Genomic DNA, 72,089 nt, shown 5'->3' with positions numbered 1-72,089 from the left:
TCATGACCAAACCTTCAGCAGAGTGCAGGGAACCATGTGAAAGAAGGGCGCGTTAGTATGACCTAGAAAGGACAGGAGCTCCACAAGGACCTAATATATCTGGGCACAGGGGTTTTTTCTGAGACTGATTCTTCAACCAAGGACCATGTATGGATATAACCTAGAACTCCTGCTTGGATGTAGCCCATGGCAGCTCAGTATATAAGTGGGTTTCCTCATAAGGGGAACAGGGACTATTCTTGATATGAACTCAATGGCTGGTTGGTTCTTTGACCTTCCCCCGCTTCCCCGAGGGAGGAGCAGCCTTGCTAGGCCACAGAGGAGGACATTGCAGCCAGTCCTGATGAAACCTGACAATCTAGGGTCAGTGGACTTGGAAAAAGGCAGGGAGAAGATGAGTGAGGGAGGATGGGATTGGGAGGGAATGAGGGAGCGGGCTACAGCTGGGATACAAAGTTAATAAACTGTAACTAATATTAATAAAATAAAATAAAATAAAATAAAAAAAGAAAACATTCCTGTCACCTTGAAGTTATTGAAGCAATGTCTTACAGTTTGGGTATGAGATATCTTCAAAAATACTTTGTATTGAAAAGTTGATCTCCAACTGGAGGTGTTATTTTAAAAAGTTCTAGAAACTCTGGAAGGTTGGAGTAGGTGGAGAAAGTATCTCACTGGGGATGGATCCTTAGGATTATATCATTGCTGACCACTTTTTTTAGACTGTCTACATTTTGGCTGGCTATGCAGTGAATAGCAAACACATGTTCTTAACATCATGATGTTCTTTCTACCTAAGACCATAGAGTCAATCAGTCATGTCCTGAGCATGACTTCAGCAAAAACAAGTCTTCCTTCTTTGCTTAACATTGTTGCTGTTAAGAGTTTTGTCACAGTGGCAAGGAAAGTAACTAACATAATGCACAAGTCTTAGTTTAAGTTTCCAGTTACATGTCATCCTCTCTCAGGATCCAGAGATCAATAGAAGACCCTATACAAGATTAAATAAATAAATAAATAAATAAATAAATAAATAAATAAATAAATAAATAAAATTAATATCCTGAATCTGAAGTCAGAGATAATTATGTGTCCTAAAGAATGCTACACAGTTTGATAACTATAACTTTTCAATCAGGCTAAAACAGGATGATAAACATACTCTCACAACGTAAAGAAAGCAATAAAGTATTTTCATTCCTTAGCTACCCTGTGGAAGATCTGCAAAGTAGGCCTATAACCAAAGAATTAATATAGCTAAAAGTTAAAAAAAATGATGTATTTTAGTGAGAATTTCAATTTCTTTATGTTGTGTGAATATATTTTTATTTTAATCTCAGGTGTGAAATATGGGACTGTGCCAGATTGTTCACAGCTGCTAACTATGATTTGTCTCGTGCTTCAGGAGGGGCATGGCTTTGCTAGCTGAGGATGGTTTATATTCGGAATTCTGGGAATTCTTATAAATGGCAGAGCCTCAAAAGGAGCTGGTTAGGGGCACTCCGAAGAAGTCAGCTGATGCCCTCCTGCTGCTGTGGTTTGTTGCAATTTGTCAAGAGGTCATGTGCAAAAAGTTGAGTGGGAAAAATTGAATATTCTGGTTAAATTTGCTCGAAGGAACCCAACAATACTGATTACCAGAAAGTAGTCGAGAGCGGTCTATGGTCTCTTCTATGGTCTCTTTTTCACCTGCCTAGTTTTAGGAAGTTGGAAGGGATTGGGGTGGAGAAGGGTGGTAAATATAAGAACACAATAAAATAGTTAAAAATGTATGTCTACTGGTACAACCACTTTGGAAGTCAATCTGGTGCTTACTCAGACAATTAGAAATAACGCTTCCTCAAAACTCAGCTATACCACTGCTAGGTATATACCCAAAATTTGCTCAAGTACACAACAAGGACATTTGCTCAACCATGTTTATTTGTAATAGCCAGAACCTGGAAACAACCCAGATGTCCATCAACGGAGGAATGGATACAGAAATTGTGGTATTTTTACACAATGGAATACTACTCAGCAATCAAAAAGGAGGAAATCATGAAATTTGCAGGCAAATGGTGGGATCTAGAAAAGAACATTCTGAGTGAAGTATCCCAGAAGGAGAAAGACAAACATGGTATATACTCGCTTATATAGACCTACAAGGTATGATAAACATAATGAAGTCTATAAACCTAAAGAAGATAAACAAGAAAGCAGACACGGGGTAAGATGATCAATCCTCACTTAGAAAAACAAATGAGATGTACATTGGACGTATGACAGGAGTCTACCACAGAAGGCATCTGAAAGACTCTACCTAGCAGTGTTTCAAAGCAGATACTAAAACTCATAACCAAACCTTCAGCAAAAAGGGAGTTAGTATGACGTGGAAAGGATAGGAGCCCCACAAGGACCAAATATATCAGGACACAGGGATTTTTTTTCTGAAACTGTTTCTCCAACCAAGGACCATGTATGGATATAATCTAGACCCTTTGCTTGGACAAAGCTCGTGGTAGCTCAATAACCAATTGGTTTTCCATAGTAAGGAGAACAAGGAATATCTTTGACAGGAAGTCAATGGCAGGCTCTTTGATCTCCCCACCCCCCCCAAGGGAGGAGCAGTCCTGCTAAGCCACAGAAGAGGACTTTGCAGCCAGTCCTGAAGATACCTGATAAAACAGGGCCAGACGAAAGGGGAGGAGGTCCTCCCCAATCTGTGGACTTGGAAAGGGGCAGGGAGAAGCTGAGGGAGTGAGGGTGGGATTGGGAGGGAATAAGGGAGCAGGATACAGAGTTAATAAAATGTAAAAATAAAAAAAAATGTATGTCTACAATGGGTGATACAGGTTTTCTGTAATAGCATAAAACAGCCAAGGAAGAGGCATTTTATGTAGTGTATTAGAAAGACTCTTTCTACTGATGTCAATAAGGTTACATCAAGATTCACATTAATTTTCTAAAGCAAAATGCATTAGCCTAAAATTTCTCTTTTATATATGGTTCTAAGACATTAAGAGACTGGTGTATTGGATGTTAGTAGGCAAAGGTCAATAATCCATTGAGTTATTTCTACCTGACTGTATCATTGATGTCATGATTTCAATACTTTGAATCTAAAACATGTCATATTTACATTAGAAAAGTGATTTCCTCACTTTGGGGCTTTCTATGATTTGGATACACTTTAAGTGTGTTACTTAAGGATTTCAGTGTTGGAAGCTTGGTGTTAAAAGGTGGTAAAACTTTAAGAGGTGAAGCCCAATGTATCTCTTTGGCTCTTAATCAAGAAGTTCTATAACATGTGAATGTTATAAGAAATTTAAATTTCTCTGTTTATACATAGCATTTTACTAAAATAGGGATACTTAATTCTCTGTGGCTACCCCAACTACATTTGAATTTTGATAGAGATGATATAGCCTGCAGAGTCTAAAACATTTATCATTTGGAAATTAATAGGAAACCAACCTAACATTTATGAATTCCTTTTCTCAGAGTTTTTGTTTGTGTTTTAAATTCAAAGTAGAAAAAAAAACTAAGATGTGTATAATATTTTTGTTTGGCAAATATAAACTTTAGTCTATACAGAATTTTTTTTCTATATTTCTACTTAGAACTGAAAGTTGTTTTCTTTATTTGGGAAGTAATAATGGGTTAATGCTAATAAATAAAAATAGTGCTTAACTTTGAACAACTGTATTCATGTATTAGGTATACACCATAACAAAACACTATAGTATGGGTAGCTCAAGGCAATAGAAATTTATTTTATCACCCTCCTACAGACTTGAAATCTGCTACAGACGCAATGTGTATATGCTGAAACCCTAGCCTGCAGCACCATAATGTTTGGAGATGAGTTCTTTGGGAGGAATTGAAAGTTACCTTAGGTCATGTAGGAGGACCATTATGATGAAAGGGAATGAGGATATAAGAGATGTATGTCCACATGTGTAGGCATGTACATGTCAAAAAAGCCATGGAAGGACGCTCAGAAAAGGGTCCTCACCAAAAATCTGGCCATGTTAGTGCCTTGATTTTAGACTTCCAATGTCCCAAGTAGAGAAGTTGGTTCTCTGTTATGTTCTGTTTTAATTTGGTTTTAAGCCAACCTGTCACTGGCTTTCCTTTATAAAAGCCCAAAGTGACAAGTCGGAGTCCAAGATCAAGGTACAGTTAGTACGGTGTCTGTGGAGCTCTCTTCCCTTAGCTTGCAGATGGCTACTTGCTTTCTGGGTTCTAATGGTGTGTCTTCTGTTAACTGTCTGCTGTCTCTCTGTTTGTCCAGATTTTTTAATGAGGAACAGTCAGAGTGGATTAGAGCTCACTACTAGTCATCTCTTTAAATGCCCTGACTTAAAAAACAGTTACAAAGAGGTTAGGCTTTGACATATGAATATTAGGAGCTCACAGGTTAACTTATAGTTAGTGATAAAAAGGTGTTGTAGGTAGTTTTCTTTTTCTTTTTGTTTTAAAAGTCTGAAGGGAATTGTCTCCTGTGTCAATGTGTTCGAGGGTATTCCCTACTTTCTCTTCTATCATGTTTGGTTTACCTGGTTTCATGCAGAGGTCTTTGATTTACTTGGACCTGAGTTTTTTGCAGGGTGATAAATATGGATTTATTTGATTCTTCTACATGCTGACATCCAGGGAGGCCAGCACCATTTGTTGAAGATGCCTTTCTTTTTTCCTTTGAATAATTTTGGCTTCTTTGTCAAAAATCAAGTGTACATAGGTGTGTGGATTTACTTCTGGGTTTTCAATTTGATTCCACCTATCAACTTGTCTGTTTTTATGCCAATATCATGTGGCTTAAAAAAAAAAAAAGAACTACTATTCCGTAACACAACTTGAAATTAGAGATAGTGATACCTCTGGAAGTTCTTTTATTATACAAGGTTGTTTTAACTATCTTGGGTTTTCACTTTTAGATATGAAGGTGAGTATTAGTCTCTCAAGGTCTGTAAAGAACTGTGTTGGAATTTTGATGGGAATTATATTGAACTGTAGATTGCTTTTGGTAAGATGGCAATTAATCTTACTGTTAATCTTACAGATAAATGAGCACGGGACATCTTTCCATCTTCTGATATCTTCTTCAGTTTCTTTCTTCAAAATCTTGAAGTTCTTGTCATACAAGTCTTTCACTTGCTTGCTTAGAGTTATACCAAGATATTTTATATTATTTGTAGCTATTGTGAAGGATGTTGTTTCCTCAATATCTTTTTAGCTTATTTATTTTGGTGTATTGAAGGTCCATTGAGTTGTTTGTTTTGTTTTTAGTTAATTTTGTACCCAACCACTTCACTGAAGATGTTTGTCAGCTGTAGAGCTTCCTGGTAGAATTTTTGGGGAACTGAAAAAGGAAAAAAAAAGGAGATAGAAAATGTCTCTATAAGATCAGGATGTAGGCAAGCCTGTGGAACATTTTCTTAGTGATTGATAAAGGGAGGGCCCAGGCTATTGTAGGTGGTACCATCCCTGGGCTGGTGGTCCTGAATTTTATAAGAAATTAGGCTGAGCAAGCCATGACAAACAAGCCAGTAAACAGCATCCACCATGGTCTCTGAGTCAGCATCCGCCTCCAGGTTCCTGCTCTGTTTGAGTTCCTCTGCTGACTTCCTTAGGTGATAAACAGTGCTGTGGAAGTATAAGACAATTAATTTGGTTTTAAGCCAACCTGTCACTGGCTTGCCTTTATAAAAGCCCAAAGTGACAAGTCAGAGTCCAAGATCAAGGTACAGTCATTTTGGGGGACCGCCCACCCCCAGTCCTTCAAAATGTATGAAGGTGAATTAAAGTCCACTTGCTAGAGTCCAGACCTTTCAAAGTAGCAGGAAAGATGTAGGAGCCCAAATGAGTTCCATAGTGTCTTCTAAAGTGTATCGTGTATTTCCTTCTTTCCTTTCCTTCCTCATTTCCTCCATCTTTTGCTTCCACTCTTCTTCTTTTATTCCTTCATGCTATACCCTCTCCCCAAGATGCTATTGACAGAATAATTTTGCATTTATGGCATTATTTTACCTTCTAGTACCCCCCTCCATTTTAGTTTATACATTTTTATATGTCCTCTATAGCAAAGTATCCAAAGTTTGGAAAATTTTAAAGTTAAATTAAAATTAAAAGTCCTAGAAGCTCTGCTCTTTGATAGAAATGCTAAAAGGAAGCTAATATTTCTAATTGTTATAATGGGCTTTATAGTCCCCATCTGTCCCTCATGCTGCCTTGTAAGAAAATGCAATATGTTTGGGATAACTTGAGAAATACTTCTGATTCAAAGGGAAAATCAGGCTTCATGTGTTTTCCATAAAACAGAGGTTTAAGTTCTATTCCAAGAGCATAAAAATATTTGTGAAAGAAAAATGTAATTTTAATTACTGAAATCAAAGAAATCGCACAGCAGAGAGATTGTTTTTCCTAAAAGTGGATATTAGAAGTGGGTGAGTATTTTTTTTCCTGCTGATTTCCCAATTTCTAAAAGTCATTTAGTGATTGTTCACAAATGGGAACCACACATGGCTGACTGGTGTTCTAGGTCAGACACGCTTCTTTCTAAAGCCCTCAGATCATTCCCAAACGGTAGATGCTTATCGCATATGTAGACTCATGAGGTAGGTGGGCGAAATGAGGCATTTTCTTACAAAGCCTCCCAGAGAGTGATCTTGAAAGCATACCTAAGATTCTTCAGATAACGGAGACGCACACGGTGCCTCTTAAAAGGGGTTATGGTGACCCAGATTTTGTGGAAGACTTTTTTTTTTTTTGTCTATACAAATGTCCAGGAGCCACTCCAGGGCTTTGAATTCATTAAACAGGTTGGGCAAGGTGTACTTTAAATGCTAATGTTAACTGACTGATTTCCTCATATGTGTATTCAAACAATCTAGCAATACTTGAATTCTTGGTGTGTCTTTCTTCTACTAGAATCTCTGCTCGACTTTTGAGTCTATTCTCTGAACTCCTTGTATGGATGGCATAAATTTTGAGAGTTGATGATAATTATGGAATGTTTTAAAAACAGTTTAATTAGATTTACAGTAATAGCTGGAATTCTGATGTTTCCCCCCCTCCCCATCTTAGAAATAATGACTTCATATTGGGCTTTGGCTTTTACATTTTTCACCTTCATTTGTACTATCCTATTTTTTTCTGAAGGATTTGCAGTTAGTCATCTGAAAAACTGGCAAAGGAATATTTCACTGACTTTCAGAGAAGACCCAACCAAAGCAGGAGATAGGAGAGTAGCAGAAGCCTAACTGTGTAAGTCAAGGCAACGTTCTAAGCCACAAGCTATAAAGAACTTGGTTTACATGAACTTGAAGCCAGGTCCATTTTTCATCTTATTCCTCGTGAATATCCATGTTAGGACATAAAGGTTAAGATATATTTCTGTCAGTGCACATTTTGTTGCTGGTACAGAATACCTAAAACAATAAGTCTTATTTGGGCTCCTAATTCTGGCGCATTTGGTGCCTGCACGGCTGGCCCTGTTGCTTTTGGGCCTGTGGTAAGAAAGAATGTAATAGCTGGAGCACTTGGTGGAGTGAACTCTTCAAAGACGTGAAAAAGAAAAGGGTAGGCTACCACTGTGCCCCTCAAGATCATGTCCTCGGGTTCCGAAGTACACTAAAGCTCTACACCCTCCAGCAGTGCCAGTTTGGAAACCAAGACGAGCATCTGGGTGTTCAGAGGGACATTTCACATAAACTGTAAGGACTGACAAGCTTTCAAAGAGAATGCAGCTCTAAGTCTCTTCGGAGAAAAAGCAAAAGTTCTCATTATTCTCTTACCTTTCTAATAGAAGTTTCTATTTCCTTCTGTCTGAAATTTTTAATCCATAATAAATACCCATTGGATAGGTTGAATTTAGGTATTGTCCTGTCTCAAAAGGTCATGGTTCATTCAGATGGGATTCATAATTTTATTTTCTTGATAATGATTCTCCAGCATCCCAGATCCTCAGTACTTTCTGTCAGTGTGCTTTGAAGTGTAAAGAGAATCACAAGCTTGTTGCTATGAATTGGACAGGAATATCAGCTCACCCAACTTTTGGTTTTTTTTGAGGGTTTTGTACATGAGCACTGCCCTTAAATCATTTTCACTCCTGCCTCTCCTCCCATATTCCCCTGACCTGGTGTTATAGTCTATGATTTGAACTCAGTGAGCAACTTTCATTACAACTGATCTTGTTTTCCTCTTTCAGGGACAGTAAAACTCTTGAAAGCCATAAAACACTCCAAAATTTCTTTCTGCCAACCCCAAACTACTACATAGGTCCAGTTTTAAGAAATGGCAGTAACTTTTCTCACTTCTTTTTATTCTTTTTCTTTTTCTCTGGTCTCCTTTCTCTGCCTTTCCCCTTTCTTTTTTCCCCCTCTTTTCAAGTGGATACTCATTATTATTACAGCTTTAAAAGCTATTATTTATAATAGCTAAGTAAGAATATTTCCCTAGTAGGAATTTAAGCAATTTAAGAAAAGTACTTTAGGTTTTGATCATTTACTTTTCAGTACAAGGTATGTTAGAGCAAAATATGTCAGAAAATTAGTATAAAATATGTCAAAAGACAGGATAATCCACAGGAAATTGAGGGGTACAAGTGAAAAGTATTTGCTGTTGAGGAGGCAATACGTGAATAAGGTTTTCACTTACAGCAGTTCTTGATTTATGACAGACATTGGCAACAACTACAAAGAACATGACTCTTCCCATTCACTCAAAAATGTTCTATGGGGGAAATGTTATAAATTGAGGTCCTCCAAGGGAACACAGGAGAAACTCTGATACAAAACTGTCTATAAGAGACTTAGTTAAAGGAACAAGCTCTTTTTGTGGGAGGTTGGACCTGTAGGCTGGGAACGGATGGATGGTCTGGAGCCAATGCTTCAGACTTTATACAGACTTGCCTCATTTTCAATGAGAATTCCTATTATCATCTAAGATCTCTGAACTAAAAAGGCAGCTCCACTGTCATTATGGAGAGTCTCCTTTGCCCAAAATTGCAGACCAACACAGCTACATAATCATAGCAATGCCTGGATTACTGTTTGAATGACTAGGTACTCTATTTAATCTACCTACGGTGGCACAGAAAAGCAGCTATTGAAGAAAAAGAAATGCATATCTACTTTAAAGGCCCTTGAGGCAACCAGGCCAGATGACCACCCTCACCCCAAGTTTGATCCCTAGGACAAACATGGCAGAAGGAGAGAATAGAATCCTCCATGTTGTCCACACATGCATCATGACACACACACACACGCACATTTGTGTACACAAACAAGTAAACAAACAAATCCAATAAAAACTCAAGTTATATTGCTTCTTGGTCTTTTGGCTAAGATCAAGTGTAGAAAGGTTAAGTTATCAGAATCTCTTTCTTTTAAAAGCAGCCACTGAGAAATTATAAACTGAGCTGGCCATGTAGTTTTTACAAATTATAGTAATCATGAGCTTTCAAAGCAAGATAGGAGACAAATACTTCTAAAATCATTCATCTGAAGCACATGATAGTTTCAATGTCAAAGAACTGAATTTTCTTTTTTCTAAATTAGCATCTTGGTTTGAGACTCAACACTGGCTCTAAAATGTCTTCTGTCTTAGGAGATTCTCAGCTCTTAGCACTGAAACCCTTTATTTCTGCAAATAAAATAAGCAGTGTCATACTCCAGGAAGAAGAAAATTGGAGTATGACCATTCCCCATGGGTTCCACTATCTTTTCCCTTTGTGTGGTGCTGTCTCTAGATTATAGCAAGCTGTGTTTTAACTTTAACCCAAAACTCCTCTTTGACACAAGTGCCCATGGCTCAAATTTATTGTGCACATAATAATAAACATGTTTAAAATGAGAAGAATATAATAAAGGTCTAGGGTACCTAGGGATTCCATTTCCTTCCCTTTATTTTACATAAGAACCCATTTACCTAATGTAAATCTTCCCGAATTAAAGCAACCATCCCGTTAGGTCTGGAAGACCTAGTGTCATGTGCCTGGGGAAACAGTGTGAATCTTCACTCCAGATATGCAAATTGCCTATCTCAGAGCCATGTTAACACAGCCTCCAAAACAATGTTTTTATCTTTACCAAGAATTCCATTAATGACAAAAATCAGGCATCATCATTGACTCAGCTACATTCAATTACATCCTTGGCTACCTGCCTTTCTAATAGGCTGCCAAGAGATACTAAAAGAGTCCAGAAGTTCACTTAATGGTGTCTCTGAACCAACTGAAACCCAGCTAAAATTTTGGCTTTTCCAACAATATTGCTACCTGTGCTCAACTACAAACAGATTTATATAGTTTATATTTATATATTTTGTATTTATATTTGAAAAGCCAACACATGAGAATTTGGTTTAGTAATTGTTCCATCTAGCTTTATGTTGAATTGAAATAAACTTCAGTTGAGAAATTGCCTCTATAAGATCTGGCTGTAAGGCATTTTCTTAATTAATGATTGATGGGGAAGGACTCAGAGGGAGTCCCTTTTGTGGATGGTACTATTCCTGGGCTGATGGCCCTGGGTTCTATAAAAAGCAAGCTGAGCAAGTCATGATGAGCAAGTCAGTAAACAACACCACTCCATGGACTCTGCAACAGCTTCTGCCTCCAGGTTTCTGCACAGTTTGAGTTCCTAGCCTAATGCACTTTAATGAAGCACTGTGGCTATAGAAGCCAACTAAACTCTTTCCTCCTCGACTTGCTTTTGGTCATTGTGGTTCATCACAGCAATAGTAACAAGGGGACAATAACCATGTTTAGAAAACTGTGTATAATTGTGGATGAAAAGTGAGAATATTTATATTCTCCAAAAAAAAAAAAGTCATTTTATTGGCTATTAAGAGAATGCTGGGAATGTCTCTGGCCTCTGTTGTATTGTCATTGACATGACATTGAAGAAGGTATTAAAATCTTTGTACCTTAATTTTTCTTTCTTCAAAATAGAGATGGTCTAAAGCGGTGGCACCAAGAATTGTATTGTTCACAGATCAGTAAAATAATGGAAGGTCATGCAGCAGTATTTTTTCTTATTAGTGACATTTTAAAGCTTTATTTTTCTACCTGCTATCCTTATCACTTAGTTTAAGGTCTTTGAATACAAATAACAGAAATAAACTCTATTAGAATATTAGCCTTTAAATGAGAGTCATGGAGATTAATGAAAACAACAGCAAAACTATGTCACTGCCACTCCTCACATTTTCCTGAATATGTATTTTTTTAAAAAAAATTAATAAAAAACAAGCATCTGCTCTCCTACAGGGCTTTGACATCACTAGGGAATGACCTCTGTAAGTTTTACTCACCTGGGTACTGAAATTGAAACTTATAATTTTAAAATCATTTCATTGATTTATTTATTTTGAGATTCATTCTCTGTAGCTCAGGCTAGCTTCAAACTTGCTGTGTAGCCTGGATAACCTTGAACTCCTGATCCTCTTGCCTCTGCTTCCCAATTGTTGGGACAACAAGCATGCACTACCATATTTGGCCCTTCCCTTGTTGATTAATGCCTTCCTGTAGGAGCTATTCTTTAAACTATTTTATTTGGTGCTCCTTAAAACTATACCTCCCATCCAACCCCCCAACCCTCGGTAGCAGAGAAAGATGGTTAGAAGGGAAATGGGACATAGACCTCTTTAAGGTATGGTTAGGGTCGTCGGGTTCTTTGGGAAAATACCAATCTCAGTAGTCAGGATATCTAGCAGTCCAGCAATTACAGCAAGATGAACAAGCAGCCTTCTTTCTCCTCATCCATCTCCTCGGAGCCCCTTCCTCTCTCTGGCTTCTGGCATTTAGACTCTCTCGAGTCCTCAGAGTCCCACTAACTCCAGCTGACAATTACTATGTCCCTCTCCAAGCTGTATGAGGCTGTTGTTAGCTGTGGACGAACTAAGGCAGTCCCATATCCCACACTTGGGATTAAACAAAAACCTGTTTACATAACATGACTGAGTTTTCAAACACACCAAAATTTTCCACTACACCTTCCAAAAAGATAAAAAATTAAAACCTATTTCAATCCATTTTTGAATGGATACTTTTAAATACTTAAATTTCTACTTAAGGATGTTTACAATAACTATACCAAGATGTAGACCTATTTGAAATTAGTTATTCTGCCTAGCATAATTTCTTTTTTAAGAAAGCAAGACCAATTGAAATAATTTGCATAAACAGTGAGGGAGAGGAGCCATTCCTGAACTCAGATTTGCTGTCTCAGACTCCATGTGACTGCTTATCTGCCCTCACTCTCTGTGGTTCTGTTTTTCTGTTGAAATTCCCTTTGTCTCATTTGTCATATCATTTATCATTTTAACAATACCATGCCTGTACATAATTAAGTAATTTATAGCTTGTAATACATAGATGGTCCTAAACTATAAAACCAAAAATTTTGAGTAGGGATTTTAAAAGGGAAAAAGATTGAGTGAGTCTGGAGAAGTCATTCTTCACGAATAATTTGAAAACTTGATTTCCTTTTTCCTGTGTCTTCTTAGAGATCTAGATTTAGCTTCTCATTCATTAAGAATGTTAAAATGATGTGGTATTTCATATGGCATCGATTTATTCAAGCTATCCATTTTATTGTCTGATTTTTGTGTACCTTTTACACACCTAGCTTTACTCCATAGTTTCATAGCACTACATTATTTCATTTATAAAACAAGTCAAGTGTTTAGTATGATCACGCCATGATTAGTCTGTTCCTTCTAACCTCAATACTTAGCGTATTCTCAAACAAAATTAATGGCAATAATGATAATTAGAAGCCAAGCTACATTTCATAAAATTAGTTTTGATTTATTAAGGGCCACAGGCCAGGTTATGGTATGTATCGAAAATGTCTTCTACAAGCCCACTTTGACCCCAGTCAATGTAACTTTAATTTTTGAAAGTTATGGGCTCACTGGGGTGTGAGTCATGACATGGAGGTTATAGCTTAATCCCATTTTTAGTTGTCAATTTTCTGATCGTTGCCATGTGCTAACTCACCTGCTATAAGTTGCCATGATCCCTTTGAACTGATAAACCTCTCATCCCTTAAATTTCTGCTGTCAAATATTTTGTCACAGAACCAAGAGTGACTAATATAGTTTTGAAAGAAGTTCTGAGATAAAAATTTGTCGACTGATGTTTTGGGTGTGACAGCTTTCTGTTCCTGTACTTAAAATATAAGAGCAATGGGATAGTTCAAGAAAGTGGATTTGCTATGGTGTGAGGTAGAAACTTTCCATTTTAAACACTCATCTTTAAAAAGTGATGGTTTTCTTCTGCGGGTGCCCTGGGGTTAAGGGAATCTGGAAATAGAAAATGTTCAAGTACATTGACCCACATCTCCTCATATCAGCTTCAATATCCTACTCCCAAGTTATTTATAAGACAGACTGGAGAACTTGCACCATTTTTTAAATCCTTGAGTAAAGATAGCACCTGATCTTCAGCCTTCTGTCCTCTGACTACAGGGATGAGTCATTTCATCTATAGTCAATGGCTTAGGATTTCACTTGAATTAGTAATTAATCACCCCTTACATTTATTGACATTCCCAAATATCACCAGAGTTTCTAGCAACACCCACACAATCCCATAATCTTTATGATTGCAGCTTTTTCTAAACCTCTAAAGCACCCAGGACAACTTCCATTATTAACATATTCTCTTCCAGTTATATCCCATTCCAATTGGCACCAGTGGATGTTTTACATACTGCAGACTGTACTTTTCTGTCAAGGACTTCCTAAACTCCATCTAATGGTCACAGGGCAAATTCAAATACAACATTTCACTTTCCACACTGATTCCTAGATAACTTTCCAAGGAATAGACTTTCATAGATACTTAAAGGCAAGAAAAACATCTCTAGGAAGATGTCTCATGTACTTGTGTACAATCCCACACTGAAGCAGGGCATTTCTGACTTACCCTACACCATATGTGAGTACAGTTTCCTTGGGAGAGGCAGCTCCCTTGGGCAGGGAGGGTAATTCTTGAAGTCTTGGGTAGAAGAAATCAGCTAGGAGCCATCAGTAGACAGTGATCTCAATTATAGACAAGGTATTGAATATTTTAGACTAAAATTAGAGTTATAGATTGCTCTTCCAATTTTATCTTTGGAAGAAAATTGCTCATCACCTTCCCTTCAAACAGACTACAAAATTACAAAGTTTCTCACTGTTGTTCTTACAGTATCAATTATGAAAAGGGATGACCATGGCTTGGAAATACATCTATTTTCTTCTTTTCTAAATTTAATTTAATTTGATTAATTATACTTTATTCACTTTGTATCCCCCTATAAGCCCCTCCCTTTTCCCCTCCCCATTCCACCCTCCCTCCCTCTTCTTCACACATGCCCCTCCCCAAGTCCACTGATAGGGGAGGTCCTCCTCTCCTTCCTTCTGATCTTAGTCTATCAGATCACATCAGGAGTGGCTGCATTGTCATCTTCTGTGGCCTGGTAAGGCTGCTCCCTCCTCAGGGGAAGGTGATCAAAGAGCAGGCCAATCAGATTATGTCAGAGACAGTCCCTCTTCCCATCACTATGTAAGCCACTTGGACACTGAACTGCCCTGGGCTACATCTGTGCAGGGGTTCTAGGTTATCTCATGCCTGGTACTTGGTTGGAGTATACTTTTCTTGAACTCAGTATATATAAAATTAATGATTACCCATTAAACATTGGGCTGTGTGATTCACATATAACAGTGTGTGTGGCATCAAGGCACCAAGAGAAGTCAAAATTTGTTCTTCATGGGAGGTACATATTTGTGAGGAAGACAGCAGTAATATTTGTACTGAGCATTTAGTGTTTTGACAGACTCTTCCTGAAGTACTTTATATGACACAATGAATTGTACAAAGAATATGCTCCCTCTTATTAGTAGAAGAAACAAGAAATACAAGCAAGCAAAAGATAATTTCAGATACTGATAAGAGTGCTACAGACAAAATATCAAAAGATAGTAGGATCTGATAGTGATGGGGGAGAGACCTCTCAAAGAGGGAAGCTCTAAGCAGGTGGCATTTGAGATTAGAGTTTCACTGAGAAAGAACGAGTCATAGAAAGCCAGTGAGATGTGGTCAAGTGAAGTTAACAACCGAGAGCTCCCGGGAACGAGGAGGCTTATGGATGGGTGATAGGTACAGTGAGGAGAGAGAGCAGATGGTTACATTAATGGGAAGCCTGTGTAGGCCACTATAAAAAGGTTGACTTTTTTTCTAAGTGCTGGAAAACCACTAGAACATTTTAAGTAGGTATATACTAAATCTGATTTAAATCTTTAAGAATGATCATTAAATTTATAATGAAGAAATGAATATGTGGTGAATCAGTTCTTCTTGGGTTACTAGCACTGTAATAAAAAACCGCCCCCCCCCCCTTTTTTATTTTTGGTTCATAAGGGCGATATCCTGTCTTTTTGCTTTCAGAGTCATGAAGCAGTCATCTATTATGTAGTAAGAATAAGACTGGGAACTTGTGTGTGTGCACATGCGCACATAATGTCTTCTGATTCTACAGCTCTATGCTATCAGTATTCAATCATGATCTTTATCATAAGACCTTATCAATCCTGGTCACCTGCCAAAGGCTCCAAGTCTAGATACCGTCATCAATTTATGTTTCCATCGTCCTTATTTCACACAATGGGGATTGAACTCCATCATGAATGTGGGATAGACAAGTTGTTTTAAAACCATAACATGCGGGGAATCTCCATAGAGGCATGCGCTCTAATTAAAGAGTTAGTGTAGTAGTCTAAGGCAGAGATGATTATGACCAGGCAGCATTATGAGAGTAGAGATCGAGGCCAATGCACATTTACTGAATACATTTTAGAGTTAGAGGTGATTGATAGATAGGCAAGGAGTAGGGGAACTACTAGACAAATAAAGGATATCATGGTGAGTGGCAGTTGTTCTGAGATGATGTGTTCAGCAGTAATGGGAACCATTACTGTGTGCATGTAGAGACTGCGGTCGCACAAGGCTCTTGGTGAAGGTCACATTTGAGCAAATTCCTAAGAACTATCCAGTCCTGTAAAGATACAGGATCCCATGTATACTTCAAAGAGTAAGTTCTTGACACCAAGAAAAATGCCTGCCAAGAATAAGAGGCTATTAGGCTACAGGACAGCTCTGAGATTGGTTGGATTAGCAAAACAGGAACCATAAAATTGCTACTAACTACTTTGTTCCCAAACCTCTGTTTATATCAGCAAACGCATTGATTAGATAAAAGGGTCTAAATGAGAGCTGGAAGAAGGACCAGCTCAGTTGGGGGCAAAGTGGGGATTTTCAGTGTTTCCATATCTGGCAGAGCTCATCTGCTTTATTACTTATTTCCTGAGGCCAGTTAGAAATCTTTTAATTGTGCATCTAGACTCCATATGACTGCGTAAATGAAAAATTCATTTGTGGCTTACAGTTTTAAGTTTAGAACTAAGTTTTGGCAGGTTTGCTAACCCTAATAATATAGAACATATGTCCTATTCAAAACATCCTCTATTTTCAATGTTGTTATAAGGTAACATAAACAGAATTATACTCATCGGTGAGTTAAAATGAGTTATGGCGTGAAGCCCACTCCAAAGACTCAAAAAAAAAAAAAAAAACAAACAAACAAAAAAAAAAAAACCAAAGACTCATACTAAATACATGCTTTATAGTAAGACTTGCTAGATGGTTTAGTGAAACTTGGCCAAAATGAATTCTTAAGTCTCCAAGTAATTTGGATTAGAATGCAGGCCCCTTCTTTCTTAGTCTAGATTCTTCTGATGTGTGAGTCTTCATGGAGAGCAACCCTTGAAAGGACAGTTTTGAACTCTTACCTGGTATGAACAAGACTAAAGAGAAGCTATAACAGCTGGCATCTTGCATAAAGAAGCATTATCCCCCTCTTTCTCATCCTCTTCCTCCTCCTGCTCTACCTCCTTATCTTTGACCTCATTTTCCTCTTACTCCTCTTTTTTCTACTGTTCCTCCTTCTTCCCCTTCTTCTCCTCCTTTTCTTCCTCTTCCTCCTCTCCCTCTTGCTCTCCCTCCTGCTCTCCCTTATCCTTCCCTTCCTCCTTCCCTCACTCTTCTTCCTACTTCTTTTTCTTTTCTTCCTCTTTTTCCTCATCTTTGTTTTCTTCCTCTCCTTCCTCTTCCCCCTTTTTTCTTCATCTCACTACTTTTCCTTCTATTTCTCTTTATTTTTCTTCCCTTCCTCCTTCTTCTCCTTTCCCCCTCCTCTTCTCCTCATTTTCTTCTTTTTCTCTCCCTCCTCCTCTTCCTTCTACTTCTTTCTTCTTCCTTCTTGTTTTCTTCTTCCTCCTCTTCCTTCTCTCTCCTCTTCTCCCCCTCCTCTTTCTCCTACTTCTCCTTTCAATTTTTCTCCTTCTTTTTCAGTCCTCTTCCTCCTTCCCCTTCTCATCATCAAACAAAAGCTCAAAGTCAAACTGAGGAGGAAGAAGCAAGCTGGGAAAGTCACCAAAACTTAAGAAGAAAATTACTTAAGCTTGTCTTCTTTGCTTTCATTGTTAATCTTTTTCTTTCTGGAGAAATGTGTTTGTTTTCCTAAGATGAAGAAAAAAAAATTAATGAACTATTGCTGTCTTATATACTTTATTACTGGGAAAATTGACAATTTTACTGCCTCTTGGCTTTTGTATAATTCTATTTTAGGTAAAATTGGAAATTTTTTGTTAACATTTAGATTCTAAACATCTGGAGGACAAAAGCAATATTATCCTTACATTTTATAGAAGGTACAGAAAAACACCTCAGGTTTTACTTGACATGGCCACTTAGCTTTTTCATAGTAAAAGAACAATTATTAAATGCCAGTAATTATTAGCTAATATATGTTCACCAAAAGAGTTCTATTCAAAGTGAGTCTCAAGTATATTGTATCTTTTTATATTAATTGGCCCTGTTGAAGCAAAGGTGCTGTGTTATTTAGCTTTACATTACTGTAGCAAACTACTGGAGCTTACCAAGAAGAAACAATCCTTTTGGCTTCAGGCTTCAGGTGTATCCACTGACTTTGCCTGTAATGAGGCAAGTGTATGGTAGGATTTGTGATGGAGGAAGCTTCATCTCAAGGCAGTTTACAAGCAAAGAGAACAAAAAGAAGGACCACAGTCCCACTATGCTCTTCAATGCCATGTTGCCAATGATTAGATGACCTCACTGTAGGTCCCACCTCCTAAAGAGAGAAACACCTTCAAGGAGTCCCATAGGTTCAATAAAAAAAAAATCTTCAATACATGGGCTTTGTGGGGACTTTGTAGATTCAAAGAATAGCAACATTTACTTCAACATACTGTAGCTGAAATAGAAAAACAGTTGGATTCTTCCTAACTCTCTTCTTCTCTCTGGATGCTGTGTCTTTTGCATAAATTCCTGGGTCACAAGCGGGCAATAATAGAGTTCCCAGAAGGCCTTCATTTCTCCTAAGTGATAGGAAAGACTGTGGCCCTTTTCCATCTTTCTGATCAGTTAACTGTACCCATGAGGTAGAAGATCCTAGAAGCAATAACAAGACAAAAGAGGTCACCCAGAAGATTCCATTATGAGACTAGTAGCACTTTACTAGCATAGACAGGTGAATTTCAAACATGTTTATTCCCATAATTCTAAATAGTTCTAATAATAACATAATCATTATTAAACAACTTGTGATGATTTATTTTAAATGTCTTTTTGGTATGGTTGAAACAAACTCCAAGATGAAAGCCAGCCACCTCCGTTTCTTTTGTTCCACTACCAAACCTCACCAATTGATCACAGCTACTCACCTCACATTCACCTGGTGTCCTCAGTGGGAGTCCTCAAAAGACATGTTTGAAAGCGCCTCCTCTTTGAAGTCTACAGAACTTCCTACGCTATGCAGCATCATGCTTTCTTTCACTCTGACAAATGATGGGAATCATAGTGTATGCTCTGTTAGCCCAGACAAAAAACATTCATCTACTAAAACAAACATTTTTTTTTTTACCAAAAAAGAAGGGATTAAAGGTTGTTAAAATATAGAATTGACAGTATTTGAGAAACTGGAAATTCTAATTTCTCTTATTTGATTTTTATACGTTGACTATGTATATCAAAGCAGAATGCTGTACCTCATATGTAAGTACAGATGGTGTGTGTGTCAATTTTTAAAAAAGAAATAATATCTTTTTCAACCTGACTTTAGTATAGACTAAAAAGAAATAAAAATTTAATGTAAATATGCAAAGTAATAACAAAAACACAAACAGCTCTTTGCTCATATGTTTCTTCACATATTTAATGACACACACATTTATACTTCATCTTTCCTTACTTTGAAGACTGAACTATTTTTTTTATTTTTTAAATTTTTTATTTAACTTTTATTAATTACACTTTATTCATTTTGTATCCCCCCATAAGCCTCTCCCTCCTCCCCTCCCAGTCCCACCCTCCCCCCCGTTTCTGCATGCATGCCCCTCCCCAAGTCCACTGGTTGGGGAGGTTCTCCTCTCCTTCTTTCTGATCTTAGTCTATCAGTTCTCATCAGAAGTGGCTGCATTGTCAGGGTTCTAGGTTATCTCCACGGATAGTCCTTGGTTGGAGTATGAGTCTCTGGGAAGTTCCCTGTGTTCAAATTTTCTTGTTCTGTTGCTCTCCTTGTGGAGTTCCTGTTCTCTCCAGCTCTTACTATTTCCCACTTCTTACATAAAATTCCATTCACTCTGCCCAACAGTTTGCTATCAGGCTCAGCATCTGCTTTCTGTGGTACATCTATACAATGGAGTATTACTCTACAATGAAAAATAAGAAAATCATGAAATTTGCAGGTAAATGGTGGGACCTGGAAAGGATCATCCTGAGTGAGTTGTCCCAGAAGCAAAAAGACACACACGGTATATACTCACTCATATAAACATACAACGTAGAATAAACCCACTAAAATCTGTACATCTAAACAAACTAAGCAAAAGAGAGGACCCTAACTAAAATGTTCAATCCCCATCCTGAAAGGCAAAGAGGATGGACATCAGAAGAAAAAGAAAATAGGAAACAACCTCGGAACCTGCCACAGAGGGCCTTTGAAAGCCTTTGCCATGCAGACTGTCAAAGACTGAACTATTTATATATTATACACTTCATTATTATTTATAAATGACCTGAAGTCATGCATTATTAATTATCTGTCTCACAGGGACACTATAAAATCACAAACTTCAACAGACTGCAGTGAATCCAGGAGTCAGTCTTTAGGACCCCATTCAGAACAATGTCAGAGGTGGAGAGAATTTGATTTAGGGATAACATCAAACACCAAACTTTTGAACTTCTTGCAAAAACTTAAAACCAAACCATCATATAGCCTCTCTCTGTTTTGGACCCAATGTGTCTTTGTCTATTTGGGTAAAATCTTCCGGTGCATACTTTTTGGTGAGCTATCAACCTCAAAGCATAGAAACAGATGTGCTTCTGCTCTTTTCATTATTAGGGAGACAAGAGCAGCTGTGCTGGGATTGTATGAAAAAGACATTTCTCCGTGCTGCCTCTGGACTCAGAAACTTGGAAAGGCTGGCAGTTAGAAAGGTATTTTATCAGGAACCTCTCTAGACATGGTCACTGGGCACTTTTCTGAGTTATAGTTCCTTCTGGAACTGTTGATTCAGTTTCTTGAGGTGTAAAAAATCCTGTATCACTATTCATGCTAAACTGGGTAGAGCCTCTGTGGCCTTGATTTACACAAGAACAACTAGTGTGAAATCATGCACTGTCAAAATTTGAGAGCTTATCATTTAAAAGAGTGAATTCTGCTTGTCCTATTTGTGAGAGGCTAGGTGAAAGCCAAGAACAGAGCTTTGTGTAGTTCTTCTAAGACTATGTGGGCAACGAGGGCCAAATATGTGTTTTCTAGACACAATACACACAGTGGGGAAGAAACCCAGCATATTTGGTGAAAGAAAAATAAATCAAAGTATAAAAACAGCCTCCTTTTATGCACTTGCAAGACCTGACAATAACCAGATGGTGAGGGTTTGTGCATTGAATTGGTGTTTTATGTGCAGCAGTGCTATTTTGGGTCCAGTTTTGGAAATTTGTCACAAAAGTTCACTTGTCTTGAGATTTTGCTTCCTGTGGCAGGAGCCTGGTGTTCCTGTTTGTGCATGTTTTTGTACATGGAGGGCAGGTTCTTCTGTGCGCATCAGTGTTGAGGGCTGAATGTGCGTGGGGCCGGTGTCTTCTGCCTTTTGAAAAGTGGTCTTGGCATAGAGAATGGGAGAATTATGAAACTGAGTTTGTTTGAGCTACAAATATATAGACAGTTGGGGGAGGAAAAAGGGAACTAATAAGAGGTTGAAACAGGTATATATTCCTGTGGAAATTTTCAAACCACTGTGACGGAGAACATGTGGGGAAATTTTCTGAAGAGGAGGAAATTGAGTGGGCTATAACAAGAAATGCCCTCTGAGCAAGACCACACTTTCTGCTTTAAAATAAAGCTTCTCTATTTTCATTAGGTTGCCTTATGAGCAGCTCTTTGCCGTAGCCCTCCTCAGAATAGCCAGCTGCAGGTATTCCTAATAAGAAATAACATTTTAGAGTCCTAGCGTTCATTTTCGTAAGCTGCTTGTAAGTCTCACAAGCTCTTTCATTTGTTCTCTCTCTACAGAATTTACAAGACTGGTTTTTGATGGTGTTTTAACAGCATAATGAGGAAGAAGAGTACCTTTAGTTAGGTTTTACAAAGACCTTGGCATGACCACTGCTGATGCTACCACCCACCAGTGATGACAGCCAGATGCAAGGAGAGTATTCCTTGCCCGGCTGAGTAGCTTTGGTCCTGAAGGTTCTGTTCAAATGCTGTTTGCCCTGGTGTTCCTGTTCTTCCTCTCACATATCCCTCTCTTCCTTATGCACTCCTAACTTTAGAATGTGGTTACTGATAGCTGATTGACCAAATTCAGGGAAAATGGACTCTGCGTTCCCATCACAGAAAGGTTATTAAGAATGTTGGAATGAATATGCTGACCAACTCTCAAAGAGGGGTTAATTAAATTCCAGTTTGGATCAAATCTTATGATGTTTTAAAGCCAGATTCTCAAAAGTAAGTATTTCTACATTATTGCTACTGAGTATTCTATACTGACTGTGGGTTGAATGGAACTTGTAGCTCCACAGAGTAAAAGCAGAAGGCAACGCCTAATGTGGAAGAATAGCCCTAGCCCAGGCTCTCTTTTCTCTGGAAACCCCACAGAGCACAGTGATGGTCTGCAATCCCTATGGCAGGATCGGTGGGAATCACCTTCTACATCTGCATCTTGATCACTCTCTAACATCCTCACCCTTATGCAGGATGCCTGTACCTTTACTTTTGCTCAGGGCTTGGTGACTCTGTGCTTGATTTAAACTGCACAAATACAGAATGTGAAGGCAGAACTGCAGACTCCATATTGACTGCAGTTTCCTTACTCTTAGGTAAAACACCAAGGCCAGAAATGTGAAAATGGCTCAACCTCAATTTCTTTGTCTTGCCAACACTGACTAGCAAGCACAACCTCCAACTGTAGCAGAGAGACCTTCCTCAAGGTACCAGTGTCTCCTGTGTCTATATTTCCTTCCTTTCAAAAGATGGATGCTATATGGGAGCACAAGTTCTCTCTAGTACCTTCAACATCCCGCCACCCATTCATCTTTCTCTACACTATCATCTACAAATCTCTTCACCTTTAATAATCTCCCATCCTGAAGCTCCCAACTGCTACCTGTCTGTGTTTGTCCATTCCTCCCCTGACCACATCATAGCCATCTTTTCTCCATGTATTACTCTTTCCATGTTGTTATGAGGTCCCTCCTCTTTGTCACCCCTTAGAACCATCTCCTCCATATTAGATGCCTTTAGTTCTCTGAATCCAGTCCACTTACATGTGTCTTTTTTTTTTCTGCCTTCTTCTAAACTTGGATGATTTTCATGTATTTTCTACGCTCTATACTTTATTTGAGGAACATCATTTTAAAACTATTTTAATAATTATTTACTTACTAATGAGTTCTCAGTAGACTTCTTTATTGTAGAGCTTTCCTGAGAAACACGAATCACTTCATTTGATCATTCAAATCCAGAACTCAAAGTCTATGGTCTCACTCCCTTTACTTCAGTCATCCCTCCCCTCTGCTCTCTTCGGCTACTGAGTTCTTCTGTGTAGAGCTGATGAATTCTCCATGTCAATAGCTAAACAGACAGGTTTGTCGTGTAGCTACCTTCTCGCATGCCTCACTCTTTATTCAGTTTCATGATGTGAGTCTCTCTGGCCAATTTTTGTCAGACAAGAAGCTATAAATATCTTAATTGCTTGGAGCAGTTTCACCTATTCTCTGCTGATATATGCAAACACAATTATTACTCTGTCTGGCTTGGTAGGATGACAGACATCTGATGGATGAGATGTTTTGCAATATATTTTATTCTAAGCATTACACTGGACTTTTATGAGAATCAGATCAGATTTTAAGAAAATAAGCCACTGAGATTTATAAATGAGCAAGACCTCTCTGAGTAGATATGGTTAGTTAAATCTTTGTTGTAATAAGCCTATATTGGTTTATATAAGTGAGGTATGGTTTACACATATGAGGTTTATACAAGGCTAGCACCCGACATGTAGCAACACATGTATAGTCCTCATTTCATGCATTACATCTACAGTAATTTTGTTGGTATAGATCTCAGAAAGATTACGGTGTCAAATGCTTCTTCAGGAAGGAATATATATGACCGGGGGAAAGTCACAAGTAAGTAAGACTACTTCCTTCAGACAGTGTCTGCTAGATGATGGGAAAGATGGATACATGAGACAGCAGAGGAGAAAAGCAATCAGACCAGGACTTTAAATGCAGGAGACATTGATGAAGGAAAACTAGCCAAGCAAACACTGTGGCCCTGCTCTCTACCAGGTCTCTAAAAGGAGCCCAGTGAATGTAGCACCAACCCTAAATTATAAAATATAGCACCACCCCTAAATTATAAAATGGCTTACAAGAAATAAGTGGATGGACTGGCATAGACTGAGGCAAAAGTATTCTGATGGAAGGCTTGGTTCCCATTGGAACAAAGTTCAGGAGACACGTGAACTGAAATCTCAACAATGGATTGACTCATGACAGAGTTAGAATCACAGGATGTTATGGGGGAAATCCTTGAAATACAAGTACCTTTCTCCACCATGAGTATCAGAACTGTGATCTTTCTTTCTTTCTTTCCTTCTTTCTTTTTTCTTTCTTTCTTTCTCCCTCCCTCCCTCCCTTCCTCTCTCTCTCTCTCTCTTTCTATCCAGATGGCAGTTTCCCTTCCCTCCTCTCCTCCAGTTGACCCCACCCCCTCTGTCTACACCATCTATTTCTCCTCTGTTTCTCTTCAGGAGAAGCCTCTCATAGATATCAAGCAAACATGTCATATCAAGTTCCAGTAAGACTAGGCATCTCCTCTCATTTAAAGGCTGGAGCAAGCAACCTAGTATAAAGAAAAGGGTCCAAAAAAAAAAAAAGGCTAAAAAGTCAGCCCCTGGTCCCATGGTTAAGAGTCCCACAAAAATACCATGTAGAGGTCTTAGGTTAGTCCTGTGCAGGCCCCCTGGTTGTTGGTTCAGTATCTGTCAGTCTGTAAAAAGCCAGGTTCGTTGATTCTGTGGATTTTCTTGTGGTGTCCTTGACCCCTCTTTACCATGCATGATGTTTTGTCTCATCACAGAACCCAGAAACAAATGTTAGGGGCTGAAACTTCTGCGACTATAAGTCAAAACATGTATTTTTTTCCTTATAAGCTTATTTTCTCAGGTATGTTTTCATGGTGATGGAAATCAGATAAATATACAATGTTTTAGGAGCAGAGGGAATTCCAGAGTGAACAGGATGAAAATGCAGGCACATAGGCCATGGCATGGAGTCTAGGTTTTATTATAAAAATTATTAGCGGCTGTTGGTATTTTTCATCAGAGTAGAATGCTCTGATCTACATTCTTACAAATTACTTATTGGCCTGAAATTGGGTTGTAAGGAGTTATTGTACAAGTATATAATTCTTATATACTATTCTTAAATACTTATTATTAATATACTTATATACTTATTCTTATATAAATTCCTTAAAATTGGTTTTTATGCATGGCTGGTGGCTCCTGTGCTAAAGCAGATCTAACCCGTGCAGAGAAGAAGCAGGGGTTTGTGGGAAAGCTGAATTATCACTTTTATTCATGTGGAGGAACATGCTGAAGTTCAAGTGTGAGATATACTTAGAGATACTGTGTTTCACTATCTGTGACTACTAGAGAGAGTCAGAGAAGTATAAAGCAATGGTGAGTGTCAAAGATAGACATTTTGTAGTAAAGTGTGGTCATAGTAGCCCTGACAGGAAGTGTAAAACTGAAAGTTGTGTTATAGGGGGACCAGAAAATAAAATGCACCTAAATCTAGTTTAATATTAAATAGTTTGTATATTTAGGGTCTGCCATCAGCGTGTGAGTAGGGGAAGGCATGTAACTTACTGTTTTCTTCTGGCTTGCTTTTCACGGCCTTGGTAAAAAAGCACAACATAGCAGAGGTTCTTGTAATTTATTTATGTATTTATGACCACTTCGTGTTCATTCTAACTAAAAATAATATTAACAGAGCGACAGTTTCCATGTTGTCACTTTGAACTGTGAATGAGTCAAGAGCTCTAAGATAGTACAGGGTGCCAGTGATCATTAGGAGAGCAAGATGACAGTGTCCTGCCCTACTCTCTAGAAAATACACCAGGAGCGCAGATATGACACACGGAAGTCCAGCACCTTTAGTAGATAAGAACAGCAAGCTGAGGTGAGACACTGTTCATTTCCATCCCCTGGTTCTCCTGAGGAAGCAGGAGCGATAAAGGTGCATGGAGCCTGGTTTTTGTTTCATAGGGGGCACACATCTATGACTAAGAGCGTCCTTGGAGAAAGTCAAGACACCTTTCATGATTAGCCTCTCTACTTGAAGTAGCACCATCACAGGTTTATTTGTGTATATTGTTTGGACAGTTCCAACCCTTAACAAGTCAGCTTTGAACTTCTGCAACTACGGAAAAAAAAAAAAAAGGCCTGCAGAAAAGTATACTAAAACCAGAAAGTTCTTTTACATATTGAACTTAGTTTCTACTATACTTGTTAGCATTTGCTGAAATCATGGAAAGTAAGTAACGATCCTCTTCTAAATAGTCATTTTAAGATCATGTTAATTATCTAAAGAGATACAATATGGTATTATTTGGTTTTTTAATTTTTTTTTTTTTTTTTTTTTTTTTTTTTTTTAGCATTTAATGAGTTTCCTTGGTGCAGATGTAAAAAAAAAAAAAAAAAAGGAGCTAAATTTTCTTCACCAATTTGGAATCTTTTTTTTTTTTTAACCACATATTTGAATGTGTGTTTAAATTTGGTACTAAAATGAGAATATTTCACTTTTGTTCCAATCAGTGAATGTTCATATTGGCATTATAAACTCGAGTTACAAAACTTGTCTTTTTGAGTCTGGTTTTGCAGTCTCTCCAATGATGGATAGGCCTATGTGGCCTGTGTGTGCCCTAAGATGTCCCTCCGCAGGTGCAGCAAGGTGGGGCAGAGCGTGGGAACCAGCTGGGCTGGGGCAGGTCTAGATGCATTGGCGTGAAGGAAGTCTACAGCTACGGTGCTTCCTTTTCGTGTTGTTTTAACGAGTTCAGCTTTTTACCCAGCACGCTGCAAAGCAGAGCTATCCAGAAAGACCAAAACCCATGTCTGCACCAAACTTCTGCTGTTTGTTTCCATTTTCTTTGTCCTCTCTGGGGCAGGAGAGGTGAAAAGAGCAGGATCTTAAATACATCATTTTTTAAAATGTATAATTGCTCATAGAAAGCATTAAGCTTCACTTGAAAAAAAAATGTCAAAGTAATTTTCGCTTTGCTTTCTTTTAAAGTAGATGAGTGCTCTCCTTTGATGCTAATTTGGGGACTTTTCCATGCATGTCTGAGACAGGTCTAAAGTTCATGGTGGCAGAACTTTGTTTAAACAGGAAAAGCGCCCGAAAGCCAGAAGACAGGGAGATCTTATTAATTGATGAGACTCTATTTTGTGCTACCCAGCAAAGTGGAGACTCATGAGATAGTGATTTGGAACAGCTAGCAAAAATTGAAGCAAGACTGAAACTAAAATGATAACAAAATGAAATCCTGTGGGTCTCCTTTAAAAGTGTGTTGTCATCCTCAGCAATAAAGATTTTGCTAGAACTAGTGGTATACTTAGGCAAGTATTTATTCTGCTTAACAAACTGGCTCCCATGTTTCTTTCAAGTTATCTCCTAAAATATTTCCCACAGAACCAACACCAATCAGTAGGGCAAGATGGAAATGCGAAAGCCAGCCTGTGATGGAAGGTGAGGCTTACAGTTATTCAGGTTTTACTCTTGTTTACAGGAAAAGAAAAACAAATGCTTGTAAAGAGTTTGTCATATTGGTTCTGTTTTCTCTTTGGGAGCTTTAAGACAGAGTAACTTTTTAGGGAATTAAATAATATGTGAGTGTATTTAAGATAGCTGGTTACTGCATTTGGTTCGACACGCTAGAAACAGAGTTTGAATGGGCACTTGCATTCATATGTGCACCCACAAAAATAATAAAAAATTAAAGATAATTAAGGAGAAATAATAACATAAATACGTTATAGTTGCCTAAGTTTCTTATTTTTTTTAAAGGAGGGAGAGTTATTACCATAATCAAAAGAGAGAAAAAACATCTATAGTCAGCTTGATGTTTAAAGTTAATGATACCTGCAAAGTTTTTTTTCTTTCTTCTTTTCTTGTTTTTCTTTTCTTTTTTTTTTTTTTTAAGACTATCTCTGTTTGCAGGATTTCACTCTACAGCCTGTAAAGGAGACTACCAAGGGGGGAAAAAGGTTCAGACAAGGTTGCTTGGGATTAGGCACAAAAACTAATGGCTTTCCTAATTGTTCCAAGGGGTCCTGTGATTGGGCTTGAGGCCAATACACTTTGGCCAGCAAAGCCTCTCAATTAAGCCCAGTCTGCATGCCGAGTTCCTCAGTAAAAGCACGTGAAAGGGCTTCTTCTGACTTTTGATCAAATCCATTTAAAATCTTTGCCATGGGACAGTAAGTATGTCTGGAATGCCTCATACCTGGGCAGTCCTTTTATTAGATACTTGTTCGTAACATCGACTTTCTGCTCAGTAGGGTCACAGTGCTGCTCTCAAGTAAATGTGTTCACAATAAAACATTGCAGTGGATCTGGGTAGGAGCCAGGCATCTGTCTACATTTGTCTCAGTTCTTGGAGGCAGGAAACTTGCTTAACACCTCTGTGTGGATACAGAGCTGGAAACAAGATCAACACGTACTGAATTGAAAGTCAAAACAACAACAACAACAAACCCTAAACACTAAAAAGTACTAAACAGTATTTCATGAGCTAGAAGAATATACCCCAAACAATCAGGTGGCTTAAGTTTCTATAGATTTCTTTCTAGCCCATTTTCTCAGTTACTCATGGTGAGGACTGAAATGTTTGTGCTCTTAGGCCAAGAGAAGTGTTTTCACCCCGGGAAGCTCAGGCTGATGGCAGTGTGCCTACCTTGTGGCTGTCCTTTAATCCGTCCTGCTTTGAAATGCTCATTTGTCCCAGGAAGGCAAGTTCCCTGCTTGGATCTGATCTCAGGGCTGCTAAAAGGGCTTTTACTTCAGTTTGTTTTATTTTCTCTTCAGATTTAAGAAAAGGGAGGGTTGGCTACCATCTAGTACTGGGAATATGGTTTGCAGGTTTTATAACTGTCTTTTCTATTGATTTTAAAAGCCAACACAGCATTTATATAATCCAGAAGAAAGAATTAGAAGAACCCTTTAAGAGTGATATTCCTCTATTTCAAATTGGAGGAGTTATAGAGTATGTGAAATGACTGAGCCCCTGAGCAAGACTTAGGACATTCTGGCAATTTCTATAGCACATGATTACAATCTTAGGCTGCTCTAAGTTGTCCTACATGGAGCAAAGCACATCTTCAGAGAAAGGAACTAAAGCTACTGTTATCCTGATGAAGATTTCAGGGATTTGAGACTCAGTCCAGCTCTTAAACTCACATTGCTGAAGATTTGGAGAGCTGGTAAAAATGTATTTCTCTAAGTTAAAACAACATTTGCAGAGGGACATCGGAAAGAGCAAATGCCTGTGAGGTGGGGCAGGTGTTAGCTGAAAAAGCTGATAGTGGCCGTGGCAGAATGTTTCATTTATGGTTGTTGGGATCTTTGAAAACACCCCAAATGCTAGCATACCCTGAGCTAAGAATGTGGCTGTATGTAGCCCTTTGGCTCTTATTTTGAACACATAATTTCTATTCTAGGTTTTTTTTTTCTTTTTTTCTTTTTGTTTATTTTTAATTTTGTTCTGTTTTTCATTTTAGGACAATTTATTTTTTAGTAGTAGGAGACTACTTACGGTTATCCATGTAATGTTTCTTAAAAGTCTTGATTTTCAAAAGAACTGAAGATTCAGCAGTTTTTGAAGAAATACCCCCTTTTTTTTCCCAACCCCTTCCTAATTTCAAAAAAGCTTAACTCATTCCCATCACCATCCACTCAACCTTGCCCCTTCCTCAGACACTCCTCTTTGACCCCCTGGATGTCAGCATCTTTTTTTTAGCGGGTCCTCTCTGTCCAACCACTGTCTTCTGAGAGGTGAGACAGCAGCTAAAGTAGGAATCAATCAGATGTTCTTAGTCTTAAGAAAATAGCAATGGTAAAAAACTTAAGAGCAATATTTATGAGGATCTCCCCCTGACACCTTGTTAGGTAGATGGGTACACAGCATCTTCTCTGTGTAGAAACTGGCAGGCAGTCCGGAAAATTCAGAAACTGGTAGAACGAATGCCATGTATAAGCAACAATTCTTCCTGCCTTTCTGCCTCTTACATCCTCTTTTACTCACTGCTTTGATCTTTTTAAAGTAACTGTGTCATCAGGATTCATTTCATATTTGTCTCTTTCTCACTGTATATTTCTTTAATTATATCACCCCCATTCTTTCCTCAGCTTTCTATCACAGTCAATTTTCCAAATATTTCTACCCCATAATATCTCCCCACTGGGTTTTCTATTGGAATTGCCAACAGAGATGATTCAAAGTCATCTCAAAGCGAATACAACCAAATGACATTCAAAAGCTCTAACTATTCCAAGCCAAATGAGCTGCAGGGAGTTCCATGAATCTAGATGATCACTAGGGACTGAGATGTCTTAAAATGCCTCACAGTCGAGGTAGAAGTGAGGCTATGAACAAGGCTGTTCGTGAGTTCCCGTGAGCACACGTGTTGCTGCTCCTTTTGGCTCAGTTTTCTGTAGCCTCAATGCTTCTAAGTTTAGCTTTCCTCTAATGAAGCCGGTTTCAGAGAGCTGTGTGTGTGTGTGAAGGGCTGGGGTTTCTTGCCAAATGGTGTTTTCTTTCTCTCAGATTATTTGTCTTTCCTTCTTCTATCTAAGGAGATAGGAGACTGAAACCAGATGAGCAAAAAAGGATCCAGCCACATTCAACCCATGCTAAAGAAATTCTTTTTCTCTCTCGGTCTCTCTGTCCTTGTCTCTCTCTGTCTTTGTCTCTCTTTCTCTCTCTCTCTCTCTCTCTCTCTGTGTGTGTGTGTGTGTGCACTTGTGAGTGTGCGCATGTGTTATTTGTAGAGGACTACCCTTGAAAGTCAAAAGCCCAAACTTGAATCCCAGTTGAGATTCAGCTTTGAATACAAGACATTTTCTTTGTTCGTTCTGCATCAACTTAAGGCAGAGTTGTGGCCTGCAGTTCCTCAGCCAAGCAGCTCAATGCAGCCTCTCAGGGCCTTCACTGCCCTGCTGTCTCCTAAAAGGCTGCTTCTTTTGCTGCCCCTCCCTTTCAGCCTCGAAGCGACTCACGGCCCAACTGGATGGACTCCGAATCCAAAAGGCAACCCTTTTTGATGCTGGCTTTTAAATACAATAGATGCTGCCTTCTTTTCATCTCAAATAACGTTTGCTGTTTAGCAAGAACATGGAGACTTTTCTGTAGAAATCACAGTAGACTCTTTGCTTGTAGAGAATCTAAAGTAATTCAGAACACAATTTTGGTTTTTAATGTACAACTGGGTACAACCATGAAAACCTTAGCTATGTGGAATTTTTTCATGAGAAAAAAGCATCCTCTTTACTGGGATAGCCTCAAGGGAGAAAGCAGTTACACTGTGACAGCTTGCAAAAAAGGCCATACAGTGGTGAAAATTCAATTTAATAAAAAACACAATAGGCTCCACTGAAGAGTTCTAAAGTCCTGTGTTTCTTTATTTCTTTGTTTTCCTCTCCTTTGTAAGTTACAAAATTTACATTCTTTTTCATTTTTTAATAGATTTTGAATAAGAAAATCTGTCCATTTACAAGGCAGGTAATTACCTTTAGATATTCTGAACTCATAATGAAAGAGAGCTTTTCTTATTGCATCTACTGGGGTTAATTGAGCAATATTATATATCATGGCTTGTTTGCTTAACACTGGCTTTCTTCTCAATTGGGCTGTTATTTTGTTGAGTTAGTTTAATGAAAGGTCATGTTAAAAATTCTCTCCTTTCTCTCTCTCTCTCTCTCTCTCTCTCTCTCTCTCTCACACACACACACACACACACACACACACAACCAGTCTAGATTAATGAATGAAGTTAGACTTTAGAAAGGTTTGAAGAACGAACTTTCCCAACTTCTGCTAGTTTACATGCAGTATTTGCATTGGGAAGTATTGTTAAATATCTTGTGCTTAGAAGTAAAGCAAGGCAATGTTGCACTTGGCTTAGGTTTTGATGAGTCAGTCTTTAGGCTTTTGGAAACATGTTCTGAATATAGTGCCCATCTGTAAAAAACATGTAGAGACCAGGCACTAGCATGACATGCTTCACGTCATTATAATATAGTCATTAATTATAATATAGTTATATATAGTTATAACTTAATTATAATATAGTCATTTTCATTACCGACTCCCCTGCTAGACTGCTTTTCATCTGTGTAACAAAATACATAAGGTAATCAACTTAATATGCTGAAAAGTTCATTCTGCTTATGTTATCAGAGGCTTCATGTCTTAGTTTCTTGGTCTTGCTGCTTCATACCTTTGCTGTCCCATATCATGGTGGTTGAGTGGACCTTTTTACCTCACAGCAGCATAAGGAAGAAACAAAAGGAGGACCTCAAGCTTTTCAAGAGTGCCTCCCCAAGGATCCAATTGCCTTCCATGAGATCCCACTTCCAGAAAGGGTCTCTTGCTCCCTAAGGGTATCACAAGTTGGAAACCAAGCATTGAACATGTGGATCTTTGGGGAAACAATCGAGTTTCCAGACTATAGAGTTCCATAATCATGCATGTATTCTCTTGCGGTTCTGTTTAGAGAAACAAAATTTTAAAAAAAAATGGTATGTGTCTTTAAGAAATCACCCCACTGAGAAAAATTTAAAATCTAAGAATCTTTGGAATTTAGTTTAAAGGAAACCACTAAGAGGATTTGTCGTGAGTGTAATGACAAGAACAAGAGAGCCTTATCAGGCTCTTCTGCCATTACTGCACCCTAGTCTACAAAGTTGATGCTAAGGACCAGGTTTGCACAGTTTGAAGGACAGTGCTTATGCATATGTACTGTTCTTTTGTTTTCTGAGTACTTTCAATTTTTTTTATTATCTTCTTTTAGAATACAAAACAAAAGGATATCATGACATTACATATATATGTATTGGTACTTAACTAATATCTTCTTTCCTCCCCTATTCTATTTTTTGTTTTGTTTTGTTTTTTTGTTGTTTTTTTTTTTCCAGCTCAGGTTTCTGGGTTATTCTTGTACACATACATACATATAGCCATATCATCAACTTGAGTAGTGGGAAAAAATATTCCAGGCCGATGAAACAATACTTGCTATTCTAATAAATAGAAAAGGTATGGAAACATCTGTGTAAATACAGAAAAACATTAGAAATCTTATTATTTTGTAACCTAAGTTAACTGAGGTGTAAGATTCTGGACAATATTTTCTTTTTTTTTAACTTAAAGAAGTAGCTTGTTAAGCTAGCATGCAAGGTAACTGGTTTCAGTGCGACGTCGTCGTACATACACTGCCTTCATTTCATTCCTACACTGTTTTCATTTTCTCATGCCATTTTCACCTTTAAAAAAAATTCACAAGGAAACCATGTTGCCTTTAATACTTTTAATTGCTTAAGTACCCCAAAAGGTGAAAAGAAAATCTATGATATAGGGGAAAAAAACTGGGAGAAATCTTCTTTTTAAAAGTGCTATAGTGCTCTGCTCAACATGGACAGGAGAAGTGAAGGCAGAGCAACAAATGGCAGTGGCTGGGAGGATGGTGTAGCGTTCTAGTACAATGAAGAGTCGTCTGGAAGCTGCTGAGAGAAGTCTCCAGGACAGGGTCAGAGAAAGGGCCTTGCCTTCTCCCATTGGTCCCACACAGCAAAAAAGTTTCACTATCCCCTTACTTCCCCCTATTTCAAGATTCTTCTCTTTATTTTGGTTTCTGATTTTTAAGAAAAGTTTATCCTGTTTGGTGTTTGCTAAGCCTCATAAATCTGTGGTTTTTGTGTTTGTTGTTAATTTTGGAAATTTCTCAACCATTATTAATTAATCTTTCTTTTGACTCCCTCCCCAGTTTGCCAACTCCGAATTCAGTGAATCTTTTGAAATTCCTACATTTTTCTTTAATTTTCTGGTTTCTATTGATTATCACCATTTTGTTCTTTCTATTTCAGTTTGAGAAATTTGTCTTTACTTTATATTTATGTTTTAAACTTTATATTTAAGTTCATAGCTTTGTTTTCTTCAACTACATTCCAGTATATTCATGCATCTGTAGGAGATACTCCACATTTGTGTACCTCCAGAACCTGATCATAGAATCCTATTGCTTAAGACACCACCTAAGTCATAGAACAAACCATAATTACAGGGATTGTGTGCTGCCTGGTGAGGGTGCTAGGAACTAAAGTTGAGCTCAAAACCGGCACATGCTCTTCTCTACTGAACCATTGCTCCAATCCTAGCATTCTGTAATCTTATGACTAAATCTCCATATTTCAGCAAACCTATGCTGCCAGGCCAGTGTCCCAAGAATTTTCTTTCCCCTTTCCCTTTCTATATGTGAAGGATAAGTCTGAATAGAAAGAAACTGCAGTGAAAATGGCCATCCTGCCAAAAGCAATCTACAGATTCAATGCAATTCCCATCAAAATACCAACTCAATTCTTTACAGACCTTGAAAAAAAGATTCTCAGCTTCATATGGAGAAACAAAAAACCCAGAGTCTCCAAAATGATCCTGTACAACAACAGATCATCTGGAGGTATCTCCATCCCCTATCTCAAGCTGTACTACAGGGCAACAGTAATAAAAAACTGCATGGTATTGGCATAGAAACAGAAAGGAGGATCAATGGAACCGCATAGAAGACCCAGAAATAAACCCACACACCTATGAATACTCAATATTTGACAAAGAAGCCAAATCCATTCAATGGAAAAAAGACAGCATCTTCAACAAATGGTGCTGGTCCAACTGGATGTCCACATGCAGAAAAATGAAAATAGATCCATATTTATCACCCTGCACAAAACTAAAGTCCAAGTGGATCAAGGACCTCAACATAAAACCAGATACTCTAAATCAGTTGGAAAAAAAAGTGGGGAACAGCCTAGAACTCATTGGCACAGGAGACAACTTCCTGAACAGAACACCAACAGCACAGGCTCTAAGAGCAAGAATCAATAAATGGGACCTCATGAAACTGAAAAGCTTCTGTAAAGCAAAAGACACTGTCATCAAAACAAATTAGACAGCCTACAGATTGGGAAAGAATCTTCACCAACCCTTTATCTGACAGAGGACTAATATCCAGTATATATAAAGAACTAAAGAAGCAGAAAAGCAACAAACCAAGTAATCCAATTAAAAAAGGGGGAACAGAGCTAAACAGAGAATTCTCGAAAGAGGAACATCGAATGGCAGAGAAACACTTAAAGAAATGCTCAACTTCATTAGCCATTAGGGAAATGCAAATCAAAATGACCCTGAGATATCACGTTACACCCATCAGAATGGCCAAGATGAAAAACTCAAGTGATAGCACATGCTGGAGAGGTTGTGGAGAAAAGGGAACCCTCCTCCATTGCTGGTGGGAATGTAAACTGGTTCAACCACTTTGGAAGTCAATCTGGCGCTTTCTCAGACAACTAGGAGTAGTGCTACCTCAAGACCCAGCTATACCACTCCTAGGTATATACCCAAAATTTGCTCAAGTACACAACAAGGACATTTGTTCAACCATGTTCGTAGCAGCTTTATTTGTAATAGCCAGAACTTGGAAACAACCCAGATGTCCATCAACGGAGGAATGGATACAGAAATTGTGGTATTTCTACACAATGGAATACTACTCAGCAATCAAAAAGGAGGAAATCATGAAATTTGCAGGCAAGATCATTCTGAGTGAAGTATCCCAGAAGGAGAAAGACAAACTTGGTATATACTCGCTTATATAGACCTACAAGATATGATAAACTTAATGAAATCTACACACCTAAAGAAGATAATCAAGAAAGTGGACACAGGCGAAGATGATTAATCTTCATTTAGAAAGACAAATGGGATGTGCATTGAACGTATGACAGGAGTCTACCACAAAAGGCATCTGAAAGACTCTACCTAGCAGTGTTTCAAAGCAGACACTAAGACTCATAACCAAACCATGGCAGAGTGCAGGGAATCATATGAAAGAAGGGAAGTTAGTATGATATGGAAAGGATAGGAGGTCTACAAGGACCAAATATATCCGGGCACAGGGTCTTTTCTGAGACTGACACTCAACCGAGGACCATCTATGGATATAACCTAGAACTTCTGCTCGGATGTGGCCCATGGTAGCTCGGTAACCAAGTAGTTTTCCAAAGTAAGGGGAACACGGACTATTTCTAACAGGATCTCAAGGGCAGGCTCTTTCATCTCCCCCCCCCCCCCCATGGGAGGAGCAGTCCTGTTAGGCCACAGAGGAGGACTTTGCAGCCAGACCTGAAGATACCTGATAAAACAGGGTCAAATGAAAGGGGAGGAGGTCCTCCCCTATCAGTGGACTTGGAAAGGGGCAGGGAGGAGACCAGGGAGGGAGTGTGGGGTTGGGGAGGGAATGAGGGAGCGGGATACAGCTGGGACACAGAGTTAACAAAATGTAACTAAAAAGAAAAATAAAATTAAAAAAAGAAAGAAAGAAAGAAACTGCAGGAAATGCCCTGTGTGCAGGTAGCACGGGACAGTACAAGTTTTCTCTCCTCCAAATAGACTTGAACCTGTTTCAGAGAGACCTGTTTTTTCTCCATGCTTGAGCCAAGAAGAGATTCTTTTTGCTTGTCATTGAAGAATTGTGTGGGATTTCCAGAAGTAGACTCTGTGAAGGTGTGGGTGGTTCACATAAGGCTGTGTCACATTAAATCTTCAGCAACTGATTGAAATTACTGTTTGAGTGTTCAGATTAGACAGTGGTGCCAGAAGCTTCCTCTTCTAGTAAATGAACAGTGCTTTGACTCTTTGTTTTCATGTCTCGCTAGATCTGGGAGAAGTGGCTTGCTGTGCGATCTTGTTTTTGTCTGACATGTTCAGAAAGAGTTACTGATTTTCAGTTTGTTAAACTTTTTCCTTGTGAGGATGACGGAGGCATGTTCCAAACTTTAAAAGTGTCAGAATTTATGGCAGAGGTCTTTTCTTTATTATTCAGAGCCAACAACTCACACTGCTGGTTTCAGCCCCTCAAACTGGGAATTCATCCACTAAAAATCAAAAACAATAACCCTGATTTCTTTCAGGCTTCCTTGTATTGAACTTAGATCAGTTTGAAGCTTCCCGACTGCCCCTAGTGGGCTTCATGTCTCCTCAAATTATGGTGATCTAGCTTTCCAGGGATGGGCCCGGATTAGCCCTGTTTTAGAAGCTGGATGATTACAGCATCCCTTTTCACTGTCTCAAAGTGTTCTAGTTTGGCAAAAATTGTCTGCTGGCCTATTTGTAATAAACCTCTGCTTGAATCCATGTCTCTCTTCAAATGGTCTTTGGAAAATATGATCATCTCTCCCCTGTATCAGACTTTTAAAGTAAACTTTCAAACTGTCATTCTATCTGTACATCTAGGATTTTTTTTTTTCTATACACTTATAATGTGTTGACTTTGAATTGGTCTCTGTTCTTAAGCTTCTTACCAATTCTTCTAAGAACACTTCTGTTTTTCATATGTAATAGAGCAGGGAACGATGGCAGAACTCTAAAGCATTCTGAACGGAAGGCTAACAGAAGAACACAGTAACAAAGGGCCTTTTATACTGTGAGAGGTTACTTTTTTTGGCATAGAGTATCTCTACCACTTGGGACTGCTAAACTGCAAATCTGTGAACAGAAAAATAAAGACTTTCTTAGTGCCTAGAAGCATCTAAAACAGTCATCCTGATATGCAGGTATCTTTAATTTAAAAATAGGGTGGAAGCTTCATTGGATTTAAGAAAGTTTGCTCTTTTTTTTTTTTTTTTTTTTAAGAATGCTTACGATATTTTTTTGGGAAAGATTAAGCCAGCACTGACACTCAGGAAACGCATTTTAGTACAGCCATCACTGACATTCAAGGCTAACTTGCAGTATAGCCGCCATAATTACTGGGAACACTAGTGTAGCACCTGGTCTATTAAATGCTGGGATATTTTCTGATTCCTGGGAGATTGTATTGACATAACATTAATTACCACGATAAGCCCCCAAATTAGCAGGTTGCTGTTGAGAAAAGAAAAAAAAAAGAAAGAAAGAAAGCACGGTTTCTTAGAAGCCACACATTACTGTGATTCTCAGTATTTTTGGTTTGTATACAAGACTGTTGAAGTCGTCTTATTAAGTGGTTCATTGATGGGAGAATTCTTTAGTGTCCAAACATTCTCATCCCAAACAAAGAAGGCTACATAACTTCACTGAGAAAATATTAATCTGTCAGATAATAATGGAGGAGTTTGGGAGAAGTCTGGGACATTGACAGATTAACATTTAGACTGCGGCTAAACCCTCAGGCTGTGGTATTGCCTACTTATTTATAATTTTGAAACTGTCCTTTATTGGGGAATTTTCTGTCAGGAGGCACTGAACATCTCTGACCCTCAATAAGAGTTTTGCAAGTGGAGGATCTCTCTGGGTTCCCTCCAAAGCGTCAAATGATGGTGGGCTAGAAAAGGTGACAGCCAGAGCCTTCTCTCTGCCTCCTCTCCAGTGTCTATAGTGGCGAGCACTGAAGATGAACACCTAGCTCCACGTTTGGTTATAATCGCCGTCCTCCTAATCTGGTGTTTGCTGAGCCTGCCAACAATTATCACTTGTTTGTTTTCCCACTGCATTTGCCCTGTTTATCAACCATTTATCCCACACAAACAGGAGTTACAGCTGACTAGAATCTGAAAGGTCTTCTTATGCTGGTGGATCAGGGGAGACAAATGTGCAGATTCTCTGTTTTAGAAACTCTAGTCAGCCTGGACCCACCCCTCTCATCTACTCTGCTTGCTGTTTGTTATTTGTTTGTTTATTTGGTTTGATTTTTTTTTTTTTTTTGAGAATAAGTTTTGTTATATAGTCCAGGCTGGCCTTGAACTCACAATTCTTCCATCTTAACCCACCATCTGGGATTACAGGTGTGCACTACTGCATCTGACTTGTCCCTCTGGAATTTTTGTTGTTGTTGTTTTTTTTATGTTGCCATTGTTTGATACAATTACTTAGGTATGGTAAGGTCAAAGTTCATCTTGTCTATAGACAAGATGGTTTATGGTGTTAGAGATTTCAACAAAAGAATGACACAACAGATCAGGGGCACATGGAGCTATGCTGCCAGCACTGGTTACTAGCGGCAAGTAGGAACCTGGGGACAAGAACTTTTATCATAGTTCTTATGGGAACGGTAAGAATAAGCCAAGTAAGAGTTTGTTAGTTTGAAGAGTCACAGTAGGTTATAGTCCTTGGGTGGTTTGCAAGACAAGTCAGAGAAACCCAACCCCCCCCCCCCCCCAAAGACATTTGCCTTGAAATTGAGTGCTGGGGAGTACTGTTGAAATGTTAATTCTTCATGTTATGTCTTCACTAACAGCAGTCATTAAAGTTTTATTTTCTTTAGGTAAATTATGAGCAAGTCACTCAGTTGCTTGATTGACAGCTGTTAGGCCCTTCCCTTGTGCCCAGATATTTTAAGTGGGGAACTACCAATTAAGCACTATTTCCATCTTTGATGACTATCTAGTCTGACTGTGTGGAACATTTATGGTCACTCAGGGGAGAATTTAATCCACCTGCAAATGCTGAGAAAAGATGACTGTGGCTAAACCCATGCCTCCTGCTTGAAGAAATGCTAACATTACAATCAGTACAAGAAGGGGCTTTGGAAGACCCTTCTTTTGGTAAGACAAGCCTTCGAGAATGCTAGGTTACTCTGTTCACCCTGAAGCTCTTCTCACTTACTACAGGAGGACTGCACCTCCATGGCTGCAAAAGACTGTTATTAGTGCCATAACAGGGTTGTGGCTGACTCCTTAGAAAGGCGTGTGATTGGTCTGTGAGTAAGTTCTGTGACTGGTGGAACTGGAAGCCATTCACATATGATCTGCGATTAGTGAAATTATAAATTGAGCACAACATACCAGGCACCCTTTGTAGCTGTATAAGCAGGCTGCTTCTCAATCTTGTTAGGTTAGTCTGGAAATCTTCTGTCCCAGTATAGCCACACTTGGCCCCAACAAAGGCCTCTCCCAAAATCTTGCCTATGTGTGTTGTCTTGTGTGTATCTGTCACGGATAGAATGTGATGAACTGGTTGCACACAGATCAGAAGTGTTGCTGAGTCTTTCGGCTCCATACCTACTCAGCAGCAATGGGAAGGCAGCTGAGTAGTTACAGAAAGGGGCTAGAAAGGGGCTAGAAGCAAATGATGTGGAGAGCTGAGAATGTGGGAGTCAAGAAAAGGTCAGGAAGAGCTGGAAGTGAGATTTTCAAGCCCCAGTCATTTCAAGAGTTTTTGAGGCCTAGCCAGGGTTAAAACCCAAGGGTCCTAACACTAGATGCTCACGAGCTATGGCACAGACTTTTGGAGACCAGGCTGCAGTAACTCCAAGTGCCGAGCAACACATTGCTGACCTGAGCACTTAGAGTTGTAAGTCTTAGGCTTTGAGAGCCTGGAACAACAAAATTCTAATTCTTGGGGCTGTTAGTGGTAGGTCAATAGGTTTGAATTCCCATAGCTTTCTCTCGCCTGAGCACAGAAAGCTGGCATTTACAGTCTGACTTTTAAAGTCTAGAGCCATAAGCCTTCAGTTGTCAAAGCTTTGAGCTCTGGGTTTGTAAGTCCCGCCAGTAAGCCTCTGGCACTCATGAGCTCAGAGCTGTCAACACAAAGAGGGCAGTATCCATGATTTTATCTGAATTGAGAGGGAAGGCGCACAGAAAACAGTGTATGACTTTAGGGCAGATATGCAGTGATCTGCAATGTGAGAGTCTTAAACAGCAGACAATCAAGAATGCATATTCTAACTTAACTACTGTTTAAAAAGTGTGGCCGTGAGGAGGGAGAATCCCTCTATAGAGAGAGAGGGCACAGGAGGCCAAGGTAAGGTGACTAGGCATTCTACAAAGTTATCCAAAGTAAAGTTTGCTGACTCTCCGTTGTTGACGTGTCAGGCTGCCTGAAGCAAGAAACATGGTCAATGTTCCTGTCCTTTTTCTTGTTCCTTTTGCCTTCCATGCTTCAATCAAGAGGCTATGACAGAGGTCACCGCTCTCTGGTGCCGGATGATGGCTGAGGAGAGATTCAGGTTTGATGTTGGGATGTTGTAGCAGGACAAATATCTTCTCCCAAAGGATTTATAGCATCCCCAGTCCTCAATAACCTTAATTTTGATAAAAGAGCCTTTTTGTGTGTGAGCATGAAGCATCATTTAACTGGTGATGCTTCTGTCAGTTAAAAGTTGGATGAATGAACAAAAAATGGCGAAGTAGGCCTATGATTGAAGCTGAGGCAGGGTGATCATGAGTTAGAGGTCAGCCTGAACTAAAAAACAAGACCTATCACAAACAAAACCACTCATATTGAATAGATTAAAAATTGTTTAAATAATCAGACAAGTAATATTTAACCAAGCTGAATATCTAGCAAGATATATAGGGTTCAGACACTTTTTAGAACAGCAGTTCTCAGCTGGTGAGTCTTGACCTCTTTGGGGGTGTCAAATGACCTTTTCACTGGGGTTGCACATCGGATATCCTACATGTCAGATATTTATGTTAAGATATATAACAGCAGCAAAATTACAGTTATGAAGTAGCAATGAAATAATTTTATTGTGGGGAGTCATCAAAACATGTATTAAAAGGCTGAAGCATTATGAAAGTAGAAAACCATTGATTTAGAGAATAAAATTAATATATTTTATGTGTTTGGTTTATGTACAAGCTTTTTATCATACATACTATATAAAGATACATTATTAGATTAGATATTATCCATATATTATATATGAATTTAAGTGACTATGCATTAATCATGCACGCAATTAGCAATTCTTGGCACTCTTCAATGGTCAACACAAACAAGGGAATGAATGCCTAACAAAATATGAGGTCATCTTATAAACTTGCCTATAACCATTAATTGTGTCTCTTCTTCCGCAATTTGTTGGCCTTCTCAAGTTTCAAGACAGTATAATTACTAGTCTCTCTCTCCCCCTCAGTACCTACACCCAGAGCAATTGCACTTCCTCAGGATAGATCCATAACAGAGTCACTGGGAAGAGTTTCAACTGGAGGACATATTTCTAGTTGAGCCTTCCATTTGACTTCACAGCCATCGATGAGTGATGAGTGTTCCGTTCTCATTGCTGTCATCAAATACTTGATCAGAAGTAACTTCAGGGAAGCCATGTTTACCTTGACTTATAGTCTGAGTAAATGCAGCCTGCCAGGGTGAAGAAGGCACAGTGGCTGGGATGTGAGGCCACTGAGTGTGTTAGGCCTGCCAACAGACAAAGCAGACACTGGACAGGAAATTTGGCTGTATTAAGAAACTACAAGGACTGACCATAGTGACCAATTTCCTCCAGCTAGGTCTTACCTCAAAGTTCACGCCCAGCTGTGAGCAACAGTTCAAATACATGGACCTTTAGGGGAGACATTTCACATTCCAACCACAAGACTAAGGAAATGTTTGAAACTAAAGTGTTATTTCTTAAAGCACAAAGAATTTACCTGGGGCCATAATAAAAGCAAAGGAAAAAATTACTACAGAATTTAAATCCTTACTTCTCCTTCCAAATTAGGGACCTTGGGAGTAAGTACCAATCCTCAACAGAAGAATCTGGGTCATAGTGTCCAGCATCTTCACACCCATGCACCTATCCCAGATTGCAGTCAGTTCTGGCCACTAATGATAGTGGATAGTCCTGATAATGCCCCTAAACACGAGCTTTTATCTCAAGCTTCACCTTTCAGCTTTTCTCCCAGTCTCAGCATTCTGGCCACCAGAATTCCTATGAGCTTCAGTTTTAAGTACATGCAATACATCCTGCTAATTAAATCCATCAGCAAGCCTGTAGGTACAGAAGTCCTGGCTTGCTACATTGGGCAGTCCCTAAATGGTTACAGGAAACCTTATCTTTAGTGTCGAATCCTCCTCTTCTGCTATTGGCTGAGGCTGTAGTTTCCCAATCAGTAAGTCAGCCACAATGAATGAGTATATTCCTAAATCATTGGCCCTTATCTGAACTTCAGTCTCACCGTGAGTCATCCCAGATGATAAGTTATATGATAATATGTCCAACATCCTAGTCTGACTTGCTTTCTCCCCACACATTTCGGATCAAGCACATTGGCCTGTTTTGCAGGTAACTGGGTTTACAGCTTTGCCCTTGCTGTGTATTGGAGGAGTGAGACTTCTTTCTGTCTGAAGGCAATCATTTCACTTGATTGTTGGATGGATTTTGCTCAGATTTCCACTTGTGATTATTTGATAAACAGCTACCTCTCCTACTAAATTGTAATCTCTAGGAGATCAGTGAACTTGTCCTAATTATTAAAACTATCCACAGTATTCCTAGTGCATGGTAGAAAGCTTAGCACATAGGAAAAACTCAATAAATATTTGTGAACATGCTAACACTCTTGAGAGTATTGGACCATATAGGTTAGCCTTCCTCTTAGAATCTTATGTTATCAGACTTGCAAAAGAATTTAAGGACTGAGTTGAAATGCTTTTGAAAAAATAATGTAACTTTAGAATTCATAAGTTTTAGATTAATGTTCAATTTCAGAGAAGATGAATTCAAGGACCTTCTGATCTAAATAAAAGGGGGCATGTCCCTGGATAAAAGTGAAAACCAATTCCCTTTGCTTAGAACATTCCTAAGCTCATCTTGATGTGAATATTCAGACTACTCTTATGAAATCTGTTTAGATGATTTCCTCTATTCCGTGTTGGCAACAACAACAGAACCGGGCTGATGAAAGAACTCAACACAGTTCCTAACTGATTATTTCACAGTCATTCTGAGTGCATTTTGGGTTTGGCCTTCATCTTCCATATTTGTTGTGGAAATTACTTGGCATTTCTTACTTCCGCAAATGCACTCAGAACCAACTTGATACATCAAGAACTTGAAGCACTGAGGCATTTTTCTTTCTCTTCCCTCATAGAATAAAGATTTTTTTCTCTCTCTACATAAAAAGATGCAAAAATAAGACTTGGAAGAGTCGATGACAATATCCTCAACTCTGTTAACTGGTCTGCAATAAGGGAGGTGAAAAGCCAGCTCAAATGCAAACCACATATAAAATTTCAAGTTTCCTAGAAGCCATATTTAAAAAGTAACAGGGAATAATTTTAGTAATTTAAACATTAAAACCCCCATTTCAGCATATAGACAGTAAGAAAAATTTAAAATTTTTGTATGTTTTTTTTTTTGTTTGTTTTTGTTTTTTACTAAGTCTTTGAAACTTGGTATGTACTTTACATTTATAGTATGTTCTAATACAGAGCAACCACATTTAAGAACTGAATATCTATTCATGGGGTGAACATCATACATTGGGCAATATATGTATGGACCTAGAATATGCTTTTGTGCTATAGCTTCCTATTCAGTCCAAAGAGATGCTCACATTTCAGCCGCTAGCACCACAGTGAACAAAGACCAGCTATGAAATTTCTGACAAGTCTTAGCAGATCTGATGAGCAAGACCATTCAAAAGCTGCGGCAGTCTCCTAGGCTCTGTTCCTTACTTCGGTTCAGTCACTGTTCTTGCTGTAGCTAGCACTGTACAACTAATTTTTATCCAAGCCCCATGTGGTCCAGGGACAGGGAGGAGTGTTTCCCCCATGTCTGTTCAGCAAAATTAGAAGGATTCAAACTCACGCTGACCTTCTCATTGCACAGTCCTTTTACAGTCACTCAGACTTGCTTTTGTATTTTCTAGTGTAGGCAATTTTAAATATCAGGCATCGTTCTTCTAGGCCAAGAACCTACAGATGTTATAAATAGCTATTTTTGGTTTAGGATTTTAATAGAGATGGCCAGTAAATATGTAGAGAATGAATGAACTGACCCTATTTTCATGTGGACTACATACAATTTCTCACACTATTTTTTTTTTTTAATTTATGAGAATGTGTGTATATGTCTGTGTCTGTTTGTCTGTCTACCTTTCTGTCTCTGTGAGTGTTTGCACAAATGTGTCAGTGGGTACCCGAAGAGAACAGTACAGGCCATTGAATTCCTTGGGGCTATGTAGTTAGAGGTGTTTGTGGGTTACCCTTCAAGAATTCTGGGATCTAAACTGCAATTTCATGATTGAGTGGCACGTGTTCGTAACCACTGATATTCCCAGCCTCTCTCATATTTTAGATGCAATAAATCATGAAGATCATAGTGTGGATTATCACCTTAGTCTCAGGTGTCTTTCAAACAATGTCCCTGAGACCTATCTACTGCCACAGTGGAGCCTACTGAATGGATGCCTTAGGCAATCTGGATAAAGAGGTGCTGGCCCCGTTCTCTCTGCACTAACCCCACTTTCCTTCAGTTGTTTTCCTTTTAATGCTTCTGCTGGGCAATATCTGGTATGAATAAATGGGTTTTGTGCCAAATATAAAACCACCCACCTGAGGGAATTGTCCTGTTTTGATTCACTCTGAATCTTTTCTCTGCGCTTCCCACATTGTATCCTTGTCCTCCCATCTGTGCTGAGATCCTTTCCCTTAGAGGCCTTGTTACTAAGAATTTAGTCTTTTCTTGTGCAATTGCTCAAAGAAAAGCCTTTTAATGTCACATTGTTTCAGTCTGCATTTATTGTTTCTATTGTTTTCTGTTTATTAAAATAATAAGTGCTACGGTAAGAAAAAAAATAGAAGAATGAAATAAATAAAAATTGACCACAATGGCAGTACACAGAAACAGTGCTAATATTTTGATTTATTTCCTTGTAAGTTTTAGTGTGTCTATATTTTAAACCTAATTGGAATCACATTTTACATGGTTTTCATTATCATGACCTCATTTCTATTTCATGAAAGCATAATTGTTATTAGCTTTTAAATTCTTAAGTCATGTATGTTTCATGATTTACTTAGCAGTTACTCTATTGTTGGAAATGGCAAGTGTTTGTGATTTTTCTTCATTGAAAGTTGTGTTTTAGTTAACATTCTTGTACAAAAAATGGTACTTCAGTGAACATTTTTGCACATCAAATTTTAACAGCTTCACTGTACTTATTCTCTAGGAATGGGATTGCTAAATAAACTTTCTAAATGTTTACTGTGCATCTTCTTAAACCATTGCCTCCTTGAATCAAACGTAACCCCAACTGGATATGTGAACATTAATTTAAAGTTACTCTTTCTGACTTTAAGTTCAGCATTTCAGTCTTTTTCAACTGCAATTGGTTTTTTGAAAAGATAATTCCCTTTTGTTTTGCAAGTTATTATGCTTACTGTTGAACACAAATAAACACACACCCACACCCACACCCACACTATTCTTCCATTTTAGAGAACACAGATTACTATAACAAAGTACAGCACAATGGGTAGCCTACAGATAATAGACACATCTCGTAGTTCTAGAAGCTGGCAGTCTAGGGTCAGGGTAGCATCAATGGTGAGGAACTGAGTGATGACCTATATTCAGGTTCAGACCTTTGACATTTATAGGAAGACAGTTATAAGAAAGCTTTCTGGATTCCTTTTACAAGGTCACTATTCATAAGGTTCATAGCTTTATAACTTTACCAGTTCCCAAATGGTTCATCTCTGAATGCCATCATGTTGAAGGGTAAGATACCAACATGAGTTTGAGAGGGACACTGATGTTCAGTCTCCAGAATTCCTGTGTCAGACTTTCTTCATCATAGAGGCACAGTAGTGTTCAGTTTTCACTTCCTCCTCTTCACATCTTCCTCTTTTTATAGTCTGTTCTCTAGAAGCAAATGATTAGGACCTTCCCACCTTTGAATTTGGACAGAGGTTAAGTGGGGAAGAGCCTAGAACTCATTGGCACAGGAGACAACTTCCTGAACAGAACACCAACAGCACAGGCTCTAAGAGCAACAATCAATAAAGGGGACCTTATGAAACAGAAAAGCTTCTGTAAAGCAAAGGACACTGTCATCAAAACAAAATGACAGCCTACAGACTGGGAAAGGATCTTCACCAACCCTATATCTGATAGAGGGCTAATATCCAGTATATATAAAGAACTCAAAAAGTTAAAAAGCAACAAATCAAGCAATCCAATTAAAAAATGGGGCATGGAGTTAAAAAGAGAACTCTCTGTAGAGGATTATAGAATGGCAGAAAAACACTTAAAGAAATACTCAACATCCTTAGCCATCAGGGAGATGCAAATCAAAATGACCCTGAGATTTCACCTTACACCCATCAAAATAGCTAAGATCAAAAACTCAAGTGACAACACATGCTGGAGAGGATGTGGAGAAAGGGGAACCCTCCTCCATTGCTGGTGGGAATGCAAACTTGTACAACCACTTTGGAAATCAATCTGGTGCTTTCTCAGACAATTAGGAATAGCGCTTCCTCAAGATCCAGCTATACCACTCCTAGACATATATCCAATAGAAGCTCAAGTACACAGCAAGGACATTTGCTCAACCATGTTTATAGCAGCTTTATTCGTAATAGCCAGAATCTGGAAACAACCCAGATGTCCCTCTACTGAGGAACGGATACAGAAATTGTGGTACTTTTACACAATGGAATACTACTCAGCAATTAAAAACGAGGAAATCATGAAATTTGCAGGCAAATGGTGGAACCTAGAAACGATCATCTTGAGTGAGGTATCCCAAAAGCAGAAAGACACACGGTATATACTCACTTATATAGACCTATAAGATAGGATAAATAAACTGAAATCTATGCACCTAAAGAAGACAAACAAGAAAGAGGACTCGGGGTAAGATGACCAATCCTCACTTAGAAAGACAAATGGGATGGACATTGGATGTAGGAGAAAACAAGTAACAGTACAGGGGGCCTGTTACCACAGAGGGCCTCTGAAAGACTCTACCTAGCAGTATATCAAAGCAGATATTAAGACTCATAACCAAACCTTTGGAAGAGTGCAAGGAATCATATGAAAGAAGGGGGAGTTAGTAAGACCTGGAAGGTACAGGAGCGCTACAAGGACCAAATATATCAGGGCACAAGGGTCTTTCATGAGACTGACACTCCACCAAGGACCATGTATGAACATAACCTAGAACGCCTGCTCGGATATAGCCCATGGTAGCTCAGTATCCAAATGGGTTCTCTAATAAGGGGAACAGGGACTATTTCTGACATGAACTCAATGGTGAGCTCTTCAACCCCTCCCCCCAAGGAGGAGCAGCCTTGCTAGGCCTCAGAAGAAGATATTGCAACCAGTCCTGAAGAGACTTGATAAGCTAGGGTCAGATGGAAGGGGAGGAGGTCTTCCCTATCAGTAGACTTAGAGAGGGGCAGGGAGAAGATGAAGGAGGAAGGGTGGGGTTGGGAGGGAAGGAGGGAGGGGGCTATGGCTGAGATACAAAGTAAATAACCTGTGATTAATATAAAAAGTAAATAAATTTAAATTAAAAAACAAACAAATAAAAATAAACTTTCTCCTTATGAAAAAAAGAATATTCAAGAATCTCATTTTACAGGAAAAAACTTAAAGCTAATTTCTTATTATAAATACAATAGTTTTGCTTATGTTTGCAGACTTGACTCACTAAGGTACTACATGATAATGTAAGTCAATAAATAAAAGAGCAAGTTTAAAGGTATTCTGGTCAACATTTAAAGTAAACAAACTAGGAATCATAGAAGAATATGGCTGTATTTATTTTACTTTTTACATCCACAATCCATATTGTGATAAATGATAACATTTATCTATACCGGCATAATAATGTAACTTTTGGAAATAAACATTCTGAATGTAAAAAAAAAAAAAAAAAAAAAGAAAGAAAGAAAATTGATGTCCCCCCCCCACATTAAATTGTGTTTTGAGGCTTCTGTAGTTCATACTTGACTTGTGATTTTTTTTTTTATCTATCTGTTCAAAATTTTTGTTGACTTGTATCATTTTTAGTATTTTGCCTTTATGGTTAGATTTTCTGTGCTCTTATTTGCCCCTTATTGGAGGGATTCCTAGTTAATTTTATTGACTCTCATCTGACTGCTTGCTCCTAACATGTTCACCATTGCAAAGGCGGACCCGACTCAGCTCAACGCTCTGAATGCAGCACGGAGTTTCTCCTCGTGATGGTGAAGTGTTCAGCTGTCTACAGCCTGACAGATGAGTTACTGACGGGATCAGCCTAGCTCTCCTGTCGCTGAACGAAAAGAGGACACTTTAAGCCTCGATTAACACAGTGAGTCATTCCTATGCTGAAAATGCGACCTAAAAAGCAATCCCTCATTCTGTAACAGTGTAATACTATTGTTTAAATTTTAATAGCTACCACTTGTGTACTTGGCGCTATCCTGGACTCTTTTTGTGGAACATCTTATTTTATCTTCCCAGCATTCCTTCAGGGTATGCCTTGTTCCCATTTTACAGAGCAGAAGTCATGACGTGAAGTTAAAAGGAGAGAGGAGATCCTACCTTATATGAACTCAGCAGACCCACCTTTAGCCCTGGCAGAAGGAGCTTCCTATGGAGACACAGGGCCGAGCTGAACACACATTTTCATGTTAAGGAAGCAGCTCTAACGTTCTGATAAACACAATTTACATTTGATAGGAATGAAAGTACGCAAAACATGCTATCATACCGTAAAAATAGACAGCTGCCTCTCTTGCCATTTAAAAAACATGATTTTAGCCATAAGTTACTCAGACTGGAGGAATGAACTCATGTGGAGTATTATTTTTCAGCCAGGAAATTACAAGTTTTGAAATCCTTAACAAGTCTCATAGATATTCAACTTGTTCCCGACAAAAAAATAAAATTTATTTTCAAAATTTAAAACAGCATATTTGCATCATCTTGAATATATAACTAACAGACACTTCAGAAAATTACTAAATACAAATGTAGAATGTTAAGAGATATTGTCTTGATGTGATTAGTGAACCACATAAAGTGATTAACCAAAATCACCCCATGTAATTACAACATATGTAGGTGTATGTATATATGACTTTACTTTAAAATTAAGTAAGTTTAAATCTTGAAGACTAAATAAACTTGTTTTTAAGGAAACAGGATATATTCTTGGTATTTCTGTTAGTGTTTTCAGTGCACAAAGTTTGGTTGGAAAAATTAAAGCTTACCATATTATTTTCCAAGACTTGGTACTCAGTGCTGATAGTGTGCTCACATTTTCAGTGCAGAAAATGTACTTGAAGCAAAACTGTTGCAGACTTTTAAAAAGCAAACTGTGTCTGCAGTCTACTATCCAACAGGGAATACTGCACTTCAGATTTAAACGAGATTATCTTGAAACCTGATATTTGTTAAAATGGCATTTATTGAAAGCTTGGACATTCCATAACATCATATAATGTGGTAACATTTTCAGTGCTTTGCCAAGTTCCCCCGCGCTCATTCCCCATCTCTGTGCAGTGTGCAGGGGGAGTCTCAGCAGACCACTGGCCATGGTGAGCTGTTTTAAATCCCTGCACTGAACTTTAAGAATTTGTAAGTTCTATCTGTGAGGGTGGGTAAAAAAAAAGTAGTTTATTTAGATTGTTGGACATGATGTTAAGCTTTGTTTTATGTTTTTATTGTATCCCAAATTGGAACAAATCAGAAAAGATAAATCTTTATGAGGCTATAGTTATTTCTCGTAAGACACTTGCTAGTAAAATTGTTCTCTGCTTTCATTTATTTTTATTTTTAGCTTAAAAGCCAAAGCCAAGCCAGGAAGAAGAAGACAGGACAAGGAACCTCAAATCAAGGTAAACATTACTGCAGCAGAGGTCAGCAGTATGAAATAAACCAACAGCAGCACATGGTGCCTGAGATGGAGGTTCCTGCAAGCCGTTCCTGCCTGTCCTTCTTGCCCTATCTGTCCTGTGCCTATTCCTGCTGCAAGATAGAGTCCATCAAAGGAAATACTTTTTATACTTGTCTTCCACATATCTGTTTCATATGGATATATTTCCTTTTCTCAATTCCAGCAGATAAAAATAATTAAGATATTCAGGCCTTATCCAATCATTTACCAGTTTACTTTAATTGGCAAAAACTTAAGGGCTTACATTTGACAATCATTTATATTTGACCCTATTTCTGTGTTATCAGAACCTCTTGAGTTTTAAACGCATGGAAAAGTGCTTTGAAATCCAGTTATGTTCAGGCCTATCAGGCCTATTAGGAGACTGAGGAAGAAGTATTCACATGACTTCATGGCCAGCCTAGGCTAGAGAATGAAACTATGTCTCAAGTAATACACACACACACACATACATACAAACACACACACACACAGGCATACCACTGTGACATTTTTCAAAAGATTATTTAATTTTATTCTTACTTTTGGCTGAGTAACAGGGAATTTCGGAAACTTTAAAAAGAGATATATTTGATATTTTTGCTTCCTGAAGTAGATGGCTAAAGTGGTTATTAAGCACTTATGCTAATTTTGTATTTTTTGAAACTGGATACAAAAAATATACAGGATGTTAAAAGGAATAAAGCACAATGTTTAAAATACTTTTATTCTATTCCATTCTGAAAAATGTTAATAGCCTGAAAGACCAAGAAAACCACACATGCTTATAATCATAAAATGTTGTACATACCTTCAATTAAGCTAAGTTTAAAATTATTTCAGTAAGTAAATCAAGTGAATACATAACACAGATAATTGTTCTATAATCTATTACAGAAATAACAAACTGGGAACTGAATAAAAATACTTAGTTATTAATAAATAAAAGTACTCATTAATGGAATAATTGCAAAAAGAGTAGAATATGCACGCCATTGAGAATATAAGATATTCCATCATTAAACTCACTATTATAATTTAGTATTGTTGCTAGTAATTGAAACTAAAGGGGTCCTTTATAAAAATGTCATGTTCTTTTCTTTCATGTAATGCACTGGAGTTAAGACATCTCACTCTAAGCGATGATGACTAATTTTGATTTGGTTTTGATTTCTTCTTTTTTTTTTCCATATATGAACAAACTTCATGCTTGAACTCATCGGTTAAAAACCCACGTTTGTCAACTAACAGTTGACTTGAGTAGACTGAACTATGTTAAGCTACTAGAAGAAAGAAAACATGGGTGACTCTGAGCTGTCTTCACATTAAAATGTGTTCCGGAAAGAGGATTGTCCTTGTCTTCCTTCATCCTCCATGTCTTTGAAGAAGTTGGGAATGGAAAATATCACTTTTTTGATCGCAAATTTGCAAACAAATTCTAACAAGAAAGTTATTATTTCCCCTGCTTTGTTATTTTCAGACATCATGGTCTCTTTATTCTGGTCTGTTTAGTGTCTAAGTAATTTTTTCCCCCCTAAGATCTTGAGAAATGGAGTGAGAAACTATTTTAATAGTCTCTGATCTAATTTTTTCCTGAATCTTCATTCCTTTCTGAAAACATTAAAGCTAAGAAGACAGGAAGAGTTGCGAAGACATGGGGACTTGACCTTAATTGCAATAAAAAGTAAACTTCTGGTTTCATAATTGCAGTGTATTAGCTATTTCCAGTGTGCTTTAGTGACATTTGCCGGTGTCATATTGTAAGACTGAAATTATCCAACAATGCCAACTGCTCCTTCGGGTAAACAAGCCCAAAGGAACAGATTTCCTGCAAACAGCTAACTATGAAACAAAGTTATTGGGAAGCAAAGCAGTAGCGTGGGCGTGTGTTAGGACGCTGAGGCAGAGCTGACTCTTTAGCCCCGCCCCCGTGCTGTTCTGAGTTCTTCTAGAAACTTTTGACTTCTCAGGCTCATGGCGACACACCTAATGGTCACATTACATGTGACATATGTTTGGCACATAGTGAAAGCATTATCTAAATGTAATTCATGAGCCCCAGGACTGTGAACAAACTGGGATTGTATGGATGGATTAGATTTAAAAAGAAAACAACGTTTATGGATGCACGCAAGCATAACTTTGTATTCAATCAAAAAAGAGATGCCCTCCCCAGTGGCACAAGAATACTTACTGCCCCCTCTCTACACTATCTTGAAATGTACCATAATTTTAAAAGCTAAATTTTGGGGGGCCAGGAAATTAAGCCAGGAACGTGTTCAAACACGAGGGCTGTTTAATCTCTACGCTCCACATCAAGAAGTGAGTTTTATGCTACGTGTTTCATCTCTGTGTTGGGGAGGTAGAGACATCCTAGCTTAGCCAGCAAGGCCCAGGCCCAAGTGAGAGACCCTGGCTCAAAACACAAGGTAGTCTGTGTCTGAGGAACAACTCCAGAGGTCGAATTCGGCTTTCACACACATGTGCACAATTTGATATGCACACACACACATGAGCACACAAATGCATACATACATACATACATACATACATACATACATACACACATAAGAAAAAGACATAAAATATTTATATTGAAAATACTATAGCAGTCTTGAGTGCTGGAGAGATGGCCCAGCAGTCAAGCACACTTGCTGTTCTGGGAGAGGATCTGAGTTCTATTCCCAGTAACCATGACTCGTGGTTCACAATCCTCTGTCACTCCAGATCCAGGGGATCTGACATCCTCTTCTGGCCTCCATGGGCGCGCGCACGCACGCACGCCCACGCGCGCACACACACACACACACACACACTAATAACTTATTTTTTAAAAAGGTTTGGGGAACTTTCTTTCTTCTCAATATAAGACTTTTATCTTATAAGGAACTCAAAAATAAATATAAACATACTACTTTTCCCACAACAGTTTTAGAACATTAATCAATACAAAATAGCTTTTAGAAAGGAGTGATTGCCAACAATCAAGCAAACAAAAAGATAAGAATTTAAAAATCAAAATACTTGGGGGTAGAGAGAAGCTTCAGTGGTTAAGAGCACTTGCTGCTCAGTCAGAGAAGGCCAGTTTAGTTCCCAGCATTCACCAGGCAGCTCAAAACCATCTGGAACTCTAGTTTCAGGGCAATCCAATGTCCCCTAGTGCTCTCTGCAGCCACAGTATTCACACAGCACATGTACATTAATACACGTAGGTGACAACTCATACACAGAATATAAAAGCTAATAAGGCATTTTCTTAAATTAAAATATATGTACTGGAAAGATCATGAACAGAGATGTGAGACCAATAAAACAGTAAAATAATCATTTATATTGAAAAGTCAGAGAAGAATACATACTAAGAAAAAAAAGAAGAATAGCCTACGACTTATGGCCCAAAGACAAATAATAATAGTTTTATACTTGGGAACCATTTATGAAGTTTTTAATGTATGTGGAAGCAATGCGTAATTGTAGCAACTCCTAGAATAAAAAATGCTGCATTTGTGAGGACAACCAAATGACTCAAATTTTATTCAATATTTCTAAGATCGTTTGGTCAAAGAGGTTTTGTTGTTGTTTGTTTGTTTGTTTGTTTGTTTTTGTCTTTTGAGTTTCAGTTATGGCTAAAGAATAGTTCAGTGAACAAGGGCACTTGCTGGCATGCCAAATAACCTGAGTTCAGTCACCAGGTCCCATCTGGTGAAAGAAAAGAATTAACTTCCACGCATCTTCCTCTGACTGCCTGTGGGATATACGTGTCTACCTACACACACATGAAATAAATACATGTAATTTAAAAACTCTCTGGCCACCTTGAATTATAGGAGTCAGTCATGGCTGCTTTTTGGGTTTTCTGAGGCTTGACCCATCTACACAGTCCTCAGGGCGGCTGCCATCCCAGATTCTCTGCTCTCTAACCCTCCCTAACCTGGTGTTCTACCACCCATTCTCTCTACATTTTGCCAGAGAACCAGCATTCAAATATGCCTCATTCTAGTGAAGGATCAGCAACTTTTTTTTGTAAAGAAATGTATAACTAACAAGTTAAACATTGTGGCTTAAGAAATGAAACCACAGAATATATTGGTGTTTATAATTAAGACAAAATAAGAGGTTTCTGCACATTTTATAGTTGATGAAATTTAAATCTAATAAAAATAGCAATTGAATACTACCATACTTAAATTCTTCCTAGCAACTACATAAAAATGTTTCCAATATGTCTCCAAATGGCAAAAACATTGGTTCTTTTTTTTTGTTCAGAAAAGGAATATAGAGTTTTTCTTAATTGTAATTCAAAATTAGTGTTCTCATCATCAAAATCAATTACAACTGATCATCTGCTATTGTTGTCTGTAATGAGATCTTATCTATTTTATCTTCCAAAAATGACTTTTCACACAGACTGCATCATTGAGTTCTATCAATCCACCAGCATGTGTAAAACTTGAAGTACATTAACAAATTTTGATGAGATGTTTTTGATATCTAGTTTATGCTTCATGTCACATTGACCACCTCCAACTAAAGATTAGGCCAAAGTGTCTCAATTGTAGTGTTGAATGGCTTTTCCAGGGTGCCATGGTCTTTTTCTCTTACATGGAAATCTGTAAGAGAAACTGTTGTTGGAACTCTAGTGAGTTCAAAAGCATATACACATCACTAAATTTATGTTGGGATGAAAATATGAACTCTTATTTTAATTTTATCATTAGCAACATTTAGCTAAAATTGTGCATGCACATGTACATGCATGTATGCGTGTGTGTGTGTGTGTGTGTGTGTGTGTGTGGTCAGGAGAGGGAGTTGGATGCCATGGAATTGCTGTTACAGATGTTTGTGAGCCTCGTGATGTGGGCGCTGGGAAAGGAAACTGGGTCTTCTACAAGACCACTCAGTGTCTTAACCACTGAATCCCGCGCCAGACCTGTTCTTGTCTTATTTGTTGCATGTATGTAATTTATGTTTTTCAGTCAAGAAACCATTAGTCGTGCTTCACATGTAAACTCGGCATTGCCTTGTAATTTTAAACAAACTTTATGACGAAATTAATGTCTGTGCAGAAAAAAACATAGTTTCCATTAATACTGAGTTCTGTTCTTGTTCAAGCAAACTTTTGAAAGCTTAGTAAGTTTGTGGAACTAAGTCATTTCTTTTTCAGATCTGTTCTCCTACCTTTAGTCATAGCATACAGGTTTCTGTTTCAGACAGTAAGGCAATGAGTACATTCTCAGTTTTGTTTGAAAACACCCTTTTCATGTTTGTCTTCCAGACTGTTCACAGACGATAATTTTTCAGTAATAGCAAACTGAGAATTGCTCCCCAACATCTTCTGCCTCACCAAAAGCAATACCCCCTCCCCAAAAAAGCTCCTGTAGAGCTAGGGAGATAGTTTAGCAGTTACGAGCACTCAGTGACTTGCGGGAAACCCAGGTTCAGTTCCTAGGACTCATGTTAGGCATCTTACAGTTGCCTGCAGTTCTGACTCACAGGGCTCTGGTGCCTTCTCTAGCATCTGTGGTCACCAGCCACACATGTGGTGCACAAACATACATGCAGGCAGAACGTCTATACACACAAGGGAAAATTTAAAAAATAATAGTTTTCTATATTTGAAGTGAAATCTTACTGCTTCAAATCTAATATCGTATAGATAATTAGCTACTCATAAATAGATTTCCTTGCTGTATAATAAATGAGCAAGTTAGATGCATCACCTGCTTTTTAGTTTGGCTTGCTTGGGAAGCAGTTCTCCTGTGCTGAGATTAAATTCTCAAAGAAAACCGTGCGCATGCTCAGTCTGGTAGTAGTGGTGTGAATGGTGTCCTTTTAGCACCGCTATAGCATCAGTTCATCTTAAACACATTTCACACTCTCATTCCAGTGGTCAAGCAACCCACACTCCGTTGTGTGCCATAAAAGCACAACGTTCCAAGTCCGACCTTTCTACTTTCTATTTTATATGCTGGTCACATGCTAGTGGTTTATAGGACTCATTCAGTATGCCAACTTGGATGACATCTACCAAGCCATTCAGTATGGCTGCATCACTGTGGTGGCTGGGTGTCACACATGGTCTCTTAAATTTGTCAGTATATGCAAAAATACGTCACACACAGTTGAGTGTGGCAAGCAGCCTCTAAATTAACAGAAAATATAAGTGTTCCTTTCCCCAGTTTTAGTATTAAAATTTCAGTTTTTATATAATTTGCTTGCATTGTGAAATTTATTTTTACCTGATTTTCTTTGACTGAAAGCAATATTGCTGATATTTGTCCTCTACTCATATCATACATACAAACAAACAAACAAACGACAAATAGAGATTAAGAAAAAGGGATGGGTTACTTATGGGATAGTTCTCTAAAAAACACGATCACTCTTTGTGGTCAGAATTAATTTATTATTACCATCATATAACCTTGAGAGCTTTGTTACTTTACACATGCACAGAGAACACAGAAGAAGAACTCATTTCAGCTGTCTCTGTTTTGGGTTTAGGGTTGAGATGATTTAAGATTGTTCTGAGAATATTTATTATTTTGTTCTTTATATTTAACTTGAAAAAAAGTATAAAATAATGCAGTAAAAGGTTGGGAATTTCTCAGGTATCCGAGCTACTCGGTATTTTTAATGTCACACTGTTGGTGGAAATTTTGTACGTGCATTATATACACATTACACATAAATTAAGTCTTTTCCCACCTTTGCCTCCCCCTGTAAAATGTGTACGTTCAGGGTGGAAAAGCCTAAGGAATTTGCTGCAGGCTCTACTTCTCAGTGTCACATGGCTGTGTAACATCCCTGGGAGAGGACATCTTCCTCACTTTGAGTGAAAGGCTCACAATCTTCCACGAGGTTGACAGTGCTGTTTGCTTTCCGGCTGAGGATGAAAGATGAAACAGCCTTTTATTTCACATGTATATGTGTGCATGTCCATGCTTGCTTGCAAGTTCTTGGAACTTGTGATTTGGTGTGGCGATATTAGTTGCCATTTTGATCTGAATGTGCCTACTAGCTGGTCTATTGAGTAAGGAGGGAAGTTTAGCTGTGATCATCCTACTCTTATTTAAACAGTATCTACTATGGTCAGGTGTCTGGAATGTACCCCGGTGTCATCATTTACATTTGACCCAAGTTCAGGCTGCCTTTGGAGTGTAAATCAGAACAAAAAAAGAGAAACTTTCACCTTGCAGAAACAGTAACATCAATGAAAATGATAAATGACAGAGGGGTTTCTTTGGGGACATGTAAGGAAAAGGCGAGGGGAGAAAGGAAGGGGGATTCCGTAGAGACTGGAGTATGCAAGCATAAAGGATCGACCCTGCTAGCTGCTCTCAATGGAGCTCCAGGTTTCTTTCTTCCTTATTCTGTTACCACCCAGAAATCTGTCCACTTCATCTGGCCTTTGCTTTTTAGCATGTTTAATACTATGGCATCTGATAATACAAGGTAGGTGATGGGGTTAGGTGGAGAAAGGACAGAAGAAATTACAGGATGTCCCTTTAGCGGAGAGCAGAAGATTTCAGCTCTCTCTGTGTCTCTCTTTCTCTGTCTGTCTATCTCATCTCTGTGTCTCTGTGGTTGTGTGTGTGTGTGTGTGTGTAGGGAGTATTCAAATCTTTGAGAATCTACATCCACATCCCTATGTTGTCTCAGTGATTCCAAAACTCCATATAAGCAGAATCAGGAAATGCACAGGAATCTGCTCCAGCACTCTGAAAATGTATGTTTTATTTCAGAGCCTTACATTAGTGGGTCTCAAAGTGAGATGCATTCTCTACGTGTTCTAGACACCTGAATAGTCCAAACTATTTTCATAATATAAGACAGATTGTCTTTTTTTTATTTTTATTTTTAGTTACATTTTGTTAACTCTGTGTCCCAGCTGTATCCCGCTCCCTCATTTCCTCCCCAACCCCACACTCCTTCCCTGGTCTCCTCCCTGCCCCTTTCCAAGTCCACTGATAGGGGAGGACCTCCTCCCCTTTCATCTGACCCTGTTTTATCAGGTATCTTCAGTGCTGGCTGCAAAGTCCTCCTCTGTGGCCTAACAGACTGTTCCTCCACTGGGGGGGGGGGGGTCAAACAGCCTGCCCTTGAGATCCTGTTAGAAATAGTCCGTGTTCCCCTTACTTTGGAAAACTACTTGGTTACTGAGCTACCACGGGCCACATCCGAGCAGAAGTTCTAGGTTATATCCATAGATGGTCCTTGGTTGAGTGTCAGTCTCAGAAAAGACCCTGTGCCCAGATATATTTGGTCCTTGTAGAGCTCCTATCCTTTCCATATCATACTAACTTCCCTGGTGTCTTTTTTTTCTCCACTTCTATTCCATATATCATTTCCCTACTGCATGGTGTATGGTGTCGCCACAGATGACTGCTGTGGCTAACAGGAGACCCCAGATGTTTTCTATTAATCCTGACGTTAATAAGCTCTGCTAAAATGTAAAATGATGCCACTCCCTCGGTTTATGTTTGTTTTGGAAACTATGGCCAGTTTTTGTAAATAGATTACTTATACTGTGAATTAAATTATTGTCTCCTACATCAAATTTATGCAGTCTTCATGTTTCTTATAGTATTTTAACTTTTGTATTTAACTTTTTAAAGTAGTGTTTTAATTTTTTTTTGAGATTATGATATAATCACATCATTTGGTCCTTCTCCCTTTTCCCTCCAAACATTCCCATGTAGTTCTACCTTCCTGTCTCTCAAATTCATGGCCTCTTCTTCTTTAATTGTTTTTACATATGTGTGTATGTTCATAAATACATAAAGACAACATGCTCATCCTGAAAATGCCACTTGTATGTATGTTTTCAGGGCTGACCATTTGGTGATATTGGATGACCAGTGGGTGTGCTCTTCTCTGGAGAAGACTATTTTTCCTGCTCTTGGCATTCCTTAGTTACCTGTAGTTCATTAGTTAGGGTTGAGGTCTCCTGAACTTTCCTCCTTCACTCTATTTGTGTCATCTTTTCCCAGATCATCTTTAGGCAGCCATGTGAGACTTCACAGTTACATGTTCTGATACTCCTAGGAGACACAACCTTACAGCAACTCACTGATACTTTGGCTCTTCCAGTCTTTCCTTCTCCATTTCCACAGTGAACACTAGAAACATAGCAAAATAGGAAGGGATACATGAAAGGGTTTAGAGGGAAAAGGAGAAAAGATCAAATGATGTGATTATATCATTAATACCTCCTGAGAAAGTTAAAAACTATTTTTAAAAGTTAAATAAAACATTAAAATACTATAAGAAATACGAAGACTTCTGGGATACCTCACTCAGAATGATCTTTTCTAGATCCCACCATTTGCCTGCAGATTTCATGATTTCCTCATTTTTGATTGCTGAGTAGTATTCTGGTGTGTAAAAATAACACAATTTCTGTATCCATTCTTCCACTGATGGACATCTGGGTTGTTTCCAGCTTCTGGCTATTACAAATAAAGCTGCTACAAACATGGTTGAGCAAACGTCCTTGTTATGTACTTGAGCAACTTTTGGATGTATGCCTAGGAGTGGTATAGCTGGGTCTTGATGAAGCACGATTCCTAATTGTCTGGTATATATACTCACTTATATAGACCTGTAAGATATGGTAAACATAATGAAATCTATGCACCTAAAGAAGATAAACAAGAAAGAGGACCCGGGGTTAGATGATCAATCCTCACTTAGAAAGACAAATGGAATGGGCATTGGACATAGGAAAAAACAAGTAACAGGACAGGAGCCTACCGCAGAGGGCCTCTGAAAGACTCTACCTAGCAGTGTATCAAAGCAGATACTAAGACTCATAATCATACCTTCGGCAGAGTGCAGGGAATCATGTGAAAGAAGGGAGAGTTAGTATGACATGGAGAGGATAGGAGCTCCATAAGGACCAAATATATGTGGGCACAGGGTCTTTTCTGAGACTGTTTATCCAACCAAAGACCATGTATGGATATAACCTAGAACCTCTGCTCCAATGTAGCCTGTGGTAGCTCAGTAACCAAGTAGGTTACTGAGTAAGGGGAACAGGGACTGTTTCAGACATGAACTCAATGGCAGGCTCTTTGACCTCCCCATCCCCCAAAGGAGGAGCAGCCCTGCTATCCCACAGAGGAGGACTTTGCAGCCAGTCCTGAAGATACCTGATAAAACAGGATCAGATGAAAGAGGAGGAGGTACTCCAGTATCAGTGGACTTGGAAAGGGGCAGGGAGGGTGGGATTGGGAGGGAATGAGGGAGCGGGATACAGCTGGGATACAGAGTTAATAAAATGTAACTAATAATAAAAATTAAAAAAAAAGAAATACAAAGATGTGGGAAACAGTGGTGGGAGTTGCTTTGTAGATGTATCCATTGGGAGTGGGCTCTACAACTATATTTTTCTTGGTTGTAGCTTTCTCTGATTGTCTCTGTCTGTTACAAAGAGAAATTTTCCAATAAGAGGAGAGAGCTGCGCTTATCTATGGGTATAAAGAAAAATATTTGGGGTGCACATGGGGATTACAATGCTCTCGTAAAGCGATAGTTGTAGGTTCTTCTTCAGGATCCATGGCTTCACTAACTCTAGGTAGTTGGCTAAGTTTCAAGTACCAGGCATGACTTTCCTCTTGTTGAGTGTGTTGTAAGTCCAACTCGAGATCCGTTGTTTATTGCCAAGTTATATGTGCCACTATGGCACTATTACAGTTATTATGCCATTCTGACTGTTTTTGTGGCTTGTATTTCATTTTTTAATAGCTTTGAGGTTGATTTTTCTGAATGAAATGAGGGAACAGTCTAATGTTTCTTTTCTTTAAAGAAGTGCTTAGCTCATTTTTTTCATATACTCTTTCCTTTCAGAATTACTAAAGTGGTGTCTTAATTGTATACTAAAGTCTTATATACAAGTAGTTGTTTCTGTTTTGTTATATTTTTTTCCCAAATTCTTTTGAACCTCTAGTTCAGTAATAGTTTTGAAGCTGTGCAATACATTTTATATAGAATGCATCAAGGCACTATCATTATTTGTTTTCACATTGTTTAAAACAGCTTTTGTTTTTAGAAAAACAAATATGTTCAGAATTATAGCTAAATGTCTGACTTATATGTAAAGTCTCATCAAAATCCTGGGAGCATCTATTAAGACCTGAAATTCCAGCCTGGGTTACTGCAAAATGGTTTTCATTGGCACTGAAGCGAATATGGAATGTTTTGTCTTTCTTGCCCACTGTCTCAATGCAGGCCTTACATGGAGACAAAGCTATCTAAGTGGTAGTCATACATCTTTTTTTATTATTATTAATTCATTCAATTTATATCTCAGTCATAGTCCCTTTCTGTATCTCTTTCCAATCCCGTTTTCCCTCCCACACCCGCTTTTTCCTATTCCTGAGAATAGGGGAGCCCCTACCCAGACACCCCAGCTGATCTATTCACAGGAAGACTGAGTTCACCTTCCTCTCCTGTGGCCTTGTAGGGAAGTCCCATCAGAAAGAAGTGATCAAAAAGCATGCAACATAGATATCCCCCACTCCCCTAACTAGTGGGCCCACAGGAAGCCCAAGATGCCCATTGGCCATATCTTCTTGGAGTCTGTGCATTGTAATATGTTTATCCTGTACTATATGACTAAAATCCGCTTATAAGTTAGAATATACCATGTGTGTCATTCTGTGTTACCTCACTCAGGACGATCTTTTCTAGTTCCATTCATTTGCCGGCAAATTTCATGATTTCCTTGTTTTTAATGCCTGAGCAGTATTACCTTATGTAAATGTATCACAATTTCTGTATCTATTTCTCAGTTGAGAGACATCTAGGTTGTTTCCAGTTTCTGGCTATTATGAACACAGTTGCTATGAACATAGTTGAGCAAGTGTCCTTGTTGCATGGTGGAGCATCTTTCAGGTTATCACCAGGAGGGGTATAGCTGGGTCTTGAGGTATGGCTGTTCCCAGTTTTTTGAGAAAGTAGCAAACTGATTTCCAATGTGGTTGTACAAGTTTGCACTCCCACCAGCAATGGAGGAGTATTCCTCTTTCTTCACATCCTCACCAGCATGTGTTGTCACTTGAGTTTTTTATCTGAGCCATACTGATGGGTGTAAGATGAAATCTCAGAGTTGCTTTGATTTGTATTTCCCTGATGACTAAGAAGGCTGAGCATTTAAGTGCTTTTCACCATTTAAGATTTCTCTGTTGAGAATTTTCTGTTTATGTTGGTATCCCATTTTTTTAAAAAAAAAACTATATTTATTTTTATGTATATTTGGTGTTTGGGGTACATATATATCTGTGTGAGGGAGTGGATGGATCCACCAGTTACAGACAGTTTTGAGCTGCCATGTGAGTGCTGAGAATTGAACCTGGATCCTCAGGAAGAGCAACCAGTGCTCTTAACCATGAGCCATCTCTCCAGCCCCAGTATACCATTTTTAATTGGATTATTTAGTTTGTTGGTATTTACATTTTTTATATATTCTGGATATTAACGTTTTTTTCAGATGTAGGGTTTGTGAAGATCTTTTCCCAATATGTAGACTGCTATTTCATTCTATTGATAATGTCCTTTGCTTTACACAAGATTTTCAGTTTTACGAGTTCCCATTTATTAATTATAGATCTTAGAGCCTGAGCTGTTGGTGTTCTGTTCAGGAAGTTGTTTCTTGTGCCAGTGAGTTCAAGGCTCTTACCCACTTTCTGCTCTAGCAGAGTTAGTGTTTCTGGTTTTAATGTTGAGGTCTTTGATCCACTTGGACTTGAGTTTTGTTCAGAGTGATAAATATGGATCTATTTGCTTCTTTTTTTTTTTTTTTTTTTACACGTAGACATCCAGTTTGACCAGCACCATTTGTTGAAGATGCTCTCTTTTTTCCATTGTTTTGGCTCCTTTGTTAAAAAATCAGGTATGGGTTTATTTCTAGATCTTCGATTCAAATTTTATTGATGAACCAGCCTATTTCTATGCCAGTACCATAACATTTTTATTACTATTGCTCTGTAGCATATAGAGGTTAGGTATGGTGATACCTCCATAAGTTCTATTATTGTATAGGATTGTTTTAGCTATTCTGGGCTTTTTGTTTTTTCATGTGAAATTTAGAATTGTTTTTTCAAGATCAGTTAAAAATTGTGTTGGTATTTTGATGGCGATTGCTTTGAATCTGTAGATTGCCTTTGTTAAGATGGCCATTTTTGCTATGTTAATCTTACTGATCCATGAGCATGGGGGATTTTTCCATCTTCTGGTATCTTCTTCAATTTCTTTCTTCATATAATAGTATACATAAGTGACCCCCAAGAATTCTACCAGAGAACTCCTGCAGCTGATAAACTCCTAAAGCAAAGTGGCTGGATACAAGGTTAATTCAAAAAACTCAGTGGCCCTCCTGCATAAAAATGACAAATGGGCTGAGAAAAATTAGGGAAACCACATCCTTTACAATAGTCACAAATACTATAAAGTATCTAGGGGTAGCTCTAACCAGGGAAGTCAAAGATCTGTATGACAGGAACTTCAAGTCACACATCTTTTTAAAAATGTAGTTGCTTCCTTCCCAAATCGAACCTATTCTCTTAAAAAGTTTTGTTAGCATATGCTGATGGTGTGTGACAGTGCATAATAGGGTTTCATTATTGTACTTTCATATATTACAAAATATATTTTGATCACATTTACACCACTGCCCTCTTTTTTCACCTTTTTCTAGCTTCCACTTTAATGTTATTTTGTTTTCTTCTGTGTCTTCTTTTTCCTTCTCCTTCTTTTAATTTTCCGGTTCCTCTTCCTTGTGTGTGTTTCTGTGTGTGTGTGTGAGTATGTGTGTGTGTCTATTCCAATCAATTTCATTGGGGTTGCTTACAGAAACTGGAGTAAGAAATTGGTTTGGAGGTTTTGCTTTGTTTTAACAACAGCTTGGGCACCTTACCAGTAGATACAGAGTGAATGTTTTTCTCCTTTTCTGGCAACCACTACCACTATAAATCCTCAGAAATGGGTTGGGCTCACAGAATCTCTCCACCCTTGAGTGGCCTGGGCCAGCAGGCCATTTTTCAGTGACAGGCTCCTGAGAAGAAGGTCCAGAGATCAGAAATAAAGAAAGAACAGGTGGGCTCAGGAGGTCTTGCATTAGTTATGTCTTGTGCCAAGCAAGCTTAATAAAAAGTACAGCATCTTATATACTATTTTTTTGGGGAGAAATGGGACAGAGTCAGCAGAAATTGTCATGCCATGGAACAAAATCATCAGGAAGCTAATAAAACAATGTTGTATAATGCGGGGATCTCATATACACTACAGATAAAGCACACATTAGTCTGTAACCATAGCCCATAGCAATAAGAAGAATTGGATACTTGGATTTCCCAAGACCCAGAGAACCCAAGTCCCCCAGGCCATTACTGCATCTGCCAAGCACATTCCTGGTTTTAAAGAAGGAGCTGAATTCCTTCTCTATACATCAGGGTCTGGGGAATGAGGGGAAGGAATGGGGAACTCCAAGGTCCTGGCATCAGGCTACTACTGGCTCTGTCAAGCTAGCTGCCAGTTTGGAGATCAAGCTAAGTTCCTTTTCATTCACCAGGGCCTCAGGGAAAGGCTTGGATCAGCCCAGCCTTCTGTTTTTCGTGATAAGATAGTAACGGGGTTCAATCTTGTGGAGCTAATGACAGCTTCTCTGAGTTTGAGAGTAGAACACTCATGCCAGAAGACAACTTTCCACACCACTCCAGCTCTTCTTCCCGCTCTTGCCTTCTTTCTGTCCCTCTTTCACATACACATTTCTCATGTAGTATCCAGTATTTTTTTTAAATGAAATCACTACATTGAAAAGAACAGGAAATGTCCATTTTCCCCTTTCATAAGGTTGCTTTCTAATCTATCAATTAAAAACAATCTTAGCTTTTCAAAACCAACATGCCACGATTTTCTGTCTTCATTGCGAGGTTGTTGTGATTTTGTGGAAAGTTGTTTGCAAGTTTCCTTTCCTGCTTGCTTTGGGACAGTAGAAAACGCACAATAGAAATGGGCGGTGCCGTTAGCACAATCCCATTCTTCCAAATTATCAGGTGAGTTTTTGGCATAAAAGATGAAACATATTGACAGATAGTCATAAGCTTTTCATATAAATAAATGAAGAAAAGCAACAACAGCTGCCATATTCAAAGATCTATTTGAGAGGTGAGTCTAAAGCTTCCTGTCATTGTAACTTTTTTACTTCAACTGAATGTCTCCTACACATCTTTTTTAATGATTCTCTTCTCTGTATTATTCTGTGCAGTTTGAAGATGAAGCATAGTGCCTATACGGTCCTTTACATAAATATTGGTTGTCCTCACTCAGTTCCTCAGTCTTTCTATAGAAAATGTTTCAGCATAGCTAATTTATTCCACATTTTACTACTTTGATATTTATTCCAGGAGGGTTTCCTGTGTTTTGTTGGCCTTTCCCTACTTTCTCTGTTCTTCTCCCTCAATTCTTCTGTTCAGTAATATCAAATGACTATGAGGACATCTGATATTTCCAGAAAGAGAATTTTCTTTTTGAGGAAAAAAAAAATCTTTTTGGAAACAGGAAATAATTTTTAGTTGACCACATCTGGAGTACCAAAACTAAAAGGTTTGGAAAGTTTTATTTCATTACTTTTTGATGTTAGCTTGATACAGGCTCCCATACTTAGTGTGGAAGTCTTCTTTGGAGTCAGTAATTTTGTAAGTGATACTTAATATTTTTCCAAATGCAGCCTGGCATATGTGACAATAATTCTCTCTATCCATGTCTTAAGTCTATCTATGAATATTTTTTTCTGAAAAGTGAACTATGAATGCAAAAGACTAGAACTATAAACCACAAGTAAATAAAATGGTAGTAAAATTCACATTGGCATATAAGATGAAGAAAATTAAGCTGTCACTTCTCAGGAGGCTATTTTTTTATTATTAAAGGTTTTTGATTAACATACTAGAGTAGTTACTTGCTTTTTGTTGTTGTATTGTCAACTCAATGACACAAATCATCTGGGGAGAAAGAAACTCTGTTGAGGAATTAATTCTATCAGACTAGCCAGAAGACAAGTCCGTAGGACATTTTCTTGATTAATGGTTCATGTGAGAGTGCCAAGCCCACTGTGGGCACTATCAGCCCCAGTCAGGTGGCCCTGGACTATACACTAGAGCAACTAGCCAAGTCGTGGGGAAAAGGCAAGTAATCAGCACTCCCACCACGGTCACTACTTTTGTTCTTTCCTCCAAATTCCTGCTCTGACTTCCCTTTGTGACTGTAAGCTGTAAGATAAAATAAACCCTTTCCTCCCCAAGTTACTTCTGGTCATGGTGTTTGTCACAGTACCAGAAAGTAAACTAGGACGCAGTACGAGGTTGTGGGATTTGCAAAAATCATTTTATTGATGCTCCTAATCCAAATTTGTAGCCCCCCTTTGTTGTACCCACCCAACAAGTCCCACTTGGGAAAATTGTTTTAAAGTATTTTTTGGATTTTTGTGCTTGGTTTTTACATATAGAAATTACTTTTATAAATAATAAGATATTAGAAAATTAAGACTATGACAGCACAACTTTAAATTTTCTTCCACCTTATACTAAGATAATTGTTCACAAAGAAACACTAGATCAAGTAAGATTTGTTTAAATTACAGATTCTATAGAAAGCCTATCAATAATCAAAGCAAAGGGATTGGGTCACCTTATCTTTCTACTTTTCCTTCTTCCTCTTGCCTTAATTCTCAAGCAAGAGAGAGAAGTTAGTGAATTGCCTTTCCCATTTTTTAATTTTTTTGCATGAAGAAGTCATGACTCACAGGGAACATTGAAACCCAATGGTGAATGTTCACCATTTTTGAAAGTTCATTTTATTCCTCGGCTGTGGTGGTACAAATCTTAAATCCTAGTACTCACGAGGCAGAGACAGGAAGATCTCTGAGTTCAAAACCAGTCCTACTTACACAGTGAGTACAGGCTAGTCAGGGCTACCCAGAGAAACCCTGTCTCAAACAAAGAAAAAAAAGAAAAAGAAAGTACATTTTTTTTTATGTTTTCTAGGATATTTTGATTTTTTTTTTTTTTTGCAGAGCTTGTTTGAAGTTCTAAGAGAAAACTATGTATCTGCATTTCTTTTTTGTATTGTTCACATGAAAAATAATTCCCGTCTTCTCTGTCCAGCTAAGTTTGGACCTGCCTAAAAGGGAATGGCAACTGCACACCAGAGACTAGGAGCTTAAACATCAGTGGTGGCCATAAGAGCTTGCCCAAGAGAACATGGAGCTAGAGTACAGTCTACTTCTAGGCTATGAAAGGCACTGAGGGACAAGGACACTCTCTGTCATTACACAAGCCCAGGAGGTTCTGACATGAGTGGTATCTGGAAGACTTCCCAGAGATATGCTTCTTCTCTACTGAAATTCTTTATCATGGAAGTCCTATCTCTAGCCTTTTTATGGCATCTACAGTAGGTAAGGCATTGGCTTGTCTTATGAGAAAGTAAGAAATGATGTCAGTTGAGGTGACTCCACTGAATATTCGAGCTTCACAGGACTGTGGAGTTAATGAGCATTGTGCAGGTTATCAGAAACTTCTCTTCTAAGAGATGAGTGTGGCTGAGCTGTTGTGGCTGGGAACCATAGTCAGAAAGAGTAAAGGGATGTCTGAAAAACAAAGGAAGGGAAACTTTTGCATCCTTTGCTAAGTGCAATTTGCTAGTGAAAATGTAAACCCCAAATCTTCACCCCAGCCCTCTTCTGTTGTCATGAAGTTTATAAGTAGATGTGGAATTGAAGATGAAAGTTCGTGGGCATAAAGAAAGAAGAGTCATGGTTTATAATTCATTTACTGTGAATGCAGCTTACAGCCTTTTGCTCGTGTCACCTTGAGTTTGGCGTAGCTGTTGTATTGCAACTTTTGTAGCTCTGTTTTAGAGACTCAGGATTTTAGTTTATGGTTTGTAGAGTTGGGGGGTGTGAACGGATTTGCTGTGAGCTCAGTCCGCACAAGTGTGGGTTGTAGCAACCCCTGGGATTTAACCACTGAAGAATTTTTAAGTGCTACTCCTGAATGTTCAGTAAATCGCACTGGGTTAATTACAAAAGGGACTGTCTAAACCAAAGCTACAGTTTCCATTTCATAATGTTTTCCTGAAGGATTCCCTTAGCAGGAGATTCTGCTGGTGTTCATTTTTTTTTTCCAACTCAGGAGAGGTCTTTCAGAAAAGACCCATCCATGTAGAGATTGTTTTAATCATAGTACAACAAAATTCAAGTCAAGATTAGCTGGTGCTCACACGATGCTCTAGCAGGGCTTTGAGTGACTTTTTTTTTTCTAAAGAACAAGATTCCCCCCAAAGAAACTCAGAAGGAAAGCAAGACTCCCAGCTAAACTGACAATTGCAGCAAATGCTCGTGGCCAGGTGAAACAGGATCTTCATCTTGGAGCGCAGCTTACCAAAAGACTTAGACTGTTTAAAATTGCAGCCTCAGAGTTTCCTTGGTCTGGGCTAGAGGCATCTCGTCCAAGCCCAGTGTTCTCAATGCCAATGTAACCGCCTAAGATCTTTATTCCAAGCAACTACTATTCAGACAAATGCCCAGGATCGCTACATCCTAAAAAAACAGTGAGCTTCGGATAGTGGGAGCTGCATGGCCACTAGAAGTGCATGCACAAAACTGATCAGATAAAACAAAACTTCTTAGTATAAAACAAGACATCATGTGCAATTCCGCCCCCCCCCACCTCCCCGAGTGAGTCATAAAGGGCCCTAATCTCAGCCTTCAGAGTCTGAGATGTTTTTGCTAATGCCGTTAGGATGCTGTCTTTCTTTAAACACTGATTGTGGCAACATGCTCCTTTTTTCATAGAGAGACTGAAAACTTCTATTCTTCCTCAGTTATGTTGACACATTTATATTTGTTGCTCTGACAAGATCTATATTCTTTGCATGTCTCTGTTTTTCCTCCAGTTGTCTGTTAAGCTGATCCTGAACTAGCATGCCTTAGATTTTCTAACGACTACATTATTTTATCCTCACCCAGAGTGTGTGAATGAAGAACTACATTTCACAAACAAGAAAATGGAAATGGAAGTTGGGATAAGCTCAGCAAAAGCTGGAAGTTGTGTATTTAAAAGTTGAGGATAGAAACTCCCAGCCATGTCTGTCATTTTAATGACCATTTTTAATGTCTACATCCAGTACTGTAATAGAGGTCTCAAACACAGACATGCTTGAGCATCAGTTAACAACTCTCTGTTTACCTGTTTATTTAGAGACATGATTCATGTGGCCTCAGATTTACTTATGTACCCAACTATGAACTTGATCCTCCTGCCTTTACTTCCTGAGTGCTGGGATTACAGATGTGTTCTACCATGTTGTGCAGCTGGGGAATCAGATCCAGAGTCTTGCTTACAAATGTTATGTAATCTTATTATCAACTGATTTACATCGCCAGACTGCAACTTTTGGAGACAGAAACTTGCTATGCAGTCCAGGCTGATGTAAAATTCCCTGTATAGTCCAGGTTGGCCTCAAACTTGCTATCCTCCTGCTTCAAACAGTGGCATGATAGGCATGCCCTGTTTGATAACCATATTTTAAAAAGGAAAATAAAGACCTATAGGTATCCTTCAGGAAGTCAATTAACCTGTAAACCTATGGCCAAATTCAGTAAAGTGATAAACCAGACCACTGAAGCCTAGATGTTGCCCCAACCAAATGTCGTCTTTCACCATGAGAGATATGGGTCACCCCTGAGTGAGCACATGTATTCATTTCTTGTGTGTGCAGAAGTAAACAGATGTGCAGACACTGCAAAAGCTCAGAAAAGCCTGTCTCAAACCTGACATCCAAATTCCCTGGGGAAATGCTGTCACTGGTGTTGTGTGCAGATCTCAGAAGACATCAGAAGGAGTCAATAATCTGTTAAACATATGGGCAAGAAGTAAGAGACAGGCTGTAATTCAAGTGTATCTACCGTAATTTTAAATGGACTGTGATCCTTGCCTGCAGGTTTTACTGACTAGAGGATTATGGTGGACAGCTTTGGGTGGACAGAATATCTTACTGTATCAGCAACTGGTTTTGTTTGTTTGTTTGTGTGGTGTTTGTTTTGGCTTTGTTCCTCTGAAATTCTTCCAGAGAGGAATCTGCTGACTTCTCTGAGCGACAGTGGGGCTATGGCAAGAATTCAGGACTGAGTCTGGCTCATAGGCTGCATTTAGGAGATGATAGACATTTATAAATACAATAGATTAATTGCAGAAATCCAGCTTGTGGGATTGTTTTTTATTAGTGTTAATAGATTATATGCATGTATACATATGCATATAAATTTTAAAATCCTCCAAGCATAATTAATTTAAAAACATTGCTCTTGGATTTTCATGTCATTTTTCCTTATCCCAGTGATACTTGGCCTCCTTGAATAAATACTAAGCACTCTCATTTTCTCTTTTTTTATAAATTGCAGTGCTTTGAACTATGAATCATAACTGTACTATTTACCACTAACCTTGTGACTCTGATATTAAAGTATCAAATCATATTTTTTCACTCTGTCATTTTAATTCTTTACCCAGAAAGTTATAAATCACAGTGTTTAAAACTGCAGAACAAAACAAACAAAGAAAATCATCAGGGACAGAGGAGAGAGAGAGAGAGGAAAAGAGGGAGAGAAAGAGAGAGAGAAAGAAAGAAAAAAGAAAGAAAAGAAAAGAAAGAAAGAAAAAAATATGTCATAACAGCACTAGAGATTCAGAGCAGATGGCTCCAAATCCTGATGTCCCTTAGCTTGCCTTTGACCTTGGCCAAATCACTTGTCAATTGCAGTTCACCTTTCTTGTGTATAAAGTTCACAGTATCTGTCAGGCCTTTCTTCCTGGGTCTTGGGACATAAGACATTATATATGAAAGCCCTTGGTAAATTCTCTAGCTGGATAGCTTGCAAACTTGTTTGATCCTTCTCTTTGTGGGATCAAGTAAACCAATGGTAGCTCTGTGAACCGCACAGCACCAAATCACACAGGCTTTCTCAAAACTATTTACTGAATCCTTCCTGACCAGGCACATCAGAGTGTGTGCACTCGTGTCCAGAGAAAGAATTGAATGAGAACCAGGCCCACTGTCTCAAGGAACCATGGACAGAAGATGTACATGTGGGAGCTGCAGCTGGCTACTCTGGTGTTGGTGTCAGAAGACTACAGGGATGGGAGGGGTGTGTTGAGGCCAGGGACTGACTGCTCAGATGCGCTGAGCCTTCCTGTAGAGAGGCAGAGGGAGCCAGAGCTGGCAGGACAGACAGTGCAAAGCGAATGAATGCCAAATGACGCGCTCTGTTAGCACATCATACTGGAAAGGAAGACCACAGAAAGACTCTGAGCACGAGAAAGATTTGGTAGAAACTCTGAACTCTGTCTTCCGACAAACCCAGTTCTAATCCAAATTGGCCTTTGCAGCCAATGTTTTCTTAGGCAACACTTACTGGACACGCATGGCGCAGTGGAAAAAGTGTGAGCCTGGAGTCAAGGGAGGAACTGTGGAATGTGAG

This window comes from Psammomys obesus, unplaced genomic scaffold (assembly GCF_907164565.1).
Source record: "Psammomys obesus unplaced genomic scaffold, mPsaObe1.curated_primary_1811, whole genome shotgun sequence".
Taxonomy (NCBI): Eukaryota; Metazoa; Chordata; class Mammalia; order Rodentia; family Muridae; genus Psammomys; species Psammomys obesus.
This window is presented reverse-complemented; position numbering follows the sequence as displayed.